The 54,563-nt window shown below is 44.7% G+C and overlaps 1 protein-coding gene across 1 annotated transcript; it reads right to left on the reverse strand.

Moving 5' to 3' along the window:
• Positions 1-1,614: 1,614 nt before the first annotated feature.
• THEMIS2 (thymocyte selection associated family member 2) lies at positions 1,615-34,860 on the reverse strand. The gene is made up of 6 exons (XM_069971574.1): positions 34,755-34,860; positions 22,206-22,346; positions 19,900-20,307; positions 12,954-14,026; positions 9,994-10,129; positions 1,615-3,954 (listed from the first exon to the last, which is right to left on the reverse strand). The coding sequence occupies exons 1-6, from the start codon at positions 34,858-34,860 to the stop codon at positions 3,887-3,889; spliced, it is 1,932 nt and encodes a 643-aa protein (XP_069827675.1). The 3' UTR covers positions 1,615-3,886.
• Positions 34,861-54,563: the final 19,703 nt, after the last annotated feature.

Consider the following 54,563-nt stretch of genomic DNA (forward strand, 5'->3'; position numbering starts at 1 on the left):
TGGCGATATGCAACTGCAGCACAGCTCCTGTTCAAGTGAATACAGAATACCTCTTTACAGACCCTTCTGGTCCAAAAAAAAGTTCCTGGATTATTGAAAAGTATGCACAAACAAGTTTTGTATGTATTTATTTGTTTTTTTTTTACATATGTATTTTTTATTTACTCTAATAAAATCATCATGGTATACAAAAGTCAATACATTTTTACAATATATTTTACAAAATAAACTCTTTTACAAACAAATCTGAGACACATTTGTACCATTAAGTAAATTCTGAACAGTTTTTTTCAGTCCTAGACCTGTAATATTAAAGGGGAACAATCAGCAGATTAGACGAATCTAACCTGCTGATAGCGCCCTATAGCGCCAGGGATGCCGAGAAGGAAGGTATGTGTCTTACCTTCCTCCTCGGCACCGGTCCCACGCTGTTAGTCAGGGTAAAGACCACTCTGGAGCACTGCTTTGTCATCCAGCCCGCCCCTACTAATGGCCGGATGACGTGGCAGTGCTCCTAAGGGTGCTCCAGAGCAGACTTTACCATGGCTAACAGCGCAGGACCAGTGCCGAGCAGGAAGATAAGACACAAACCTTCCTCCTCAGCATCCCTGGCGCTATAGGGGGCTATCAGCAGGTTCGATTCGTGTTACCTGCTGATAGTTCTCCTTTAACAGGACTAAAAGCCAAGGCTACCAACTAAAAAAGTCACAATTATAACATAATAACCAGTAAAGATATCATGACAAGCTATAATATGGGATACAGAAATTATAAGAATTCTAAAATAGCCATCGATAAGCTAATAGAGTATGGTCAGTAACAAAATATGAAGTCTTACTAAACAAAAATTAATACATTTTTGGATTCCTCAGTGTTCATGTATGTATCATTGTCTTGAATTTATACAGAGAGTATATATTATTGAATTGTTAAACCATTGCAACCATGGCCGTTATTTAATTAAATGGCCAATCGTATTGAAGTCTATGGAATCCCGGATGGAGTATATACACACTGTATACACTCCAGCCTGGATTCCAAGCGGCCGCACAAAAAACTGACTTGTCAGTTTTGTGTGGCCGCCATTTATTGAATAGTGGCGCACACAAGACTGACAGACTAGACAATGTAAAGTCTTGCTCTGGGTACACTTTACATTGTCAGCTATTGTGATTTGAAATGCGAGCACCGGAACGCATCCGCATTCCAAGTCAGAAGAAATTAGTTTAATCCGGCTGGTACTGCAGTACTGACTGGGATGTGACACTGTCACAGAATGGCCGATGTCATACACCATGTGAACCCGGCCACAAAGTAAACTCATAAATTTACCACAACTGCCGCTGGCATATTTGAAACGGTCTGTGCAGTGACTGGCTGCTTAGCCAATCACTGACCGCGGCACTGTCTTATATTGGCCAGAAATTTGCAGAGCGGCCTGTCACTTTAGCATCAGAAGGGCCAGCGATGGGCAATGATCGGGGAACAGGCAGGAAGACACCAGGGAGCGTGGGAAGGTAAGTAAAAAACGAAAAAAAATTCAATATACACAGCAAGGGCTGCACAGACATCACTAACAATATATATTTGTACAGCTCTTACTGCACGATTATCGAGTCTTCTCAGTGAGTGTTGATCTAGCAGACCGATGCTCGCTTACATAAAGAAATCATCTCGTGTAATATGGCTCTTACTCCAAACTCATTGACACAAGCCCAAACCGTGACCTGGGAAATTTGTTATAATACACACTGTACCCTCTAAAATTTATTATAATACACACTGCGCCACCTGAAATTCATCATAGTATACACTTGCACACACTTCTTTTTAAGCATCAGTGAGAAATTTATTTCCTTGTTCAAGTGGGAAAAACCTGCAATATCTAAGCACAGCTAGTCCAAAAAGTAAAGCGTGTGTGCAAGTAAAAAGCAGAGTAAAGCCCTACAAAAACAATGAAGAGGTTGCAGCACACTCTTGGGCAGTCACAGTGTTGAAGGTGTTATGTGTTTCCCTGCTAGGTGTCACTCTTTGTTTTGTACTTATATGTTTTTTTTTATGAAGCACAGCTAAATGAGAGAAATGAGTTAAGTTTTATTGTCATGTGTTGTTATATTTTCCAATCACAGATGCAGATGTTTTCCCCTCACTTTTCCTTCCATTACACTTCTCTCTTCTCTCCTCAGTATTTCCCACCAATCACAGAGAAGCTCAGTTGCCCCTATAAAAAGGAGGTCAGTCCCTCGTGGGAAGTCTTTTGTCAGTAGTAGTGTGGAGACTCTGAGACACACTAGAGCGAGATTTCTTCTGCTGCCGCAAGTGTTTCAGCATGCTGTGCTAAACTCCAAAAGGGGTAACCGTCCTCTGGGTTCTCCCTTGTCCATGCCAGGGATCCTTCTCTTCAACAGTCAAGGCAGTTACCACAGCAAGGAACTGACCCCCAGTAGGATAAATAGCAGGAAGCTGACACATCCTAATGCACATCGATTTCCGGGGAACCTTGGAACGTCTGCTTCACCCAGTGGTAAAGGCCTGGGGCTCGTACTACCTGGACGAGGCCCCCAAGACTGTCCTTACATTTCCTAAAAGCTACTTCTACTTCTTCCACCTATTCTTTACTCTCTGTCACCGACACCTCCTCGCAGAAGTTGTCACCCCCGCTGTTTTTGAGTTGTATTGCACTGAATTTATCTCTACTAAAGTGTCATCTTGGTTAAGTGCTGTCTCGTTTTTGTGTGGCTGCACCTGCACCTACACTTGGGCTACCCTCTTCTTCAAGCGCAGTGCCCCTGTGTCCAGGGGTGGGTTTTAATGCCACTCCGGACTACAGTGACAAGTGCCCAAGTGAACCCCAGCCCACCTTGCTGTATCACCACCTCACCGCAACCAAATTCAAGTGGAACAAAGTGGATTCAAAATAATGGGTAAAATAAAGGCGGCACTTATATGTCTCCTACCTGCCGGATCCACTCCTGGCTTTGGCTCACAAATTGCAGTGGCAGTTTTCCAAAAGACTGCCATGTGTGAAACCAGCATGAAAGTATTTTTAGGCATTGTATGATGGTAATCACACACAGTGCAACATCAGCAAAGCAATGTGATGACAATCTCCTAGGATGCACGTAATTTTGCAACCATAACTGCTCTCCAGCCGCTACTGTGTTTTCAGGCCGCCTCCTCCGGCTGTCATTCATTTTGGAGGAGTTGGGATGGCAGCCTTTAGTTATAGCAGCGGACAGAGAGCCGCAGGAGAGCTGACAGTGCTGGATTATACAGTAATACACTGCTTGTGCTATCTTTGCTGTCAGGTTCCATGGCTGCACAAACAATACAAGGATTGACTAATTGTGGCATGTAAGGGTCCATTTACACAGAAAGATTATGTGACAGATTAACTGCCAATGATTTGAAGCCAAAGCCAGGAATGGATTTGAATAGAGGAGACATCTCCCACTATTCATTGTATACTTGTGCTGCTGAAAGACTCTGCTGTGAACAGCCTGGAGAAGGGGAGTCTCCAAATTTTAGCTCTATGGGGCACACAGGGAGCTGCTGTCAGCAAGTGCAAGTACTAACCCCCTTGCTCTTTACCTATTGTACAGGTAATATTTTGCGAATGCATTTGTGACCGTAATTTTCTTAGTAATGCAATGTTACAACATACATATTTATCTTAAAAGTTACCAGTAGGTCGTTCACTGGGCCTCAACTAATAATAGAAATAGCCCTTTCCCCGAGTTTGGAGCCAATAACTTTCCGCTAGGGTCACACTAAATGTGTATAGTAATAGTAATTTAAAGGTTTGCAGTTCAATTGAAGGCAGATATGAAAAGGCTCAGTACAGATAGTGGATGAACCTCCAGTCTAATGATGAATACGGTTGTTGTCACGAATTCACTTTTAAATGACATATTTCTTCGGCCACTTGCTCATAGCCGTCGTCAGAGTCAGTACCTGTATAAAAAGTGTAGAAAGTGTATTTTTAATAAAAATATATCATCAGGCAAGACCACATAAAAAAATTGGCTAGTATATAATCCAGAAACAAGAGAAAGCAACACTTAAAGGAGAAGTCCAGCCTCAGGATTTTTTTTTAAATGCCAGGGCACAGGGGTAAAACAACAAACTGCACTAACCTACCTCTCCTTGTGCCCGCAATCTGCCATCTGACTAACCCGGGACCCCCGCCAGAAGGCATTTACTTCCAAATTGTAATGACATCCTGCTTGGCCAATCAGTGACTGGAACGGCGTCCCGCCCCAGTCAATGACTGGCCAAGTGGCCAGTTAATTATTTTAATGATTATTTTACATTCCTTATTTTCATCTCCCGTGTAGCACCATTGTTTATTTACATATATATATATATATATATATATACACACTCACCAGCCACTTTATTAGGTACACCTGTCCAACTGCATGTTACCACTTAATTTCTAATCAGCCAATCACATGGCGGCAACTCAGTGCATTTAGGCATGTAGACATGGTCAAGACAATCTCCTGCAGTTCAAACCGAGCATCAGTATGGGGAAGAAAGGTGCTTTGAGTGCCTATGAACGTGGCATGGTTGTTGGTGCCAGAAGGGCTGGTCTGAGTATTTCAGAAACTGCTGATCTACTGGGATTTTCACGCACAACCATCTCTAGGGTTTACAGAGAATGGTCCGAAAAAGAAAAAATATCCAGTTCTGTGGGCGGAAATGCCTTGTTGATGCCAGAGGTCAGAGGAGAATGGGCAGACTGGTTCGAGCTGATAGAAAGGCAACAGTGACTCGAATAGCCAACCGTTACAACCAAGGTAGGCAGAAGAGCATCTCTGAACGCACAGTACGGCCAACTTTGAGGCAGATGGGCTACAGCAGCAGAAGACCACACCGGGTGCCACTCCTTTCAGCTAAGAACAGGAAACTGAGGCTACAATTTGCACAAGCTCATCGAAATTGGACAGTAGAAGATTGGAAAAACGTTGCCTGGTCTGATGAGTCTCGATTTCTGCTGCGACATTCGGATGGTAGGGTCAGAATTTGGCATCAACAACATGAAAGCATGGATCCATCCTGCCTTGTATCAACGGTTCAGGCTGGTGGTGGTGGTGTCATGGTGTGGGGAATATTTTCTTGGCACTCTTTGGGCCCCTTCGTACCAATTGAGCATCGTTGCAACGCCACAGCCTACCTGAGTATTGTTGCTGACCATGTCCATCCCTTTATGACCACAATGTACCCAACATCTGATGGCTACTTTCAGCAGGATAATGCGCCATGTCATAAAGCTAGAATCATCTCAGACTGGTTTCTTGAACATGACAATGAGGTCACTGTACTCAAATGGCCTCCACAGTCACCAGATCTCAATCCAATAGAGCATCTTTGGGATGTGGTGGAACAGGAGATTCGCATCATGGATGTGCAGCCGACAAATCTGCGGCAACTGTGTGATGCCATCATGTCAATATGGACCAAAATCTCTGAGGAAGCTTCCAGCACCTTGTTGTATCTATGCCACCAAGAATTGAGGCAGTTCTGAAGGCAAAAGGGGGTCCAACCCGTTACTAGCATGGTGTACCTAATAAAGGGGCCGGTGAGTGTATATGCCATTCATCAGATGCTCTTTTTACCATCTGTTTTGTCTGATGCCCCTCCATTCATAGCAAGACCTATTGCAATTTTGACACACCAAGACCAACACATACCAAATGTATCCACTTCAAGGCTGCGTTCACGCTACGTATACTTCAGTCAGTATTGTGGTCCTCATATTGCAACCAAAACCAGGAGTGGATTGAAAACACAGAAAGGATCTGTTCACATAAGGGGAGATTTATCAAAGGGTGTAAAATTTAGACTGGTGCAAACTGCCCACAGCAACCAATCACAGCTCAGCTTTCCTTTCAGCACTGCCTAAAGCTGAGCTGTGATTGGTTTCTGTGGGTAGTTTGCACCAGTCTACATTTTACACCCTTTGATAAATCTCCCCCATAATGTTGAAATTGAGTGGATGGCCGCCATATAACAGTAAATAACGGCCATTATTTCAATACAACAGCCGTTGTTCTAAAATAACAGCAAATATTTGCCATTAAATGGCGGCCATCCACTCAATTTCAACATTGTGTGAACAGAGCCTTTCTGTGTTTTTAATCCTGTCCTGGTTTTGGTTGCAATATGAGGACCACAATACTGACTGAAATATACATAGTGTGAACCCAGCCCAAAGCTGTATGGAGTCTGCATTCACAATGGTAGGATAATATCTTCACCAGGAGCCCTATTAGGCTGTACAGTTATAGGCTATGTTCCCACAATGGAAAAATGACGGTCGCCTTCCTGGAAAGCCATAATTTTTAGCACCAAAACACATCGTCCACTAAAGAGATGGAGGACAGGTATGACACAGATCACAGTCTCCCTCAGCTCCCTCCAGTGTTTTGACAGCAGAGAGGAGTTTGTACTGCAGGTTTAGAGTAGTAGAGAGGAGTGTGTCGTGAGAGTCCCAACCCAAGGTAGAAATGTGCTCCACCGGAACTTTAGAAGAAGAAGAAGTAGAATACTGAAGACTTGAAAGTAGACATTCACTTGTGCCCGTGTTTCGACCTTTGTCGCTATACCACCCAGCTGGACTACAGCAGAGACCAACTCGTTTTGCATCTTCTCTGCTCAACAACCAGACTAAAGACCCTATTCCACCAACAGATCTGACAACAGATTATCTGCCAAAGATCTGAAGCCAAACCCAGGAGTGGATTTGAAAAGAGGAGAAATCTCAGTCTTTCCTTTATGACCTGTTCTCTGTTTATAGTCTGTTCCAGGGTTTGGCTTCAAATCTTTGGCAGATAATCTGTCGTCAGATCTGTTGGTGGAATACTGACTAAGAGCCCTATTCCACCGGACGATTATCGTTCAGATTATCGTTAAATCGTTCGAATCTAAACTATAAATGTTCGGTTGAAATGCAGTTTAAGATTAATGACCGAACGAGAAATCGTTAATCGCTTTATAAGACCTGGACCTATTTTTATCGTTGCTTGTTCGCAAATCGTTCGCATTGAATAAGACATCGTTCGGTCGTTCGCAATAGATACGAACGCAATAGCGAATAAATAGCGAAGAAGAAACGATCGCATAAGTAATCATAAGTAACGATTATCGTTCCATGGAAATGAGTGAACGTTTTCAGGTCTTTCGCAATAGTGGTCGTTTGAGATTGTTAATCGTTAACGATTATGCAAACGATAATCGTCCAGTGGAAAAGGGCCCTAAGAGTGGGTGTATGCTTCCTCTCCCCATGTGACAACTTCCTACAGGTGGTGTAATATCCTCTGTGAGTGGAGGAGAAGAAAAGCACAGAAGAAAGGAGCTTAGAGATAGATAGAGAAGAAGAGAAGGTCCTCATTGGTGTACAGATCACAATAAACAATAACCCCTTGGTTACCTGCAGGTGTGCAAAAAATTAGTACTGTTACATACAATGGTGACATCTTATGGTAAAACTTAGGTACTGCTTCATAACCACAGTTACTTGAAGTACAGACTTTTGCGAGGGGTGTATAAATCAGTAACACCCGTGGTGGGACACCATGACAGAGGGCACCATCATCCATTACTCCCCCCAGTACGTAATACACATTGGTACTGGTTGAGTGCATGTAAGATTAGTACTAATTACTACTAATGTTTCACTGCATGTTTTATGGAAAAATGAAGTCTGTCATTGCAAAGAACAATTGGTTTCACAAAAAATAAGGGCTCATGTGGGTCTGTAGGTGAAAAAATGCAAGCATTATGGCCTTTTAAGAAAAAAACAAAAATGCACAAACAAAAAGTGCCCTGGTCATGAGAGGGTTAAGAAGTTGCTGTGATAGTAAAAAAAAACATTTAACGTGTCACCAGTCATGTCAAAAGTAATTGCTCACAGTGGGTCTCAGCAGCAATGCACTGCAATGTAAAGATACAGCGTCTTACTCCCAGCCACTTGCTAATTCCAACACTTTTGCTTCAGTAGTCTATGAGGCCAAGGAGTAAGGCCTAATTCACACATCAGTATTTTTTATCCGTTTTCCCGGACCAGGAAAAACGGAATCCATTACAACCCAACATTTTCAATGGTGCTATTCATATATCCAGTTTTTTTGCGGATCTGCAATCCGTGACCAAAAAAAACGGACATGTTGTAACATGGTCCGTAATTACGGAACAGACACCCCAATAGAAGTCTATAAAGAGCACAAAATATGCGGAAAGTACATTGAAATACGCAAAACCATCCCTGTCACGGATCCGTTTTTTTTGTGACATCGCCAAGCTCCTCCTGCCAGATAGAAATGACTGTAGAATGACCCCCAGACGACCAGGTGACCTTTTTTGGTGGGTTGGAACAGCTACTGACATCATTTTTGCCATCCCTTATTTTTTCTTCACTACACCTTTTTTTGTGGATCCGCAAAAAAACGGATAAAAATACGGAACACAACACGGATGCAAAACGGATGATTTTTTGCGGATTGCTGATTAAAAATAGAGGATCCAGATTTTCATCCAGGAAAACATATGGACGAGTGAATAAGGCCACACTTAAGTGTGACTGGGGAGTCGAGTACACAACCACCACACTCTATCGCTGACTGTATCTTCATATCACAGTGGGGCTCAGCAATGAGACCCACTGCCATCAGTAGCTTTTGACATGCCTAATGACATTTTAAAAGTTTTTATTTTATAATGACAGGTACTCCTTAAAGGGGTAGTTATTATTATTAATAATAATAATAATAATATTTAATTGTATAGCGCCAACAGATTCTGTAAAAAAAAATTCTTTCAAATCAACTGGTGCCAGAGATTTGTAATTTACTTCTATTAAAAAATCTCAAGTCATCCAGTACTTATCAGCTTCTGTATGTCCTGCAGGAAGTGGTGTATTCATTCCAGTCAAACAGAGGTGGCAGCAGAGAGCAGTGAGTCAATGTCAGGAACTGTCCAGAGCTGTAGCAAATCCCCATAGAAAACCATTATTGCAGGAGAGGTTTTCTATGGGGGTTTGCTACTGCTCTGGACAGTTCCTGACATGGAGAGAGGTGGCAGCCCTCTACATAGCATTGGCTGACATGGCATGTCAATAAGCAAACATTGCTCTCCCTGCAGCCACCTACATACCGTATGGTTTAAAAGTTTTGCCAATCATTGGAAGGCAACACAATATTAGCATATTATGTGTGTGTGTTTTTAATGCTATATTTGCATATTCTCATCTGTAGTTTTCTTACTTGTATTATTCTCAATAAAAGGAGTTAAAGGGGTACAACAGTAAAAAAATATTCTTTCAAATCAACTGGCGTCAGAAAGTTATATAGATTTGTACATTACCTCTATTTAAAAATTTTCAGTCTTCCAGTATTTTTCAGCTGCTGTATGTCCTGCAGGAAGTGGTGCATTCTTTCCAGTCAGACAGAGATGGCAGCAGTGTGTCAATGTCAGGAACTTTCCAGTGCAGTAGCAAATCCTCATAGAAAACCTCTCCTGCTCTGGACAGTTCCTGACATGGACAGAGGTGGCAGCAGAGAGCACTGTGTCAGCCTGAAAAGAATACACCACTTCCTGCAGGACATGCAGCAGTTGATAAGTAATGGAAGACTGGAGATTTTTAAATAGAAGTAAATTACTGCTGTTTTGCACCAGTAATTCCTGCATTTATTTTCAATTATGTAACTTAATGTTTATCCAGGACTTTCAGGGAGTAGACATTATACATTAAAAAAAAAACTTATATTAAAAAATTATTATTATTATTATTTTTTTATAGAAGTAAATTACAAATCTCTGGCACTTTCTGATGTCAGTTGATTTGAAAGAATGTTCTTTTTTTCCCGCTAAACTACCCCTTTAATGTTATGGCTAATTGGAGTACATAAGAAAAACGGTTTGATAAAACATAGTCTCAAAATATTAGAAGAATTAATGATCGATAACTATTTTATTTGCACAATAACTGACCTTCATTGGAAGTTGTATTTCTTTTTGGTGTTGTACTATACATGTTGTTTTCCACACTGCATATCTCACTGATTTTTTTACTTCCATCTAGAGACACCTTATGATGGACAACATCAGAATGGAAGGTTTCTGATTTCTGCAATAGGACAAAGAAAAGAAAACTAAAGAAATTACAATGCCAAATGTACAATCAGGGCAGTACTGGCGGTACTGCCATCAGGGGCCTTGGCCAAGTGATACACAGAAAGTGGCTCTTTGCTGCTGGCACTGCAATAAATTGCTTGTTAAAAAAAAAGAATGGTCCCTTGCAAAACAATGGGGCCATTGTTTTCACCTTGCTACAGTCTGTAGGCCCGTACTCTCCCCCTCTACTATCTACGGGGCTCTACCCACTCTCCCTGAGTGCCCATCCCTGCCCTTGCATCAACTTCACAGGCTGCTTCCTTCTATCTTCTTTAGTTTGATCAGAGGAAAAGAGAGAGAGGCAAGTGAGAGCTGTGCAGGCTGTAAGCAGAAAGAGTGGACCTGACAACTTAGAGAGCCCCCCCTGAGCTGTTTAACCCCTTAGTGACCGCCGCACGCATATTCACGGCGGCCACTAATGGGCTTTATTCCGATGCGTACGCCTGCCGCTCCGGGCAGTTTAACCCGTTAAATGCCGCTGTCAAAGCGTGACAGCGGCGTCTAACGGGTCCCGGTGGATCCCGGTCGGCGCCGCAGGTCCACTTACATGATCGCGATGTCCCGCGGCGCCGTCCGGGGTCCCGATGTCTCCATGGTGGTCCCGGGGTCCTAATGAAGGTCCCCGGGGTCTCCATGGAGATGCCTGATGCTGACAGGGGTGGCCGTGGCTATTGCCTGTCAGCATGAGGCATGATACAATACACTGCAGTACATCAGGTACTGCAATGTATTGTATCAATGATCTAAATATTTTACACTAGTGTACAGTAATGTACACTAGTGTAAAAGTAAAAAAAAGGGGCACCAAACACAACACAGCCCCCACCAGCCCCCCCCAATAATAAAGATGCATTACATTCCCCATACCCAATAAAACGTGACATAAAAGTGATCAAAACGCAAATCATATACATATTTGGTATCGCCACGTCCGTAACGACCCAATCTATAATACTATATCAATAATTATATTGCACGACACACGCTGTAAAAAAAAATAAAAAAAACAGTACCAGAATAGCTGTATTTTATCAATCCACTTTAGAAAATACGTCATAAAAGAAATCAAAAAGTCATATACATATAAAACTTGGTATCAATAGAAACTACAGATCTTCCTGCAAAAAATAAGCCCAAAACCTGCTCTGTAGCGCAAAAGATGAGAACGCTATGGATCTTGCAATGCAGGGACAGTTTTTGTGGGTTTTTGCTAGGAAGATAGTTTGTATTGCGCCAAAGTGATAATAGTTAAAAAAACCTATACAAATGTGGTATCGCCGTAACCGTAGTGACCCGGAGAATACATGTATTATGTTATTAGTGACCGCCGATAAGGATTTTTACGGCGATCACTAATGGGCTCTATTCTGCTGCCATCAGCTCTGTATGGCGATGGTGCAGAATAGTGCAGCGGGGCTAGTAATGCCCGCAGCCCCCTCCTCTCAGCTACCGGAGGTCGCTGAGGGGTTGGGGCAGAGTGTGGGGTCAGTCCCGGCCAGTTCCCTCACTGGCGATCGCTGTTATTACCAGTATAACGGCGGCCCCCGGTAACAGACATTGCCAGCGCAGCTGAACGCTTTCATCTCTTCTCACCGTGAATCCACAGTGAGAGGAGATGAGAACATGTCCCCCCCTGTCCCCAGAATTAACCCTAGTGACCTGGTCACTGACCCTCCCCTCCCAGGGCGGCCATCTGATCCAAGATGGCCGCCGCCATCTCTGTGAACAGACTCTGTTCACAGTGATGGATTCCTAAAAATGATCAAAGCTTCATTCTCCCCACCACCGGAGGTGGCGGAGAGCATGGGGCAATGATCGGTGACCACCCGGTGTGGTCCAAGTACAAGTGATCAGCGGTATATACTATATACCGCTGATCGCTTGTTCCAAATGGTGCCGGCACTTTTTTACGCCTGTCACCAAAGTCAAGTGGCCTGGATTACCCGTAACCACCCTGGATCACTTGTAACCACCCCAGATTACCTGTAACCACCCCAGATTACCCGTAACCACCCCAGATTACCCATAACCACCCCAGATTACCTGTAACCACCCCAGATTACCCGTCACCACCCCAGATTGCCCGTAAACACCCTAGATTGCCTGTAATCTCCCCAGATTGTCCGTAATCTCATCCAGTAGCAAAAGTTTAGCACAACATATTGCACACTGAAAGGGCATAGCTATGAAAAAATTTAGATTTTTCATTTGTTTTCATAAAACAAAAATTGTTAAAATATCTGTGGCGTTAAAAGGGTATTCCATTTGACTAAAATGCATGTTGAATCATTCCCCCTCCAGGAGACTAACAATTTATTTTTTATTTACTTGTTATTATCTTTTCATTCTCCTTGTCCTAGTGCTGATACTGCTGCTTTTCGCTGAAGACACAGAAAACTATATGTGAGCTGTTCACTCCATCTCAGCTCTGACCTCCCTCTTCCCCATTCCCTTCTGTGACGGCTCATGTAAACAGTGTCCCTAGCTGGCTGTCACTGTACTTTGTGATGCTAGGAGAGTTCATCACAGTGGGGTCACCAGCAACTTGACCTCAGCTTAACCGTCTTTGCATTACAGAGTGCAGAGACAGCCATCTCCCAAGGGAGAGAGGAGGAGGAGACAGAGAGAACAGCTCACACCAACTTTCTGAGTCTTCAGCAGAAAGCAGCAGGCTTAGAACTGCGTGGAGGAAACTGAAAAGATAATAACAAGTATGGAATACCAGAATACCACTTTAAAATGCTTACTAATCATACGTTACTGTGACATTACGGTACCTTTATTTTAGGAGGGAGTGTTGTTTTTGTCTCTTCAGGCTTTTTGCACAGGACTTTTTCCTTAGCTTTCTCTTCTCTCTTTGGTGGTCTAGGAGGAGGAACTTGATGGCTTGGCAGGTCTTTTCTCAGGTTGTAATAGAAGCTCTCTGTAAGTTCTTCCACTTTTGTGGAATTAGTCAGCTCAGCGGGTGATAAGACTGTATCCTCCAATAATACAACAGAAATGTTAAAGTATTTAATTGGCAACTCAAAGCACTCCGAAGCGTTGTCATACAAAGAGGCAAATAACGCAGGCTCTTCCATAGTCTCCTCTAGCCTAATAGAAGAAAGCGATGCCAAAGGATCATTGGCTAAAGATTTGTCTTTCATTACAACTTTAACTTCACAAGGAACTGTCAGTTTCTTGATAATATTCGAAAGACTGTGTTTTTTAGAATCTTTAACTTCTTCCACAAAACGCCCTTCCATATGGATAGGGAGCATTATTTCTTCCGCTTTATCATCATCGTCATCATCATCCTCTTCATCATCTGTTGTGCCTTTGTTGCAGACTAGGACATCAGATTCTTGTGGTCCCATTGGGGTAGTTAAGGTGGTTTTTGTATGGTATAAAACCTGTAAATGATCTCCAATACAAAGAGAAGGGAAGTTTTCATCACGACTATCACAATCCTGGGTCACCACAACTTTAAGTTTAGTACCTTCTAGGGCTTTGGTCCACAGCTCAAAGATGGAGGCAAACTCTCTTGGTCTTTGCCGAAATTTACCTTGGTATGAGTCATGTATGTAAAAAAATTTTGAGATTCTTCCTTTAAAGCCTATGGCAAGAACTTTTTTTGACACCATTTTTTTGTAAATTATAATTTTCTGTCCTTTTTGTAGAGTGTCATGTTTTACCAAATGGTGAACTTCTGCCGCATCCAGAACTTCTGCTACAACAGGAAATGTCTGATGGTTATCAAAAATATCAGTCAAAGACAAAGGCTGGATGAATGTGATGTTTCCACAGTGGTCGGTGATGTCGACAACATCAACTTCTAGACTTGATGGCATCTTCACGAATCCTTTTCTCACTATGAGGGAGAAATACACATGTCAGTTGAATGGGACCTTACTTAGGGTATGTTTACACTGAGGAATAGGCGAGGGATTGAAGAGGAGAGTTTTCTGCTTGAAATTTTCTCTTTTTCAGCTTTGGCGGAATTCAAGCGGACTTGGAGTGGAATTTGAGCAGAATGCGAGCGGGAAGATGAAATTCAAAGCCCTAATGACTTCTATGGGATTTCTCTAGCTGACATGTCAATTCTTTGGGCGGAAAGTAAATCCACGGTGGAACATTCAGGGCGTAAATTCTGCAGTGTGAACAACAGAGTGGAAATCCCATTGAACACAATGGGGCATTGCTCTGTACAAATTGTACGGGCGGAATTTTAAGTGGAATACGTGTAAAATTAAGTGCAGGTTCCACTCGAAATTCCTCGCCTATCCCTCAGTGTTACCATATCCTAAATCCTGACACCTAAAGTGATTCTGTACCCACAATCTGACCCCCCCAAACCGCTTGTACCTTCGGATAGCTGCTTTTAATCCAAGGTCTGTCCTGGGGTCCATTCGGCAGGTGATGCAGTTATTATCCTGAAAAACAACTTTTAAACTGGCAGCCCCGTGCCCAATGGTCTGGGCTTACATTGCGTATGCATTAGGCTGGCACAACCTCTCTTCCCTCCTCCCCACCCTCCTCATCATTAGGAATGCTCCAGGCAGATTGCCTTCTATTCATCAGCTGTGTCAGCCCGGCACATGGGCTGGATCGTTAAGCACATGTTCAGCATGTAGAAAATGTTTCAATGGCATTCCTAATGATTGAGAGGGAGGGGAGGAGGAACTGAGGGGTGGTGCAAAGTTAGGACACAGATACTCTCGTTTAGCACGGGTTGCAATTTTAAAATTTATTTTTTAGGACAATAACTGCATCACCTGCCAAACGGATGCCAGGACAGATCATAGATTAAAAGCAGCTATCCGAAGGTACAAGTGGTTTGGGGGGGGGGGGTTGTCAGATTGTGGGTACAGAGTCACTTTAAAGGCCATGCATCACCTGCATTTCCTTTGCTGAATTTTTTTTGCCCTGTTTTCTTGTACATTATAATAGTAAAGCCATATTGTCTGACCTTCTGTCCCTAACTGTATGTAAAGGATTACTGTCATTTAAATAACTTTCACATCTAACCTTAGAGTCGTATTAGATGACCGATATGCCAGATAAGCGAGCGCCTATCTGCTAGATTAGTATGGCCTACAGAGCCTATTATTACATGGCTCGACATTCGTGCATCAAGGGCTGCTTAGACATCCTTAACCCCTTCAAGACCGAGGCCATTGATGCCCGGGTCAAATTAATGCAATGTTCCCCCCCCCCACACCTTCTACGAGCCATAGCGCTTTTATTTTACCGCCTACAGGGCTGGTTGGGGTGTCATATTTTGCGCCATGTTCTAGTTTTTATTAACATCATATTAGTGTAACAGAAAAATTTGAATCGCTTTTTATTAATCTTTTTCTGATATATAATTTTTTAAAAATCAGCAATCCTGGTGTTTTTTTTTTTTTTCGTTAATGCGGTTCACTGTGCAGGAACAATAATGCAATATTTTAATAGATTGGACAATTTCACATGCTACGATATATATGTTTTTTTTAGTTTTTAAATATTTTAATTTTTATAATGGGCAAGGAGGTATTTTAAACTTTTATTGGGGGGTTATAAGGTTTTTTTTAATACTTTTAAAACCTTTTTTTTACACTTTCACTTTAAAACATGCAATTAATAGATTGCATATACTGATCTATGCTATGCCATAGCATAGCATAGATCAGTGTTATCGGTGATCTATGCATTGAGCCTACCTAAGAGCAGACTCTATCCATACATGGCTGAACCGACAGGATGGAGGTAAGTGAATTACTCCCGCCTATCTGCATAAGTGATTGGGACTCCCGCAGCCCCGGGAGTCCCGATCACTCAGTGACAGCTTGTCCTGTCACTGAGTACCTTAAACGCCATGATCGCTATAGATCGCAGTGTTTAAGGGGTTAATGACAAGCAGCTGCGGGATCGCTGATGTGTGCGGGACCGCTCTCATTGCAACGGTTCTGCACACATCTACAGCCACTTCAGTCAGGAACGTATATATATACATTCCTACGGCACGCGGTATGTGCAGTAGGAACGTATATATACGGATTGCTGATGTGAAGGGGATAACGATGTCCCTAATTCCCTTACTTTATATAGTAAATAAAAAACAAATTTACTTACCTGCCCATGCTTCCTAGTGTCCTTATGTTTCTATCCAGCTGACCGGAGCTGCCTCTGAAGCTTCTGTACCCATCTCTGAAGTGACAGGCTGCTCAGCCAATCACTGAACGAGATGGGACAGAGCTGTAGCCAGTGATAAGCTGAGCTGCCTGTCACTTCAGAGATGGGTATAGAAGCTTCAGAGTCGGTTCCGGTCAGCAGGTAAGAGGCAGGAGGACACCTGGGACTAATAGATTCTTATAGAATGGCAGAGGACTGAACATTTCCTGCAGTACGGGAGGCACTTTTCCTGAAGTTTTCAAGGAGGCATGCTTAAGGGACAGAAACTTTAATATTTATGTAGCTTTAGGCATAGACTGCAGCAATGTAAATTAACAGTGCAGCGGCGGGAGAGGGTTAAAAAATATTGCTAAATAACAGGAAGTGTCAGGCTATTATTAGGCTTAGTTGCGAGAATGAAAACTGCAAGATTATAATATTTTAAAAAGTGATTGGTAAAATGGAGAATTAAAGAAAACATCACCAGAAGTTCCTAAAAGTTGATATATGGTAGATTGAAAGGCACCATTACAAAGTACACGTTCCTGAAAAAACGTGTAAAAAAAGTCATAGTCGTAGATAGAGAATTGAAAGCGCTATAGCTCTTAGAAGGCAAGGAGGAAAAAACAAAGATGCAAAAATGAACATACAAAATGTGTCCTTAATGGGTTAATGACCGTACTCAGAGAGTGGTGGTTAATAATTTCTCTCTGAATGGCCCCCGGTTATAAGTGATGTACCCCAAGGTTTAGTACTGGGGCCCCCTTCTGGAAGGAATTAACAGCAATGTTTCTATCTTTGCAGATGACACCAAGCTTTGTAGTACAGTACAGTCTATGGAAGATGTGCAGATTTTACAGGATGACTTAGACACACTGAGTGTTTGGGCGTCCACTTGGCAAATGAGGTTCAATGTGGATAAATGTAAAGTTATGCACCTGGGTACTAATAACCCTCATAACCAATCATAGATCCTAGGGCAGGGATAGAGACGCTTCGGACTTCCAGCTGCTGCAAAAGTACAATTCCCATCATGCCTGGACAGCCGAAGCTATTTTGTAGATTATTTATTGAAATCCGCCCCTGGCATACATCATGGAAAAGGGACAGATTTGCCCCCTTCCTGTGGCATGCGCCAGCTGTATCGCCTGATGGCCTGGAAGGGGGGGAGGGGGGCATGTCAAGGGGCACCTGATTTATCATGGTTTACACCCGCTCTCAGGTGTAAATCATTATACCAATCTTTACCAGCTCCCGAGCAGGTGTTAACTAATCCTGCAATGTCTGCGCCAAGTGCAGGGCAGCTTGAGGGTACGCTTCTTAGTAAATTCGGCAGGGGAAAAAGGATCAGGGCTTTACTTGAGACTGGCGTATGCCAGTTTTAATAAATGTCCCCCCAAAATCCCTTAAAAGTTGCAGAACTGTAGCTTTTTGCCTTTAAAGGGAACCTGTCACCCCCCGTGCCGGGGTGACTGGCTCCCGACCCCCCGCTACAGCCCCCTATACTCCGGCACGGGGGGTGACAGGTTCCCTTTAATTTCAGCCCACATACAATAATCTGTTTTGCAGTATATTTTATGGTAATATAAAGGGTGTTATTAAAAGGTACTATTGCTCCCACAAAGAAAAAACAAGGCCTATATGGCTCTGTATATAAAAAAAAAATAAAAGCATTACGGATCTTAGAAGGTGAGGTAAGGATGCCTAAAAATTGCTAGAAGGGGTAAGAGGGGGTTTGGTAAGAGTTACCAGGAAATGTTTGGGGATGCCAGCATGATAGGGGAAGTAAGCGTGGGAGAGAGGATGTGATTTTTGTCATCGTGTCATTAAATCGACTCTGTACCCACAATCTGTCCCCCCCCCCCCAAAACCACTTGGACCTTCAGATAGCTGCTTTTAATCCAAGATCTGTCCTGAGGGCCTTTCTGCAGGTGATGCATTTATTGTGCTAACAAAACTACTTTTAAACTTGCAGCCCTGTGTCAAATTGGCGTGGCCTAGAGCAGTGATTTTCAACCAGTGTGCCGCGACACATGGTCAGGTGTGCCACGGGGAAAGTTTCCCAAACTATGGTGCCCCTGCAGATCGCCCCGCTGCTGCTGTCCGCCTATCCAATCAGCGGAGACCCTGTCTCCGCTGATTGGAGGAGCACGTCCGGGCCCTACGGGCGTCCAGTAGGTGAGGCAGACAGCAGCGGCGACCATCTCAGAGGAGGTGAGGAGGAAGGGGGGGGGGGGGGGGAAACCTAGGGATGGGGGAGAGAAACAGGAGAAAACAATGGGGGAGAGGAACCTGGGGATGGGGGAGAGAAACCTGGGGATGGGGGAGAGAAGCATGGGGGAGAAACAGGGGGGGGAGAGACAGGGAGAGAAGCATGGGGGAGAGAAACCTGGGGATGGGGGAGAGAAACAGCGGAGAGAAGTTTGGGGGAGAGAAGCAGGGGGGAGAGAAGTATGGTGGAGAGAAGCAGGGGGGAGAGAAGCACAGGAGAGAAGCATGGGGGAGAGAAGCACAGGAGAGAAGCAGGGGGGAGAAGTATGGTGGAGAGAAGCAGGGGGGAGAAGTATGGTGGAGAGAAGCATGGTGGAGAGAAGCACAGGAGAGAAGCAGGGGGGAGAAGTATGGTGGAGAGAAGCACAGGAGAGAAGTAGGGGGGAGAAGTATGGTGGAGAGAAGCACAGGAGAGAAGTATGGTGGAGAAAAGTATGGTGGAGAGAAGCATGGTGGAGAGAAGCATGGCGGAGAGAAGCATGGCGGAGAGAAGCATGGAGGAGAGAAGCATGGGGGAGAGAAGCATGGAGGAGAGAAGCATGGGGGAGAGAAGCATGGGGGAGAGAAGCATGGGGGAGAGAAGCATGGGGGACAGAAGCACAGGGGGGAGAAGAAAACAGGCATAGGTTTCACACTGAGTAAGTATAAATACATTTAGAATCTATATTATTAACTATATGTATAATATGTACTGTTTTAGTTTCATTTTGTGCCATTTTGGTTGGTGGTGTGCCCCGGAATTTTTTAAGTATAAAAAGTGTGCCGCCGCTCAAAAAAGGTTGAAAATCACTGGCCTAGAGTGTCTATGCCCTTGGATTGCAACACCCCTCTGTCCCTCCTCATTATTAGGAATGTCCCTAGAACATTTTCTCCTATTCCTCACCTGTGTGAACACTGCACATGAGCTGGATCGTTAAGGCATCTATGCAGTGTTCTGACAGGTGATGAATAGGAAAACTTATGAAGAGGGCGGGGAGGAGGGATGGAGGGGGTCACAATCCTAGGGCACAGATATATCTAGGGCTCGCCAATTTGACACAGGGCTGCAAGTTTAAAATGAGTTTTTTAGAACAATAACTGCATCACCAGCTTAATGGACCCGAGGACAGATCTTGGATTAAAAACAGCTATCTGACGGTACAAGCGGTTTGTGGGGGCAGATTGTGAATACAGAGTCGTTGTAATGGTAAACATATGTAGGTACCAACAAAACTCATTCCTTTTCATAAGTAATAGCTCGGATAAGATAAATAAACGAAATATTGTTATTATTATTGTTGTTGTTGTTGTTGTTATTATTATTATTATTTGACTTACTTTGCATAACTGTTTTAATTTCATATTCCGGACAAAGCTTAAATATTCCAGGTCCAATGTTTGAATTTTGAACTGTGAAGTTGCGTTTGCTTAAACATGGGTCTTGCAATATCTGCTCCGTTGTATACAATTCTTCACTTACATACTCATAAAATTGTCCCTTTGTTGATAAAGGAATTTTGATGTTATATGAATGGGGACCCTCGAAAATGCGACATTCCCCACAAGCTGTGTTTCTGTCAGCAGACAATAGTTGAATTGGAAGTAGCTTCTGGATGACATGTTCTCCCACAGTAAAATCTGAGGCAGAGGTAAACCAATATGAACGGCTTGAATGACAGGATAGCTTCTGATGTAACTCATCAAGGGTGTCATGTATACAGTTGTCCACACAGACCTGAAACACGCCTGTAATACATAGTGACTTTGATTATAAACTAGAATATACTTCTTTTAAAGATGGGAGAACAAATATGTTTCTTTTATAATCAAATTATTGCTTGATATTATATAAGGTTATTGCTATTTTGCGTCGCCCAAACCCGAGCGTGCAGCATTTGATTGGTGGTGGCTTCTATTTAAAATTTTCAAGTCTTCCAGTAGCTGCTGTATGTGGTGGTGTATTCTTTTCCGTCCGACACAGTGCTCTTTGCTGCCACCTCTGTCCATGTCAGGAACTGTCCAGAGCACGAGAGGTTTTCTGTGAGGATTTGCTTCTGCTCTGGACAGTCCCTGTTACAGGCAGAGGTGGCAGCAGAGAGCACCGGGGAAGAATATTCCACTTCCTACAGGACATACAGCAGTTGATAAGTACTAGAAGGCTTGGGATTTTTACATAATCATTTACAAATCTGAATCTGACAACAGTTGATTTGAAAATATGTTGTTGTTGTTGTTTATTTTTTTGCCGGAGTACGTTTTAAAGTATGCTTAGCATAAAGCTTGTTTTAAACAAAAGGTCATTTTCTGGCCACAGAATTAGTCAGCCCCAGAATAGAATTCCTCATGAGAGCTCACATCTGCGCATCATGTATTGCCTAAAGCATCAATCGTTTCATTAGTTGCATCAAGTGTGCTTGAGATAAAAGACATCATAAACCTGGACTGATTAGGGTAGGATAACTTAAAGGAAAGTTAGACAAATTCCTAATGAACATTAATTATAGGAAATGCACATATAGTGCTATTTCCCTTAATTTAGTAGATCAGGGAGTCTTCAAATTCTCTCAAAAACCGTGATGTCACGAATCAGGTGCAATTTCTATGGAGTGTCCAGAAGGGGGTGCGGTATATGTAGAAGTCTATGGCACTGTATTGAAGTATATGGAATGTAAAAACTACCCTTTATTGATGGACTATGTTTATGGAATTATTTAGGGAGCAAGGACACTTGCTCCCCAAATGGAGGGCACCGAGCAGGGAGGGAGAGAGGTGCCAGTGCATCTAACTACCTCCTCCCTGCTTGGTGCAGTGGGACAGATAGACACTCCTACTGCTACCATCATCTCCTCATAGTATGAACAGATGATGGGGGAGTAGAACCAGGGAGATCCCCATCACCAAGCCCCCCCCCCCCCCTCAGACGACATCCCCGTGTCCTTGCTTCCCAAATTATTCCATAAACATAGCCCATCCATAAACATAGTCTATCAATAAAGGGTAGTTTTTACATTACATGCTCTTCCATAAACTTCAATACAATGCTATAGACTTCTACATATACTGCGCCCCCTGCTGGACACTCCATAGGAATTACACCTGATTCGTGACGTCACGAATTTTTAAGCTGTCAAGGCATGATAGGAATTGTAGTTTTGCAACAGCTAGAGGGCAGAAGGCTTTGCTGACTGTAATGTTTGACAGCATGTAAAATATATGGCAAAAATAAGAGAGTGGACCAAATGCTTTTGCATAAAAGGAATACAAAATGATAAATTCTCTGAATGTTCATAGGGATACAGTTGGATTGTGTAACCACCACAGTTGTGGATTCTCTGGACCACTGGTAGTCTTAGGGGCTGCTGGTCTTCGCCAGAGCCTACTGCAAGGCAGGATGGACTCCGCCATGGCAGGTGTTGGAATTTATAGTGAAGGGCTGCAATGAATTGACTAATTAAAGGTCACTGGCCCTTTGCAGGAGCCAGCATGTGCACCAGGTGGGGAGAAGAGACACAGGAGCAGAGAGCGGGTGCAGCGGCAGAATCAACTTCTGGCATTGTCTCATAAAACTAAATGAGAAAGTGTCAAAAAAAAAAAGAAAAAAACCTCAGAAGGCATTAAAACCACCAGACATATGACTCGTTTACCTTTAAACTTTTTTTTCAGCCTCTTTTTCTTTCCTGTTTGTACATTTTCAAGACAGACAGACAGCAGCTCTTTATCAACGACTTTTATCAAATCTCCAGTTGACATACAACACTCCGAGCCGCTGATATCATATACGGAACCTGTTCACAAAAAAATAGTCAAATCATGTGAATAATTTATTTTTGCTAGTTCACTTTTTTTTTTTTCCCCACCAACATTGAATACTGTGCTATGATGCCAAGTATGGGTATAAAGAAACATGTCTGTTATAGATTTGTTGCATTTCTACCAATAATCTTAAGAACTGCAACCATTTTCATTCTGCACTGAAAAATAAACAAAAAACATATTGGAATCTCCTGGTCTTGGATCACCCGAATAGACAAAACCTTTAAGGGGACCTAGCTTGCTGTTATGTTCCCATAGGGCCGAGGACACAGAGAATGAAAGTAATTTTCTTACCTTTATCCTTAGTGCTGTTTTCGTTAACCCTTCAGTTTAATTAATGTGAAAAGTAGGCAGTTTGTTTATTGCGTCGATCCGCCCCATTGAAATGCCTCTCTTCTTAAAGCGGCTCTGTACCCACAATCTGTCCCACACCAGCGCCCATCTTTTCATTTTAAAATGTGTCATGTCTTTCTCAATACATATTACAGATATAATGTTAACGTTTTATCGTCATAACTCCAAAATTGTGAAATCACCATGCATTTATGATGTCCCTCCAATGTTTCCACTTAAGTGCAGTTACCATAATTGGCCATAACAGTAAAACCACCAGCCTAATATTCTGCAGATCCCCCTTGTGCTACTAAGACGGCATTGACGGACTTCTCAATAGTTTTCAAACAGTTTCCAAACATATAATTGATCGCTATCAGCTTCCATTTATCGGCCGGAAAAAAACAGCTTTAAAAATTTCACACGCAATATGTAAATTACCCTTATGTGGGCGGTCCTTAGTGGGGAAGTAGTCATAGCTGGCGTAAAAAAATCTTCTCTGGGAGTGTGTGTGTGTGTGGGGGGGGGGGGGGTCCTGCAGTGTCACAGAGGGGCCATCCTGTAATTTCCCGAGTAATCGCTGGGCCAGACATGCTCAGTACATGAAGCACTGAGAAGGGATTGGCTGACGATGTAATGTGGAAATCCGGCCTAACGACTTTGGCGCTCCAGGGACCTTACAGGGCGGTCCCTTCAGGACACTGCAGACCCGTCCACTCCCAGAGAGGAGTAATTAGAGAGGATTTTTCAGCCACATAAAAAAATGTAAGTTGTCTAAACAGTATAAAATTATTTTTGATCAATTATATTATTTGCCCCATACTGTAATAATGCACTCAATGGGGGAGATTTATCATACATGGTGTAAAGTGAAACTGGCTCAGTTGCCCCTAGCAACCAATCAGATTCCACCTTTCATTTTCCAAAGAGTCTGTGAGGAATGAAAGGTGGAATCTGATTGGTTGCTAGGGGCAACTGAGCCTTTTTCACTTTACACCATGTTTGATAAATCTCCCCCATTGCCTCCATATAATAATAATGCCCCCTGTGTTTCCCTACAGTAATAGTGCCTCCATTGAGTAATTATGCCCCCTGTGCCCCATATTGTAATAATGCCCCATGTGTCTCTTCAGTAAAAATGCCCTCGCACCTCCATTCATTATTAATCCCCCCGGACCTCCATTTATTAATAATCCCCCCGCACCTTCATTGATTAATAATCCCCCCTAACCCCCTGCCCGCGGTGCCTCCATTGAGAAACAAATACTCACCTAGTTCCATTTCCTAGGAGCACCTTTTTCTTTAGTCTTGCTGCAGGAGAGCCACAGGGACAGGATTACCGTACAGGTGTAATAACGTCATATCACCGCACTGTCTAGGAATAGAATTGCGTCCTAGTGAAGTGCCTGAAGCCTATGAGTGAATGGTGAAACAGGGAACTGAAAGCTCCCAGTTGTCCATTCTAAGGATGCCGATGAAGTGAAGGGAGGCAGTCATCCGAAGATCTGGGAGATCATGGAAGCTCTGTTGCCCCACGTCACAAAGGTCAACCTTAAGGGTCACATGAACCCCATGGCCAGCATGTTTGGGACCCCTGGTTTGTACTATTACCATCTCTCCCCAGGGTAACTGACTCACAGGCACCAAATCATCCACATTATATAAAATTTTTTATTTTTTAGCCAAGACCACCTTTTTCTGTGCGTTGTTCTAATGCTAACAGTCTCTTTTGGTGATGGACAGGGTTCACTGCACTGTGTATTCTCCCATTTTATTATGATGCCTAGCACCAACTTACTTGTGTGTGCAATAGAATCCCATTTTAGGGATCACACCAGACAGGGTATTCTTTGCTTCCCAAACACATCAATGAGCTTTTGGTGCCCCCCAAACACACCTATGAACTTTTGGTGCCAATGACCCTCTCGCCAGTCTCTTGTGTAATGATGTTAGTTTGTCTGTAGACAGCAGAACTGGATCTGATCTTTAGCAGTTGCCTTTGTTGGGTCCTAACTGTGGCTTCCAGTACTCAGATACCCCTAGGACTTACAGTAGAGCAGAATAGTATGACTAGAAGGCAGTCGCAAGAAACCATATGCAAGCATGGTATGTATTGTGTATAAAAATGCATACCAGCAGTAAATCAGAAGACAACAAACCAAAGATAAACATGGATATAAGACCGAACCAACTGTCCCTAGTTCTTCCACTAAACTGTAGATCAACACCTGACAAACTAAACCTCACTGCAATATCCCTGCTATAACCCTAGACTATAAACTATACTTACAAGCAGGCACGATCACTCAAGAAGCATCACTTACAACGATCACTCGGAAAGTTAACTTACTTGATTAATCTTCCAACAAAATAGTGGAACACGGTTACAAAAAGAGGGAACTAATATGTGATAAATCAACAATGGAAACAAGTGTCATAATCACTAATCAGGTTTTGTCACACATATCTCCACAAGTGTCATAAAAGGGAGCTAACAAAGGAAAACGCCCTCAAACTACAAAGTGATAGGGAACATCGCAATACAGGAACATACAGGTCATGGAACAAAAGTCTAGACACTAGAGATGAGCAAACCTCAAGCACGCTAGGGTTCATCTTCATACTATATTAATACAAGATTGCAGCATTGGATTATCATTAGCTCAAAAAGTTGCAGCCCTAAGGCTTCCTGGAAAACATGGTTACAGCCATAGGCTATGGTTACAAGCTGTATGAGACAGGCCGTTCCGTGATCGGCCGGGTGGCCTCAGAAAAGATAATCCCGGCCGCTACTGCGGTACTGGCCGGATGATCTTTAGCGTCGCTGAGTTCTGATGCGGGCGCACACAGAACTCCCCACTGCACACTATGGAGCGTGCGGCCCGAACTACACGCTCCATAGTGTGCACTGACAGGGTTTTCTGCGGCCGCTATTTAATGAATAGCGGCCACAGAAAACTGACAAAGAGTAAACCATGTGTATACACTCCGGCCGGGATTCCCTCAGCCTGCTGCACTACATAAATACCGCAGAACTGCGGAACTTACATAGTGTGAACATAGCCATAGGCTGTATCCATGTTTTCCAGGACTCCCTAGAGTTGCATCTAACTTCTTCCGCCACCAGTGATCAAATGCTGCAATCTTCGGTCTGACTGACGTTGATCCCGACTCAGTAACTGATTGCTTCTGGCTCCATCAGCTTTAAGCAATCTATCACAGATCTTATTAATTGGTGTATTGTAAGTATACTGCAGTGATCTCTATAGGGGGACTAAAAGTTAACTTTAATTATTTATTTTTTTTAAGTTTTTTTTTTTTTTCATCAATAAAAAATCCCCTTCCCTAATAAAAATCCGAATCACCCCCCTTTTCCTATTTTATAAATAAATAAACAAACAACCATATTTGGTATCGCTGCGTGCATAATTGCCCAAACTACTAAATTATCAAATTCCTGATCTCGCACGATAAGAAGCGTAAGCACAAAAAAACCCGCCAAAATGCAAAATTGCTGTTTTTTTGTCACATCAAATGCAGAAAAATTGTAATAAAAAGTGATGAAAAAGTCCCATATACGCAATCAAGGTACCGATAGAAAGTACAGATCATGGCGCAAAAATGACACCTTACACAGCCCCATAGACCAAAGGATAAAAGCACTATAAGGATGGGAATAGAGCAATTTGAAGAAGAGTTAAAGTGGATCTGTCAGTAGGATTTTCATATTGATCAACTACACCAAAGAAAAGAAAAAGTCCAGCAAGGTTCATCACATTGTTAGCTTGTAACATCCACCGCCACTTTATTAGCCACTTCCTTTTGAGCTGTTCTCTGCTAATATACCGTGCAAGTGCAGAACACGCTTTGCGTGAGAAGAAAACTTTTCTATGTATGCGCCACCCTGTTCTTAGACAGCATTTGCACAGAGGTAAAGGTGACAATACAGCCTAGTGGCTGTCATTCAATCTACTGGAGGAACTTACAAGGGGCCTGAAAGGCGTTACTGCCAAGGTGTGCATGGATTCAGTGTCAGTAGTACTATATGGCCATGGCCTAGTTTATACACCAAAAACCTGCTGACGGGTCCCCTTTAATTTACCCATTAGTCGTCTATGAGGGACAGTGTTAAACGCTTTTGCCTAGTTCAGATACACTCAGTGTCGGACTGGCCCACCAGAGTACCAGAGGATCCTCCGGTGGGCCCCCAGCTTTAGCACCTGCACAAACACTTACTGACAGGTTGTTTCTCACTGGTTCTTCACTGGTGGGCCCCCAGGATCATTTTCTCTGGTGGGCCCCAGATACCCCAGTCCGACACTAGATACACTATATCCACAGCCGTTCCCCTATCCAGGCTTTTACTCACCTCTTAGAAAAGAAACAAATCAGGTTGGTTTGACAACTTTCGTCATTAGTAAAGCCATGCTGATTACCACTTATAACACTATTTTCTATCAGATATATATATATATATATATATATATATATATATATACACACATACATACATATATATATAGTCTCCTATGAGCCCCTTAAATAGTTTTCCCACAATGCACATTTGGCTTACTGGTTTAAAATACCATGGGGAAGAACTATTTTAGAAGTCTGGCACCACTTTGTCATATGTCACTCCCTAAGCACTATGCCAGTCACCATGTAGTGTCCCACTGCGTGTTTGTCCTTTACACACCAAGGTAAGAGTGTTTGTCAGGAGTCACAGTTAGTACAGTTAGCCGCTGTGCCCTACTCCAACCACTAGGTGTCTCACTTCCCCTTGTGCCAGTAGCGATATTTGATAGGGGGCAGGGTGGGCGGCCGCCCCCGGGCCCACTCTGGCAGGGGCCCACTGTGATCTCCAGAGATTTTTCGCTGAATTGGGTCCCCCGGCATCCGGCAAGTTCTCTTGGGACGGCACTCAGCTGCTGGATGCTGAGCCTGGCCATGTAATCACTCCTGTGGCCGGAGGCAGAGCAATTCCGCCTCCAGCCACAAGAGGCCGCTCCCTTCCCCCTGCACTTGAGTCACACACACAGAGCAGAGACTCAGGGAGTGAGCTGACTCCTGAGGCTGACTGTGACAGTACTGCCTTGCAGGTAATTATGGCGTCCTTTCTTTTTCTGGGGGGAGAGGAGGTGTGGGGTGTGATGTGCTGGTCTGGCCAAATGACTAGGACCTAATTTGGAGTTACAGGCTACTGGGGGGATGCACCTTGGGGTGTGTATACCTGCTGTATTAGTGGAAAAAATGGCGGGCGGGTGGTAAGAAGAGGGTCTGCCATGTGTCCACTTGGTAACTGCCGCTTCTGCCATGAGATAGAATGAGCTTTCTGCCTCAGGCAGCAGACTCTTTGCCTCACTAGGGGACGGCTGCACAGCACAATCCCTTACTTTCACTTTCACTTATGCAGAGAGCCGACACACATTAGAGCTGACTGGAAGGTGTGTGCCCTGTCCCCTCCACTACTAAACCCCCCATATCTACCTATACTATGTCACGGCCGCGGCGGCTTCCCGCGTTCTGGGTCGGCGCCGCGACCGCCTCCTGTCCCATGCAGCCGCCGGGGTCCTTGTGTAGGGACCCGGCGCTGCTGCTAGTTCGGCCCCTGGGGCGCCTCACCTCTCCTCCGTTCCTGTCTCGGTCTGTGCCGACCGGCGCGCGCGTCCCCGCCTCCTAGGGCGCGCGCGCGCCGGCTGTCTCAGATTTAAAGGGCCAGACCGCCCTTAATTGGTTAGTTGCACCAATCACTCCCCTATAAATCCCAGCATGCCCTGTCCCTTGTGTTGGAGCCTCTACATGCTTCCCATAGCGTTTGGCCCAGCCCCCTGTTATTCCTGATTCCCGTCCGCTACCTGGTCCCTAGTCCTTGTTCCCGATTCCTGTCCGCTACCTGGTCCCCACTCCTTGTTCCTGGTTCCTGCTTCCCCGTTACACCTTGGTTCCTGTGTTCAGCCTGTCACGTGCGGTCTCACCTACAGATCATTGCCAGTACCATCTCCTGCCTACTGCTCCTGCCACGCCTCGCCTGCCGTCACTAGCAACCAAGCCAGGGGTAGCGACCTGGGGGTCGCCTGCCGCAGCAAGTCCATCCCGCCTTGCGGCGGGCTCTGGTGAAAATCAGCGGCCCCTTAGACTCCGCTCCCTGGTGAGGTTAGTGCCATCGCTAGTGACGGTCCAGTGGATCCACTACTCCAGGCGTTACAGTAGGCTCCAACCATGGATCCCGGCGAGGTGCCTGATCTCCGTGACGTCGCCAGAGTGGTCGCTCAACAGGCTCAGCAAATCCAGCAATTGACTGCCGCCCTACAGCAGCATACTACAGCCCAGCGCCTATCACCACCTGCAGCTACCTCGAGACTTCTACTGGCTCTCCCAAGCAAATACTCTGGTGACTCCAAGTTGTGCAGAGGATTCCTGACTCAATGCACTATGTATATTGAACTTCTAAGCAATCAGTTTCCCACTGAGCGCTCTAAAGTGGCTTTCATCATCAGCCTATTAGAGGGTAGAGCTCTGGCCTGGGCCACGCCGCTGTGGGACCGAGATGACCCTGCTGCTGCCAATCTCCGAACCTTCTTATTCGAGTTTCGCTCCGTCTTTGAGGAACCTGCCCGTGCTTCTTCAGCTGAAACTGCTCTCCTCAACCTCTCTCAAGGGAGCTCCTCTGTTGGCGATTACGCCATCCAGTTCCGTACCCTGGCGGCTGAATTGGACTGGAATGAAGCCGCTCTAATAGCCACCTTCAAGAAGGGCCTGTCTAGTCGGGTGAGAGACGTGCTTTCCGCCCGAGACCTACCCACCTCCCTGAACGAACTCATCCTACTGGCCACCAGAGTTGATACTCGTTTTTCGGAGAGGGAGGAGGAGGTTCGGCATGAACATCTACTAGGCTTGCCCCGTCGCTATCACCAGCTGGCGCCGGTTTTCCAGAATCCTGACTTTCCAGTGCCCCAGTCCTCTCCTGAGATTCCCATGCAGGTGGAACGGGCTCACCTGACGCCTGATGAAAGAATTCGTCGTCTGGAGCTGAATCTCTGCCTCTACTGCGGTGGTTCGGATCACTTTCGGCTGAGATGTCCCCTACGTCCCCAAACGTCCGGGAAATGCTCGCACCTAGGTCCGGTGGGACAGGTGTCCCTAGGTGTGAACGCTACCTTTCCAAGTTTGTCTATGCCGGTTTCCATCCAGACACCCTCAGGACAAAATCACCAGACTACTGCCTTTCTCGATTCTGGGTCAGCAGGCCGTTTTATTGCGGCAACATTGGTCCAAAGATGGCGGCTACCCGTGATCCAACTAGCCAGGCCCTTGACTATCTCCTCGGTCACGGGCGAGATTCTTACCGACCAGATATATTTCCGGACCGCACCTCTAGTCCTCCAGGTGGGTCCTTTACATCAGGAAAAGATATCCTTCTACGTCCTGCCCCATTCATCCCCCGCCATCCTCCTGGGACTCCCTTGGCTGCAATTACATGCTCCTAAGCTGGACTGGAGAACCGGGGAGATTATCAGTTGGGGTCAGGACTGTTCCAACCAGTGTCTCAAGTCACCTCAGACCAAGTACTCGGTGTCGTCACCTGACCCCGCCAAGCCTCTATCCGGCCTACCGGCAGAAGACCAAGACTTGGCGGATGCCTTCTCTGCCAAGAAGGATCTCATCCACAAACCCACATCCCCTCGCCACAGTATACCTCCTGATCGCCTAGTACCAGTCGTCACCTCTACTCTTCAGAGAATACCCCCCGGAAAGACCCATGTTCACCCTGCGCTTCGAAGAGGGATTTTGAAGTGGGGACATTCCTCATTGGAGGCCGGGCACCCTGGAGTCCGAAAGACCGGGCAACGGATCTCCCGCCACTACTGGTGGCCCAGTTTGTTCCAAGATGTCAAAGACTTTGTGGCTTCCTGTGCCATTTGCAGGCAAGAAAGAGGGGGAGGCCAAAGGGGGGGGGTACTGTCACGGCCGCGGCGGCTTCCCGTGTTCCGGGTCGCCGCCGCGACCGCCTCCTGTCCCATGCAGCCGCCGGGGTCCTTGTGTAGGGACCCGGCGCTGCTGCTAGTTCGGCCCCTGGGGCGCCTCACCTCTCCTCCGTTCCTGTCTCGGTCGGTGCCGGCCGGCGCGCGCGTCCCCGCCTCCTAGGGCGCGCGCGCCGGCTGTCTCAGATTTAAAGGGCCAGACCGCCCTTAATTGGTTAGTTGCACCAATCACTCCCCTATAAATCCCAGCATGCCCTGTCCCTTGTGTTGGAGCCTCTACATGCTTCCCATAGCGTTTGGCCCAGCTCCCTGTTGTTCCTGATTCCCGTCCGCTACCTGGTCCCTAGTCCTTGTTCCCGATTCCTGTCCGCTACCTGGTCCCCACTCCTTGTTCCTGGTTCCTGCTTCCCCGTTACACCTTGGTTCCTGTGTTCAGCCTGTCACGTGCGGTCTCACCTACAGACCATTGCCAGTACCATCTCCTGCCTACTGCTCCTGCCACGCCTCGCCTGCCGTCACTAGCAACCAAGCCAGGGGTAGCGACCTGGGGGTCGCCTGCCGCAGCAAGTCCATCCCGCCTTGCAGGGGGCTCTGGTGAAAACCAGCGGCCCCTTAGACTCCGCTCCCTGGTGAGGTTAGTGCCATCGCTAGTGACGGTCCAGTGGATCCACTACTCCAGGCGTTACATACTACTACACCCCTTATCCACTATACCTCACTACTACACCCCTTATCCACTATACCTCACTACTACACCCCTTATCCACTATACCTCACTACTACACCCCTTATCCACTATACCTCACTACTACACCCCTTATCCACTATACCTCACTACTACACCCCTTATCCACTATACCTCACTACTACACCCCTTATCCACTATACATCACTACTACACCCCTTATGATGTTGGTCATTTCCAGCATCTTGTACTCAGTATAATGGGGTCACCCAGCTTTCCCAGCATCTAATACTCAGTATGATGGAGGTCACCCTGCTTTCCCAGCATCTAATACTCAGTATGATGGAGGTCACCCTGCTTTCCCAGCATCTAATACTCAGTATGATGGAGGTTACCCAACAAAGCAGCTATGGTTCTTTTATCTTGCATAACCCCTTAAAATTTTACATGGCCGTATATGTGAAAAGAAGAAAGCCTTTTACACTGCTCTCAGTCCCTGTTCTCTATGAGTAATGTAGTTAAATATTTCCTTTATTATTTGGAAAGCAGTGTCTTCTGCTGAGGTTCCCTATGGGTAACTTAGTCGGTTGGGGGCCCACTCAGACGTGCTCGCCCCCCCTAGACTGAACCCCTAGCTACGCCCCTGCCTTGTGCACAGCTGCAGTTATGTAGGAAGGTTTAGCCAGCTCTACTCACACATACTACACACTTAGTGAGGTTAGGGAGTTGGAGCATAACTCTAGACCAGTGAGGAGGTGTTCTAGCCTAGCTCTAGGCCAGTCAAATGTGTTCCTATTTTCTAGTGTCAAAGACTATTGCAGTCATGAACTTAGCCGTGGGGTAACCACAGTTAAAGGAGTAAACACCTTGCCTACGCCGTGGATTCATTCTTCAGGACAGTCAACCCCCTAGATAAGGAGGGAAAAAGAAAGGTTGATCCGCAGTAGAGCACAGTGCAAGTTAGCCGCTCTCTACTGAACCTTGCTCGACTAAGTAGGAAGGAAACTACTGGTTAGCTGCACCCCAGAGACAGAGGCCTGAAACTTCCTATCAGGGCGGTCACCGATATTGAGAGGCAGAAGGCGGTCAGATAGGATAACCAGGACTTACCTATACATGAGTAGGAGAAGTTCTTCAAGATATTTCACACATTTCACCTATGTGCGTAAGCGGAAGAGTACTTACTAATTAGGCAAGGTCCCTCCTATCCGGCCCCTATCTCTTCTTACTCTATTCTACTTCAAGCTATTGTTGTTACCATTGATTTTGCACTAAGTACCTAAGTACTGCAACCTTTGTATTGCACTGAAGATAAGTTCTAGTAAAGCTGAGCATTGTTTAAAGTGGGTAATTTCTACCGATGCACCTGCACCTACACTCTGCACCTCACATCAGTTCTACTTAAGGTCTGTGTGTCTGGCGGTGGGTATTACTACTCCTGGCCACAGTGACAAGTCGCCCCAAAACACCAGAGCCCACCGGTGCAACCATACAATATTATAAACAAGACAAGGCTACAGAAACAACTGAACTTCTTTAGTTCTTTACGATTTCCTAGGTGTAATCTACTTAGTCTTGATATTTTGCTTACATTCTCTTTTTTTTTTTTTTTTTTTATTTAGCATGGACCATGGAGTTTAGTATAGAAAGTACAAGGCCTGCTGCAATTACACAAATTATGGAACTTCAATGTGACCTCTAATATTCTGCAGCTGAATTTCCTTATGAAGATAAGAGGATAACTTCCTGTTCACCATTCATTACATTATGGATATGGAACACCCCTATTCTTTTCATTAAGAAGGGCTTAAGCAGCTGGGGCCCGGTTCTATGTAATCCACACAGCAACTACTCTTCTAGAGGAAAACTCCAGTACTGTGGATTAATGGATGATCTGCAAAGAAACGCTTCTGCCAGGAAAATACACACTTACAAAATATCCCTCACAGAACAAAATAACACATAATAAGCGTAATCTCATTGTATAATGAGCTAAATTCTTATTTGAACATCCATCTAATACACAATGAAAAACATTCAAGGGTTATTCCACTCAAACATATCTTTTGATATGCTGCTGCCCATGGTGAGACTTAACAATTCCTTCCATACTTGTTATTATCTCTTCAGTTTCCTATATAGACAGCTGATGTAAACAAGAGCCTGGCAGGCTGTATCTGCAACTCTGTAGCAACTCTGTAATGCCAAGGGATAATCACAGTGAGTTCATCAGCAATTTGATCTCAGATTAACCCTTCCATCATTATAAAGAAGCTGCAAAGTTGCAGAAAAAGTCTGCCAAGGATTTGTTTTCATCAGCTGTCTCGGAAGTGAGGGGAAAGACAGAGAGAAAAGATAACACACTTTTTTGTGTCTTCAGCAGAAAGCAGCAGCTCAGAACTGGGGGAAGGTGATAATAGATAAAAACAAGTATGGAAGAAATTGTTAGTCTCACCATGGGCATAAACAAGTTATGTTTGAGATGAAATAGCAAATAGAGGTTGGGGATCCTTCATCAGGACGCTCAGTATATAGATACTAGTGGGAGAAGCTGACAACACAATTACTTCAATGAGATAATCCAAGCGCATGAAGTCTGCTATCCCACAACTAGGATGAAGAAAGCCATGTGTGAGTAATCAGGACAGGTAGGGGCGTAGCTAGGATTCATCCCCCCCTCCTACACACAACACAAAGCACAGTGCATAATTGCTAGCTGGGGAATAGAGGTCAGAGGTTATCAGTGCAGTGAAGCAGAGATCTCTGTCTTCTGCATGTTAACCTTTTTTTGTGTTGCAGCATGGGTCACTTACACACTGCAGTACATAAGGGGTTAAGCAGAAGGACACACGTTCTTACCTTCTCCCCTGGGCCCCCCTCCTGCACGGGCCCCATAGCAACTGCCTACCCTGCCTCTATGGTAGTTACGCCACTGAGGACAGGGCATATAACATGTGCAAACAGCGGAGCAGGAGAGTAAACAGAAAGATTAAGTTCACTGTACAGGAACCAAAGTTAAGAAAAGGGCACTAGCTAAACTGGATCATACTTGGAGGACAAAATTCAATCCGGATGCAGAGACCACCAGCTCAGACACCTCTGCAGGGATAGGTAGCTCAAAGCATTTCTAAAATTCCCTGTGTTCTGACAGCAAAGCATGACGTCTATACAAATAGTATTTACAGGGTTGTCAATGGAAGATGGATATTAGAAGCTGCCTCCTAGATAGCTACCTAGCAAAGACAAGTGTCCATGATGCTGACACAACTCCAGATTCAATAGATGGTAATCAGGTAAAGTGTCAAAAGCCATCAACTCCCTGACATTCACTCCAACAATTCCTGTCCCTTGTAAGCCGATACTTGATTGGTCTCACTTACTCTGTAGATAGACTCCTGATTCGATTTGTAAAATCCTTGGCAATGAGGAAACAGGTACTGATGCAATAAAGTCGCTCAGCGAGACGGCATTTTCCAGTGTGTCCATGATGTATGTGCACAATGAGCACAATAAGCAAAATGAATTATGGGTCCTGGTAATCACATGAGCTCCTCTCTGACTGCAGCAATAAATGTATGGCCACTCCAGCCCTAGATACTTGAGGTTTCCTGTCCACATCACCTTCTATAGCTAAACTAACTGAAACTGCAAGAGAGGAACTGGCTGGTTCCGCAAGTGTGAAGATACATTGTTAACCCTTATAGTATCCATGATGTTATCTATCTGTTGGTTTTAATATTTCCAAAATTGAAATTCAGGATCTTTAATCCATCTTCCCCACTGTCAGGAGAATGGTGACACATCTGCATATAATGAAAGAAAGGCAGGGCTTGTTATAAAAAACTTTTGACATGTCATTGAGACATGTCAAAAGTATTGATTGTTCCGGTTCTGAGTGTTCAGACCTGTACTGATCGGGAGATAGAGCAGGGAGAGGAACGTAGCTGCAGCGCGAGTTAAAAAAAAAAGGAGTCGGGCTCCATAGGAGCCCATTATAAGTCCTACTCTTTTTTTTTTTAAATTCAGAGCGGAAAGTGGATGCGCTGCAGCACAGTCCTCTCCCAGCTCGCTCTCCCAACTGCTTTTAGTTTAGAGTGGCAAGCTACACCCTTTCCCCTGTGGTCGCTGACCTGCCAGGCTGTGAGAGGGTTCCCCTGGGTGCTTATCACAGTGGTCCGGAGTGGAGTTGTGACCCACCCGGACTATTGGTACAGCCACCCACAGAAAGGGGAGATGACTCAAGGAAGGTGCAATTACTGTGTCGGTGCTTAAGTAATAATCACTGAGTCCTGTTACAATAAATAAACTCTTTTTTACTTTAGGAATACTTGATACAGTAGTATACAGTAGACTTGTGACTTGGCAACATACTTTGGACTTGGCTAACTAGACTTGTACTGAAAGCTTGAGAGGTAGAATAGCTGTGCTGGCTTGGTTGCATGCTGAGAAGTAGACTGAGTACAGAGAAGTAGAGAAGAGGATGTCACAAGAGTCCCAACCCAAGTAGTAATGTGCTCTGCTGGAACTTTAGAATTAGAATAAGTAGAATACTTGTGCCCGTGTTTTGACTTCTTGTCTTTGCACCACCTATTGCCCCCTAGTGTCGGGTGACCCGTTCTATGAGGGTGACACAAGCCCCAGACCTTGTTACCTGAGTTGAGCAGACTGGTCAGAGTTTTCTAGTTACACCCGCGCTGCGAGATAGAGTATGTAGGCTTATAGCAACTTTGCTCTATCCGGATCAGTTCCTCTGTTATAGGATACCATCCTGCACCTTTAGACTTGTTCTCGGCGTGGGCTGGGATGATCTCTGACTTTGTCACCTCTGTGCTGCTTTCAAGAAAAGAGTGTCTGTGCTTCCAATGTGTGTCTGTCCACTATCTTGCTTCAGACTACACTGGACTGTCCTCTAGCAGGAGACCTGGCATAAGCCAGGGCCCAACTTGACTGCTGTAGGGACTGTTCTGGCTTGTCCTCTCTGTACAGGAACCAGACTAAGACTGACTAAGTGTGTGACTACACTTCCTCTCCCCATTTGACAACCTCCTACAGGGTATATAATACCTGCTGCGAGTGGCGGAGAAGAGAGTGCAGAAGAAGAAGAAGAATAGAGATAGGTGGAGAAGAGAAAAGAGCTCTCATTGGTGAACAAATCACAAACAACAATAACCCCTTGAGTACTACAGCTGTGCAATACATAAGTGCAAGGTATATGTACTAGTGACATCTAGCGGCAAAACTTAGGTACTACTTCATTACCACTTTTACTTAGAGTACAGGACTTTTGCAAGGGGTGTATAAACTAGTAACACTCGTGGTGGGACACCACATGTGCATTTGTGCTTTTTCTTCTTTGGAGCTGTTTGGTTGATTATATGCATTGATTTAGCACTTAGATTACATATGCTAGTGGTGGCAGCTGATTTCTTTGGTGATGTACCACTAGGTACACTTGGTGTTTTTTACATGAACAGAGCGGCACCAGCACAAGGATACTGTGCTCCTTTTTTTGAACTGCCACCCGGTTCCACGCAGGGCACCAGTCTATACCCCAGCACCAGACAGACATAAAGCCCAGACATAAAGCCCCCCCCCCCCCCCCAGTGTGATGATCTCCCCTTCCCTTTTTTACTGTGCTCCATCGATTCTAATTAAACTGTGTCAAAGAGGGGAGGGGGTTTCATCACACTGGGGGCTGGTGGGCCCGCCCCTATTTCTTCATGCCTGGTCGGTGCTCGTGAATAGACCGGGCCGTATGCAGGGACCGAGTGGCGGTTTGGAGTGGGTAGTGGGTAGTGTTGAGTGAACCTTCCGAACAGTGGGGTTTGTCCAATCCGAATGCTTAGCATTTGACTCTTGCTGCCTAGAAAACATGGATGCAGGATGCCACATGCAGCCCACTGACCTACTCTGCCTGTCCTGCATCTCTCTTTCAGCATTCCTTTAAGCTGAGGCTGTGCAGCTTCTGGGGAAGCACCGCCGCTGTAATGTTTCGCTCGCTCATTGCATGGTGAGAGGGCTGAACATAAGAAACAGAATAGAACGTGTCCACAGCCTATGAGCAGCCAGGACGTGACCTCTCCAGCAGGCACAATGATATGACGTCATTGCGCCTGCTGGAGGATCCGTCCCGTGGCTCACAAGCTGGAGGAGAGAAGATGGAGAAAGGCTTCTCCAGGTCTGGAATAGGTGACTATGATGTGTTTGTTTATAAAGTATACACTATAGCATAACATGGGGAGGGTCATTATTACTATGGGGGGCTTTATACAGCAGATTACATTATTACTGTTGGTGGATGAAGGGCTGTACACAGCAGGTGGTATTATTACTATGGGTGGGTGGGGCTATATACAGCAGGGGGCAATATTACTGTGGGTGGGGGCTGTATAAAGTAGGGGGCAATATTACTGTGGGTGGGGGGCAGTAAACAACAGGGGGCATTATTACTGTGTGGGGGGCTCTGTAAAGGGGCATTATTACTATGGGGGCACAGCAGAAGGATTGTCAGAATGTGGGGGTGCACAATAGGAGGCATTATTACTATATGGAGGGGTCATAGAAGGGGATATTATTACTATATGGGGATCCTATATACAGGAGCAATATAGTAAACATCTCAAATCAAAGAAGTCACCTGTGAGTAACTGAATGATGTAGGGTTTTTGTATTTTGTAGAATATTATTTGGTGGGGGGCCCCAAGGTGAGAAAGGTTGGGAAACACTCCCCCCTCACCACTATCCCCACCCCGGCAACTGTCGGCAGAAAAAGACCACTGGGTCCATCTAGTCGTCCCTTTTAGTATTTCCCTTCTTATCACCTTAGGACAGATATATGTATATACCAGGCAGGTTACATTCTGTTATTATCTCAATAAATACAAAACTAGCATAGACCACTGTCACTAAATCAAAGTTTTATTACAATTTTTTTTTAAATCAAGTTTATACATAAGCAGTTGAAATATAATAGTTAGAACCCGGGAACAAAAATTGTGTCACAATTTCCCAACAGGTCAGTGTACACACAGGTCACACAGAAACTAGTACAGCCCTGACGCCCACTGTCCCTGCCTACTTGCCTCAACGGACAAAAATACAGACCAAGTCAGGAAACAAACACATAGTCAGGGACACAAGCAAGGAAACCAACAGATCAAGATAGGAAATCCCAGGGTGGGAAGCGAGAATAGTCACACTAAGTATACACTATAACAGGCAACAGGGATAGAGAATGACTGAGTTTAAAGGAAAGAGGTAATTGGGGCAGAGAGACCAAAGGAGATAGAGCTGCCAATTACCGGCAAGGTGAGGAGTTAACCATTTAGATGCTGTTAGAAATCCCTCCAGAAAATGGATAGGTGTTAACCAGAATTCAATCAACTAGCCCGAGGCAAAATCGTCCCACAACGAAGGACACAGCCAATGTGCATCCTGGAGAGAAGCAGCTGCATACACACTAATTGTGTTAGTGTAATACTTATCTCCGTCAGGTCCGATTGGTGATTGGTGACTTTTACTGTTTTCAAAATAGTAAAATATTTTAAAAGCTATGTAAACATGGGTATCATTTTACCGTCAAGTGCTTTGTGTGCAAAATCGCATTTTTTTTTTAAGTTTCAACCAATAAATAATATTTGGGGGGTTTAGACATACATTTTATGGTAGATTGAAAGAAGTCATTACAAGACTACAACTTCCCTTGTGGTACATATTAGGTTAGCACAGCTTCCTCTATGGACGTCATTAGAGATAAACGAATTTACAGTAATACGTCTAAAGGTTTCAACACTGTGTCAGACTGGAAAGAATACACCACTTCCTGCAGGACATGCAGCAGCTGATAAGTACTGGAAGACTTGAGATTATTAAATAGAAGTAAATTACAAATCTGTATAACTTTCTGACACCAGTTCATTTGAAAGAAGACAATTATTTAATACAACAAAATGTGTCTTGGCAAAGGGGTTGGAGCACTTCAATGAACTTTATAGACTTTTACCTTGAATCTGGCGATGGTACTAGCTGTTGGACTCCAGTTAAAGGGGAACTTCAGATAAGAAAAAACTTATTTTCTATTAAAAGTACATTAAAAGTTATATTGATGTGTCTATACAATGTATTACCGTATCTGTACGGTTCTGCCACACTGGTAGCTGATAGAAATCCAGGAAGTGAAAAATATGGCCTCTGTGCCAATTCACATTGTATCCTGCTCCTTCTGCTATCCCCCCCTAGGAGACAAATCTTCCATGCCTCTGTCTCACATTGTGTGTGTTTGCTCAGCACAGGCTGATGATGCAGACAGGGGGCGGGGTGTGATGTCACAGGAGGCTTGCCTGGATAACCCAATCCCCTGCGTGATCCACCATCTCTGAAAGGCCAGAAGCAGGTGCAGCATGCAGGGAAAGCATTGCATTCTGGGAACTGCTCAGCCAGGAAGGAAAGAAACACAATACAGAACAAAACCCCTCCAAACAAATGGATTTTTGGTAGTTTCAAAACTGGGATAGACAGGTAAAAAATGCTATATGCGTCTGCAGAAGTTTCATTTTTTTTTTAACCTCTACCTGGAGTTCCCCTTTAATGATATTGTCCCTGACTGCTTTTAGCATGCATCTTGTCACCTCTATCCATGGGACACATTTGTCACATTTGCACAGTGCATCATTCCCAAACACAGTGTTGAGCCGCTTTTACACTGTGCAGTTTTGTGTCTGTTTTTGTAGCTGCTTTGAAACCAATATCAGAAGTGAATCATAATGAATTCTATAATATAAAGAACAGAAGCAGCCACTCCTGGTGCGGAATGGATTAAATGAGGCAAATAGTAGTAGAGAAGTGTTCTTTATATTAATTTGTAGTAAAAAAGAAGCAAATCACTTTTGCCTTTGCTATGTGCGATCAGTGCGACCTAGAGCCTGCAGGGCCCCACGCCTGCTGCTGTGCTCGTCACAGTAAATATGAGCGCTCGTAACAAGTGCACATAGTTACCTGCAGCAGCACTGACAGAGAGGGAGCCATTGGCTCCCTCCCCATCAGTCACTCTTGTGGCCGCACTGCAGCAGTCACAAGAGGCCACTCTCTGTCTCTGGTGCCAGCGCTTGAGTGACGCCAGTGGAGCGCCGACGCCAGGACAAGGGCCACAAGAATGGAGAGAAGAGGAGACGCACGGACCCAGGTGTAGAAGTGTTTTTTTTTTTTTATGTTATATACTATATGGGAGGGGGGAGCACAGGGGGTCTATATAAGCGAGGGGAGCACACAGCAGGGGTCTATATAAGCGGGGGGAGAACACAGCAGGGGTCTACATAAGCTGAGGGAGCAGACAGCGGGGGTCTATATAAGCAGGGGGAGCACACAGTCGGGGTCTATATAACTGGGGAAACACACAGCGGAGGACTATATAACCGGGGGCAACACACAGTGGGGGTCTATGTAAGCGGGGGAGCACACAGTGGGGGGGTCTATATAAGCAGGGGGAGCACACAGCGGGGGTCTATATAACCGGGGGGAGCACACAGCAGGGGTCTATATGAGCGGAGAGAGCACACAGCGGGGTCTATATAAGAGGGAACACACCGCAGGGGTCTATATGAGCGGGGAGAGCACACAGCGGGGGTCTATATAAGAAGAGGGAACACACAGCAGGGGTCTATATAAGCGGGGGGAGCACACAGCAGGGGTCTATATATAACTGGGGGAGCACACAGCGGGGTCTATATAACCCGGAGACAGGGGGGCTATATACTACTGGGGGAGCGCACGGGGGGCAGTATATAAATGGGGGAGCACACAGGGGAACTGTATATAACTGGGAGAGCACACAGGGGGTCTATATATAACTGGGAGAGCACACAGGGGGTCTATATATAACTGGGGGAGCACACAGGGGGTCTATATATAACTGGGGGAGCACACAGGGGGTCTATATATAACTGGGGGAGCACACAGGGGGTCTAAATACAACTGCGGGCAGCACATAGGGCGGCTATATACTACTGGGGGCAGTAAACAGGGGGTGGTATACTACTGGGGGCAGCACCATGAGGTCCATATAGTACTGGGGGCAGCACAAAGGGGTCTGTATACTACTGGGGGCAGCACAATGGGGTCTGCATATTACTGGGGCAGCACACAAGGGGTATATACTACTGGGGGCAGCACAAAAGGGGTATATAATACTGGGGGCAGCACAATGGGGTCTATATACTACTGGAGGCAGCACAATGGGGTCTGTATATTATTGGGGGCAGCACACAATGGGGTCTTTATACTACTGGTGCAATACAATGGGGTCTATATACTACTGGGGGCAGCACAATCGGGTCTATATACTACTGGGGGCAGCACACAAGGGGTATATACTACTGGGGGCAGTGCACAAGGCGTATATACTACTGGGGGGAGCACATAGTGGTCTCTACTACTAGGGGCAGCACACAACGGTCTATACTACATTGGGGCTGCACACAGGGGCCTGATACTATGTGAGGACTGCACAGAGGTGCCTATATTATATAGGGACCTTTCTACTATACTGGGGCACAGAGAATACCTAATAATTAAGTGGGGGCACAGGGACACCTTAAAACTATGGGGGCACAGAGGGGTGTAACTACTATATAGGGGTACAGGGGACCTTGCATTGTTCAGAAGGGACCGGGTGGGCAGAAGGGGAGGAGAAGTATGTCTGTATGTCAGAAATGATATTAAAGTGAGTGTAAAAGATGCAATAGTGGGCAATGACTGTGGCCGCGGCCGCGTCATCAGCCGCTCAGCCGCGATTGGCTGAGCACAGTTATGCTCAGCCAATCGCGGCTGAGCTTCGGATGATGCTGCAGAGGGCGGCCGGCATTCTTGAAGAAGACGTCACTGCTGAGGATCGGAGACCGTGGTCGGCACGTGACAGGTGAGTATAGCGCACCACACTTCCGGGTACACGGGTGGGGGTGGTGGGACACGGGGAAGGGGGCCATTTACAGACATAACATACATTACAAAGTTGTATAACTTTGTAATGTGTGTTATTCTGTGAATAATTTTTTATTGCCGGACAACCCCTTTAATAATCGTACCCAGAGAGTGGTGGTCAATGATTCCTACTCCGAATGGTCCCCGGTAATAAGTGGTGTACCCCAAGGGTCCGTACTGGGCCCTCTTCTGTTTAACTTGTTTATTAATGATATTGAGAATGGAATTAACAGTAATGTTTCTATCTTTGCAGATGACACCAAGCTTTGTAGTACAGTACAGTCTATGGAGGATGTGCAGATGTTACAGGATGACTTAGAAACACTGAGTGTTTGGGCGTCCACTTGGCAAATGAGGTTCAATGTGGATAAATGTAAAGTTATGCACCTGGGTACTAATAACCTGCATGCATCATATGTCCTGGGGGGAGTTACTCTGGGAGAGTCGCTGATGGAGAAGGATCTGGGTGTACTTGTAGATAATAGACTACAGAACAGCACACAATGTCAGTCAGCTGCTTCTAAGGCCAGCAGGATATTGTCATGCATTAAAACAGGCATGGACTCTCGGGACAGGGATATTATATTACCGCTTTATAAAGCTTTGGTGCGGCCTCATCTGGAGTATGCTGTCAAGTTTTGGAACCCGATTCATAAAAAGGACGTCCTAGAGCTGGAGAGGGTACAAAGACGGGCAACTAAACTAATAAGGGGAATGGAGCATCTTAGTTATGAGGAGAGATTAAAAGAATTACATTTGTTTAGTCTGGAGAAGAGACGTTTAAGGGGAGATATGATTAATTTATTTAAATATATAAATGGCCCCTACAAGAAATATGGGGAAAAGATGTTCCAGGTAAAACCCCTTCAAAGGACAAGAGGGCACTGCCTCCGCCTGGAGAAAAAAAGGTTCAATCTCCGGAGGCGACAAGTCTTCTTTACCATGAGAACTGTGAATCTGTGGAACAGTCTACCCCAGGATCTGGTCACAGCAAAAACAGTAGAGGGCTTCAAAACGGGGCTAGACAAGTTCTTAGAGCAAAATAATATAAATGCATATGTATAGAACCTATCACCCCTCCCCCTTCCCTGTATCCATCCCCTCCTTGGTTGAACTTGATGGACATGTGTCTTTTTACAACCGTATTAACTATGTTACTATGTAACTACTTGTCAGGGCTGCGGCAGCGTCCCGCGCTCCGGACCGCAGCCGCACCCCCTCACCCTGTCCTGCAGCCGCTGGTGTCCACATGCAGGGACCCACTTCGGCCCCTGGGGGCGCCTCACCTCGCCCCGCTCCTGTCCGTCGCTGTGCCGGCCAGCGTGCGCAGCCCCGCCTCCTAGGGCGCACGCACGCCGCCTGTCTCAGAGTTAAAGGGGCAGTCCGCCCCTAATTGTTTCTTGCACATGACACTCTCCTTTAAATTCCAGCCCTGCCCCACTACAGGTGTTGGAGCCTCTACTTGCTTCCCATAGCGTTTGGCCCAGCTTCCTGTTGTTCCTTACCTCAGTCCTTGTTCCTAGTTCCTGTCCACTGTCCCGGTCCCTAGTCCCTGTCCGCTGCTTACCCATTGTTCCTGAGCTCTGCCTGCCACCTGCGGTTACGCCTACAGACCTCTGCCTGCACTATCTTCTGCCTACTGCTCCTGCCACGCCTCGCCTGCTGTCACTAGCAACCAAGAGAGGGGTAGCGACCTGGGGGTCGTCTGCCGCAGCAAGTCCATCCCGCCTTGCGGCGGGCTCTGGTGAAAACCAGCGGCCCCTTAGACTCTGCTCCCTGGTGCGGTTACTGCCATCGCTAGTGACGGTTCAGTGGATCCACGACTCCAGGCGTTACACTACTGTATGTGTTGGAGCCCAATATGTCTCTCTTCTGGAGAAAGGATTCACAGCCAGGGAAGACTTCAAAGTGGCCTACGCTGGATGGAGAGAAACAAAAAGAAAAGTGAGACTCTGATCAGAGAAGATGCCTCCTGTGAGTCTCTGGATGTAACTGCACTATGTAATAGGGTCTGTAGTGATAGGGGTCATGGTGTAGCAGTATTATGTAATGGTATCATTGGTGATATATTTCTGTTTTGTTCAGAGCAGTTTTGAGGCAATATGTAATCACTGTATGGTGGTAATAGTGTTATAAGATAACTACTGTATGTATTGGGGCTCTTAATACAGTGTGGGCGTAAAAAGGGAGGGGGGCCCCACACTTGAGGGCTTTGCACCGGGCCCAGCAGATTGTTGAGCTAACAAAGGGTTTTGCTCCACCTAACTGTGAGCAGCATAACCAATAATACCAGCAAACAAGGGACAAATAATACAGCCACACCATGATCGCTGCCATTACCACCATACTGTTCTATACGAAGACCAACATATGAAGACCAATATACAAGGTAGCATAAGGCAATGTCTACAACCCACAGAAGGTGCTCAGGTAGTGCGGCTCATCCAGGATGGCATCAATGTGAGCTGTGGCAAGAAGGTTAGCTGTGTGAGGATTATATCCTCAGAGCCATTGTGAGACCATATTCTGGTGCAGTGGGCCTTCTGTCCCTTCTGATACAGGACAATACTAGGCCTCTTGTGAAGTGTGTTAGCAGTCATTGTGTGGCACTCGGCCAGTGGTGTTGTGTTATTATTCATGTTGAGGGTCCCTTGGGCACTTGTCACGGCATCCTGGAGTGGTAATAGACCCACCAGGAATGTCGGTATCGCCACCCACCAAAAGAGGAAAAAGGATGAGAAGGAAGAGGAGAGGAGTTTCCAGTGGAACCCTGCCCAATGTAGAATGTGTGCTCTGTCAGAACTGGAGTGTAGATAAGAAGTAAGTGATACTCGTACTCACATATAGACTGACTGATCGTCTGACTTCTGCCCCCTAGTTGTGTAGAAACCATCATAGGTGGGTAGCACGAGCCCCAGTCGTTAGTTATCTGGGTGTAGCAGGTTCCCAAGATTACCCAGTCGTCCTGCATTACGCAGTAGGTTACGTAGATCTATTCTTGGTAGCTTTTTCCTGCTGGAGTCAGTTCCTCTCGTTTCAGGAGACTGCTTTTTTGCACAGTTTTGAGAGGTTCCTGTCATGGGCTAGAGGTTTTCTAGGTAGCTTCTCTCCCCTAAGTAGAGCTTAGCAATGCATAACTGTAATAGTTGCTTGCATAAGGAAAGTCTCTCTGAGAGCTAGCTTCTCTCACATCTGTTCACTCTGGAAACTAGTCTGAACTGACTCACTACCTCTACCAGGTTAACTCCTCCTACAGGGGTAAATCTAAACCCTCCTGTGAGTGGTGGAGCTGAGTGTGTGGGAGAAAGGAAGGACAGGATAGAAAAAAAGAGCACCTGGGACTGGTCAGCATACAACACATAGTATAAAATAGTTAACCCTAGACTCTACAGCTGTGCATAAAAGACATAAAAACTGTAGTATAAAATAATAAGGATCCTTAAAGGACTTTAGGATCCAACAGCGATCTTCTAAAGTGCAAAGCGCAGGTATATACACTAGAATAGGGCTGTTAGGGGTATGTTACCGCATTCGCGGTTACCAATAGTATAACACCCAAAATACTAGTATAAAAGGTAAAAGTGGTTTATTAATAGTAGCGACGCGTTTCGGCACTAACATCCATATGTGCCTTTCTCAAGCCTGACACCAGTTCTAAATCTGACACCATTTATATGACCGTAGTAAAAGTCACAGAACAGCACTCTTGGTGTTCCGCGATACCGGAAGTGCTGTTTTGTGACTTGTTGTACTACGGTCATATAAATGGTGTCAGATTTAGAACTGGTGTTAGGCTTGAGAAAGGCACATATGGATGTTAGTGCCGAAACGTGTCGCTACTATTAATAAACCACTTTTTACCTTTTATACTAGTATTTTGGGTGTTATACGCTGGATCCTAAAGTGCTTTAAAGTTCCTTATTGTTTTATGCACCTACTCCACACGCTGTGTGGATGATCCTGTGTGGAGCTGCGGTATTGGATCTATGCTTGATATAGTGTTGTGCCTATGTTTTGCACAACACAATAAGGTGAGTGCATTGAGAGAGTACCTCTGCAAGTTAATTCTACTTACTACTACAATATTGCACTAGGAAGCGCCTTTTTTCCTTCTTTCTCTTTTGCTATAAAAACTGTAGTGACAACCAGTGGGGAAAATAAAGTACTACATCTCTCACTGGTTTACCTGAGAGAAAACTTTACACAGGTGCCAAGGAACAGCACCCTGTGCTGGGATACCACACCTCCAGGATGAAGGCATTGATGCTGTAGACTGGCCCCAATCTAATCAAGCACATCTGGAACATTATGTCTTGCTTCATCCACCAACATCACATTGTATCACAGACTATTCAGGAGTTGATTGGTGCTTTAATTCAGGTCTAGGAGCAGATCCCTCAGGAGAACATCCGCCTCCTCATCAGGAGCATGGCCCAGGTGTTGTACAAGGGTGGAGGCCACACACACCACTGAGGCTCATGTCCTCATCTTGAGGCATTTCCACTGAAGTTGGATCAGCCTAATTACATTTTCCACTTTGATTCATTCAAAATCCAGACCTCCATGGGATATTCATTTTGATTTAGATTGATCATTTTTATGTTGTATTGTTCTCAACGCATTCCACTATATGATCAATAAATATTTTCAATTGGAATATTACATTCATTGAGATTGTGAATGTGGCATTTTAGTGTTCCCTTTATTTTTTTGAGCAGTGTATTTTATGTTCCTTGCTACAGCACATATATTACCCTCTGTGCCTCCACAAAGTATTTAGGCCGCTCTTTGAACTCATATGTTAGTTCCCCCTATATAGTAGCTAGGTCCCTAGGCCTATATAGTAGTTAGGCACGTCATTCTCAGTTTTTATTATCAGAAAATCCTGATCAGGAGGCCGTCACAAAGCTTTAGGAAACCATCAGTATTTCCTTACAGCATTCAGTATTCACATTCAGGAAACCAACAGGAGCGCTTTCAGGATCAGGAAAGAAAAATGTAGCATCCATAATTCCAGATGCTTTCCGGATGAAAAGTATCCATGATGGAACTCCAGATGAAAATAAGACAGGTTCTATACCTTCCCAGACCTATTTTCCAGGAACAGGCACCCTTCAGGAAAAAACCCTGAAGAGTGTTCATGTCCAATAGAACTCTATGCGTAAGGAAATCTATCAGGAATTCCAGAGAAGAAATTCTGAAAAATTTTCCTGACATGTGAGGGGCGCTTTAAATTGGGTTTTGCTTCTATGATTGACAGCCTTTTTTTAATCAAGTTTACTCATAAGCAGTTGAAATATAACGGTTAGAACTCTGGAACAAAAATTGCGTCACAATGTCAGGACAGGTCGATACCACTCTAGCTGCTCCTGTTCTTTTTGTGTGTGGCTGGGATGTCAGGGACTGGTCCAATCACACCTGGGGCGGATTCCTGGCATCTTATAAACAGTTCAGTCACCCAGTCAGTAGCGCTTGCTATAAGTCTCAGTTTGAGCGTGCTAGCCCTTCCTCCTGTCTCTCTAAACTTGTTTATTCTGACTTTCTGCTATGGCTATTTCAGTTCTGGTTTAGAATTTGTACTTCCCTGCTCGATAGCTTCTTAGGTTTTGACCCTTGGCTAGTTCACCAACCGTATTTACTTGTTTGATTTGTGTGTATCCTGTGTCTTCACCTTTTACATTTTAGCAAATAAGCTGTGACAGGCAAACAACACGGCTCTCTTCTGCTTTTTCCACTAACTGCCTAACTGTTTAATTTCTCTTTATTCAGTTTTTTTTCTTTTTAGTTGTTCTGCTTTCTCATATAGATGTAGGTTCTTGTGTTTTCTTTTCTTTTTGAGGTCAAAACCTGGATTGGAATTGTTTGGATCCAAAAAAGATTACGTAAAAAGAATGTGTGATAAGTATAAAAAAAAAAAAAATATATATATATATATATATATATACCATTTTGTATCCTCGAGTTTCCATTGCTAAACCCCTTTGCCCCTACAGGGATTTTACTATTTGGTTGACTATCGTCATGTGAATATGATGCTGATGGGGTGTGACTCGGGAGGTGTGAATATGAGGCTGAGAAGGCATAAATCAAGATCAAGAGCATAACATTAATACCCTATTTTAAATAAGGGTTACACCCACACACCCACTTGCAATCAAATAGTAAAATCCCTATATCTCACAAACAGGGGTGGCATGGCAACAAAGTAAAAACAGCGTTTTTCAGGAACTTGAAACTAAACAGTATAAATAAACTTGATTTATTTATTTTTTTATACTGACCACAGGACATCTTTAAAATACTTCCTTTACTTTCTGCTCTTAAAGATCTACTTTCTCTAAAGTACCTACATTTATCATGGGTGATATCAACATCCAGCCCAATCTTGGCATCTGATGGGCACCCACTGGATCTGCTCTATTTGTCCGACTCTTTCTTTTTCTGACTTTACCAACAATCCTTCTTTCCCAGATCTATGACTGAAACCCTGTCTTGCTCATGCAGTATCAGTTCCCTTAACAATACCCCTTAATACTGCCCCATACAGAAGTTACCCCATAATAGTGTCTAATAGTGCCCCATACTAGGTAATCCCTCCAAATACTGTCCTATATACTAGTTAATTCCCACAGTTTTGCTTCCCAATAGTATCCTATATAGTTTTAATCCCCCAATTGTGCCCCATAAAGTAGTTTAGCCCCAAATAGTGCACCATATACTAGCCAATCCTTCCCAATTTCCAATACTGCCCCATATACTGGTTAATCCCCGAATAGTGTAACCATTAGTGCCCCCACATGGTAGGTTAAATCCTCAAAAGTATCTTTCTCTCAGAGATGCCTGATGAAGTGCGCATGTGCGTGAAATAGCTGCTACGAGTTCTTTGAAGGGAATGGCGTCCCCCATCTCCTCCTGCATGTCTCATGTGATTTTGAGCTTGTATCTTCAATAACGAAGCTGCACTGGACGAGAATGCCCTCCTCATCTGTCTTTCTTGGATATGTTTTACTGTGTATTTAAAGGAATGAGCTCCAGCAAGTAACTTTACATCTCACTATCACCTAATCCCATAGACCTCCACCCAGACCACCCGTTTACTGGGCCTATTACACAGCCCGATAATCGTTTAGCGAGGGCTGCAGGGACATCATTGCAGTCCTTGTTTAATCACCATACTTTACCTAAGCATGTTGCAGGTCTTCTCCTGCGCTCCTTCTTCCTCCCGGTCCTGCACGCAGCAGCAGCTTTGGTGCGGCCTGTCTGAGCTGACAGACCACTCAGCCAATCACTGGCCGCGGCACTCCTGGCCAGTGATTGGCTGAGCGGTCTGTCAGCTAAGACAGGCCGCTCCAAAGCTGCTGCTGCGTGCAGGACCGGGAGGAAGAAGGAGCGCAGGAGAAGACCTGCAACATGCTTAGGTAAGCATGGTGCTTGTGAAATTGACGGTCGCCCGCCGCGCATTCCACCTCGTATTCCACCTGTTAAAAGGTATCTCTGTCTGGTGTCACACTCGATTATTGCCTATCCGCATTATCTCCACTTGGTGCCTCTATCTTCCCTATTCTTATTGCACAGCTGAAGATGTAAAGGGATAAATGTGTTCTGTCTTGGTTTTTGTTGTCCAATCATTGGCTTGGGTGCCTCACACTTCTCTATCTATAAGACACTTACACCTCTTTCTTTCTAGTACTTTCCCCACCAATAGGAGGTTAGTCCCGGTCACCCCTATATAGGATAGTTATATCCTATATAGGGGTGCTTCTCGTCTGTTAGTTGGAGAGAGAGACAGAAGTTTTGTTTGTTGGACTTGAGAGAGAAAGCTTTGCAGTGCTAAACCCAAAGGTGGGGTACCTGTCACCTGGGTAAAACCTTGCCCACGCCTGGGATAACCTATTCTGCAGTTAGTCAGGACAATACAGAACAGGGATTAGTCTGCAGTGGAGCAAAGTGCCTAAGCTGATGAACTCCATTAAAACCTACCCGACCTACTCGGGGAACCTTGAGGGGTTAGCTACACCCAGTTGTTCAACTCTGGGACTCATACTACCAGACCAGACACTCTGTGGGCTCTTCTGGCATTAGGTGGTCTTCTTCTTTCTTCTCAGTCTTAACTGGGAGTACGAGATTCTTCATCACAAGTCACACATTCAAAGTTGTCCTGGCAGGGTTCTGCACTACAAGGCAAGATAAACTTTGAACTTCCTACACTTAAGTAACACCTACTACCTACTACCTTCACTACAAGCACCTAATCCAAGTACTCTGTGCTGTCCATCGGGAGAAAGGACATTGTTGTACACCAATTGTTCTGATTATCTTTTGCACCCATTCATTCTAAGGCTATGTTCACACAACGTATTTTTTCGTATTTCTAAGGCAGCTGTTGCCGATTGCAACAACGGTGGTAGTCAATACGATAAAATACATTGGTCGGGTGTCTATGGGATCCCGGCCGCAGCATATACACATACAACTAAAATGTCAGTTTTCTGCGGCTGCTATTCAGTGAATAGCGGCCGCAGAAAACCCTGTCAGTGCACACTAGGGAGCTTCATAGTGTGCAGTGGGGAGTTCTGATGCGGGCGCGCTTGGATGTGCCCGCATCAGAACTCTGCAGCGGTAAAGATTATCCCGCCAGTACTGTAGTACTGGCCGGGATGATATTTTCAGAGACCGGCCGCTCTGTGAGCTGGCCGGGTCACAGAACGGCCGGTCTCTTACGCCATGTGAACATCGCTTTAAACTGTATTGCACTAAAGATTCCTAAAGTAAAGTGTTATCTTGGTTAAGTGCTAGACTCTAGCTAGTGATATCCTGGCCTGGTGCTAGTACACCCAGAGGTGGGCATCTCCACTCCTGGCCACTGTGACATACGTCCCATCAAAACACCACCACCTAGCCCACTGCTGTTACCACCTAGCAACCCCAGGTTACTGCATGTCTACTACCCCATCTCTACAGTCTGCTACTGAGCTATAGCTTGAATCCCCCATAATCCAAACTTCTCGTTCCCATCTCCAAGTCTTTGCTTGTGCTGCACCAGTTCTTTGGAATGTGATACCCCAAATACTCAAGATTATTCCCAACACCTAGAGTTTTAAACTTGCCTATTTAGGCAGGCTTATAAAATTCCCATCAGAATTTTTAAGTGCTGTGGAATCATTGGTGTAAGTAAACATTAGTAGTAGTAGGAGCAGACGGATTAGTATCCTCGGTTAAATCAGGGTGAAAACTACAAAAAACTGTACTCAATTAATCTGGTTGTAGTTGACTGTGCAGAAAATCTACATACTGAAACCAGTCTTTAAATGAATAACTAACTTGGAAGTGATAAAATCATTGTGAAACCAGATACTTCTCTTTAGTACAGTCGTCTATAAAAGGAAATATTTTGTTCATAAAATATTTTGTTGTTGCAGAAATTTCTGTAGTATAAGGATTTATTCCCATGTTCTGTGCACAGTCAGTATACACAGTCTACGAACAGAACGGATTATCGGAACTCTTGGCATCATGTATCATTATGATTCCAGGAGCTCCATGGCCATTTAAATCTTTGCACTACTGTACTGACCCAGCCGCGCGTCTGTGGTTAGGTTTTTAGCTCCCATTGTCTTTAGTAGGAAAAAAAATCATGCAGTACTCAGAGGGCGACTTATATTGTCCCTACTGTTATAAGTTTCAAAATCGAAATCAGCAGGATATGTGATATAAAGCAAGTTTGTAATTTACATCATTTTTTTTAAGTTCTCATGCTTAAAAACAAAGTTATACTTACCTGTATCCAGGTCTAGTCTCCCGAAGGCTGCTATATAACAGCTAGACTTACTGTATCCAGGTCCAGTCTCCTGATGTCCGCTGTATAACAGCTATACTTACCTGTATCGAGGTCTAGTCTCCTGAAGGCTGCTATATAACAGCTATACTTACTGTATCCAGGTCCAGTCTCCTGAAGGCAGGTATATAACAGCTATACTTACTATATCAAGGTCCAGTCTCCCAAAGGCTGCTATATAACAGCTAGACTTACTGTATCCAGGTCCAGTGTCCTGAAGACTAATATAAAACAGCTAAACTTACTGTATTCAGGTCCAGTGTCTTGAAGACTAATGTATAACTGTATCCAGGTCCAGTCTCCTGAAGCTTTCTAGTCTTGCGCTGGTTGGGAGAAAAAAAAAAACTAAACACATGAAGTCCCAGCCAGTAGAAAGAGTTACAGCTCAATGGGGGGGACATACAAAGCGTATGCCAGGGAGGAGGTGCAAAATTATAATGGAAACATTTGCACAGTTTCTGTGTTTTCAACCCATTCCTGGTCTTGGTTACAAAAAAATACTGCCCAAAAGACTGACGGAAATACTATATGTGAACATAGCCTAAATATCTCATATTATTTCTAGTGTTAGAAACACTGCATTTTTGCAGTATGTTAAATAAACTGAAACAAAAAAAGTATGCATTTGTGTGCATCCGTTTTGATACGTCTTTTCAGGGGTTTTTTTTAGCATGCACAAAAGTGGTGTATGCTAAAAAAAAAAAAAAAAAAAAAGTTGAGTTTTGATCCAGTTTTTGAATTTTTTTAATAATGGAAGTCAATGGAAAAACAGATCAAAACAGATTATTGCAAAAAATGGGTCAAAAAAATGAACTGCAAAAACGCAGTGTGAACCTAGAATCCAGTTTATTATTTTCCTTAAAGTATAGTTTCAAGTTTCATTTTTGGTTGTACTTTTTATATATAAACAGAAATAGTCTTTCTTTATTCTACCATTTAACTTAGAGAACTATTCCGGAACGATTGGTTTAGGAACCACAGGCACCTTCTGCAATTATTTTTTTTACTGCAAAACCGATAAAATATTAACAATTCAGAGAAGTGTGGACGTTCTCTTTTTTTTTTGTTCTTTGTTCAAAATGTAACTAGTTAAAGGCTATATCTACATCCTCAGTCAATATTTTATTGCCCCTATGGACTTAATTTTGTTAAAACAACCCTGTCATATTGTGTCTACAGCTGCTGCCTAGAGATGATCGAACAGCGAAAAATCTTAGGTTTTATTGAACTCGAACCTTCCGCATTTGATTCCCGATGCCTTCCCGGTCCGTGGGGAAGGAGGAGACAACCCAGGTACCCCGGCGGAGTGATTGCCCTCTCAGCCAATCAGTGACTGAGGTGGGACTCTGCCTGGCTCAGCAAGCAATCTATCAGTTGGGCTGTGGCAGTATGCAGCTGTTTGTTGTTTTACGATAGTGGAGATGGTGCTAGGCAGTCCAGTTAGCTCAGACTTTGCTGTAGAGGAGTCCCACAGATTTAGCACACTGCAGTGTGGTGTACTGAACTACACTCATGGTCAAGGATATGGCACTGCCCCACCTAAAGGGCTTAAGCAAAAGAGATGATGACCAGGTACAAGCTATGACTTAAGCCATGAGTGGTAAGTAGTCCTTAATTAACCATTACCCCTCTTAATTAGTTAATTGTCCCTGTTTGGATTAGGAACAGGTGCTTTAGTAGAACTTTCCTGTTAGTGTAGACAGTTTCGGGCAAAAACTTTCTGACTCCTCTTTAGACCTGGACTGACAGTCTGGCATATCGGGCAAATACCTGGTGGGCCGCCTGTCCCTCTGCACATTTACAAAAGTTAGACTTGAGGCATCACAGTGTAAACAGCACAGTGTAAACACACACTGACAATGACTAACACAGACATTGCACTGTGCAAAGGTGTCGCTGTACTGTGAGCTCCATTGCATCACTATAGGAGACTGTGTCTTTCTGTGTGTGGTGCTGTGTCTGTGTGCAGGGCCACTCCGTCCATGGAGCAGAATTAAGTCTTTACCTCAGGCGATGCTCTGCAGCAACTGAAGGGGGGGGAGGGCAATTCAGCCTCCAGCCATTAGTCATTCACAAAGGGAGAACGGTGAAGTACCTGAGTCACATGACCCGCATGTCCTGAGACTTACATTGTGAAGCGATTAGCCTGACAGCAGAGAGGAAGAGGGGAAGACTTAGAGCTGTAAGTGCTGTATGTATGTATCTATACTGTATATGGAATATTTTAGAAATCGGAATTGGTATGTGATTACAATACAGTTACATTCAGTGACTCACAAAAGTCTTTCAGCCATGATTCATGCTAGGAAAATACTAAGCCTCACATCTCTAAAACTCCCCATCCATACTGCCCTCTTTGTACACTATAGTTAGCTCCCTT

Source organism: Dendropsophus ebraccatus, chromosome 5, assembly GCF_027789765.1.
Source record: "Dendropsophus ebraccatus isolate aDenEbr1 chromosome 5, aDenEbr1.pat, whole genome shotgun sequence".
Classification (NCBI taxonomy): domain Eukaryota; kingdom Metazoa; phylum Chordata; class Amphibia; order Anura; family Hylidae; genus Dendropsophus; species Dendropsophus ebraccatus.

What these genes read in the sequence shown, in the direction of transcription:
- THEMIS2 (XM_069971574.1), bottom strand. Translation starts at nt 34,860, where the DNA reads ATGGACACACTGGAAAATGCCGTCTCGCTGAGCGACTTTATTGCATCA. An exon ending in ATCAGGAGTCTATCTACAGA is followed by an intron (nt 22,347 to 34,754) that starts GTAAGTGAGACC and finishes TTTTGTGAACAG; the next exon opens with GTTCCGTATATGATATCAGC. An exon ending in AAATACAACTTCCAATGAAG is followed by an intron (nt 3,955 to 9,993) that starts GTCAGTTATTGT and finishes CTTTTTATACAG; the next exon opens with GTACTGACTCTGACGACGGC.